The following is a 72,089-nucleotide window of genomic DNA, read 5'->3' on the forward strand; positions in this document are numbered from 1 at the left end:
TCTCACAATCGTAATCCTTCACCACGTCCAACCACCGTCGTTGTCTCATGTTCAGATTTGGATGGTCCATCAAGTACCTTAAGCTCTTGTGATCCGTGTAATGGTACAATGGACCTCATAGAGGTAGTGTCGCCAAATCTTGAGGGAAAAAACAACCGCCCCCAACTCCAGGTCGTGTGTCGGGTAATTCGCCTCGTGAGGCTTCAACTGCCTCGAGGCGTAAGCGATGACGTGCCCTCTCTGCATCAACACTGCACCCAAACCCAAGATAGATGCGTCACAATACACTACAAATTCTCCACACCCTCTGGCAGGGCTAAGATCGGTGCCTCGCACAACCTCTATCTCAAAGTCTCAAAAGCCGCCTGCTGGTCAGGCCCCTAACAGAAAGTCACAAACTTCTTGGTCAGCCAGGTCAGGGGTACCGCTATCTTGGAGAAATCCTGAATGAATATCCGATAATAGCCTGATAAACTGAGGAAGCTCCGAATCTCGGATGGAGACCTCGGAACCTCCCATCTCATCACGTCCTCTACCTTGGCCGGATCGGCTAGTATACCGTTCTAGTTGACGAGGTGCCCCAGAAACTGCACCTCGCGCAGCCAAAACTCGCACTTAGAGAACTTTGCAAAAAGTCTCTCCCTCCTCAGTGTCTCCAGCACCTCCCTCAAGTGCTCCTCGTGCTGCTCCTGCGTCTTGGAATAGATCAAGATATCATCAATAGAGACTATCACAAACTGATCCAACATTGGTCTGCATACGTGGTTCATGAGATCCATGAACGCGGAAGGAGCATTGGTGAGCCCAAATGGCATCACCACGAACTCATAGTGGCCATAGCGAGCCCGAAAAGCAGTCTTCTGTACATCCTCATCTCTAACTCTCATCTGGTGATAGCCGAAACGCAAACCGATCTTGGAAAACCAAGATGCTCCATGTAGCTGGTCGCAGAGATTGTCAATCCTCGAGAGTGGGTAACGGTTTTTCACCGTTACCTTGTTCAACTCCTGGTAGTCTATACACATCCGGTGATACCCGTCCTTCTTTTTCACAAACAGAATCGGGGCTCACCAAGGTGAACTTCTCGGCCTGATAAATCCCTTGTGTAACAGCTCCTGCAGCTGTGTAGACAACTCCTGCATCTTGGGAGGAGCCTACCAAAACGGTGCCTTGGCTATTGGAGCCGCACCCGGGACTAGGTCAATCCTGAACTCCACATGTCTCTCCAGAGGTACCCCAGGTAAGTCCTCCGGGAACACGTCCGGATACTCCCGCACAACTGGCACATAATCCACGATCGCATTAGCCTCCTCCCGGGTATCAATAACTTAGGCGACAAAACATGTACATCCCTGATGACGGTAGCGTCTGGCTCTCACTGCCGAACACATGACCGATCCACACTGCGATCTCTCACCCTGAATCACCAGCTCTCCCCCACTTGGGGTCCTGACCCAAATCAACTGCTGTTCACCTGGCCCAAACCCAAACCCAGTAGGGCTCAACCAATCCATGTCTATAATGACCTTGTTCCCGCGCAAAGGAATGGGAACCAAATCCACGAGGTAACGCTCGTCATACATCCTCATGACACAATCTGTATAAACCTCTGATGCCCAGACGGATCGGTCGTCTGCAATCTCGACCTCTAAAGGACAATCTAACGTGCCTGAAGACTCAGCAAACCTCTTGCTGAGTGCAAGAGAAACGAAAGATCGGGTAGCTCCCGAGTCAAATAACACCAACACTGGGATACCGTTCACATGGAACAATCCTAAAACAGAATACATGAAACATAAATATCAAAACTGAAACATAGTAAAAGATAGGGAGAATAAACATACCCGTCACCACATCTGGTGCAACACGCGCCTCGTCCTCGGCGGCCAGCTGGAAGGCTCGGCTCCTCACCACAGGAGCATCTGGATTGCCCTGTCGGCCATCTATGATTTGCAGGGCCGCTGGAGCTGGTGCCACCATTGGCACTCCTGATACCAATTTCGGGCAGTTGTCCTTTTTATGGCCTTGCTGGTTGCAGTGAAAACAAAGCATGCCTGATGTCTGAATAGTGGGGGTAGGGGCTGTACAATCCTTGCTGAAGTGCCCAGTCTTGCCGCACCTATAGCAGCCCGATCCCCCTGCCCTGCAACCTCCCTCATGCGACTTACTGCATTTCCCACAGTGGCCCCAGCCCTGCTGGCCATTCGACCTCGAGTCGAATCCCTTGGTTTCTTCACTGAAACCCCAATCGTCTGCCCAGTCTCCGCCTTCCTCTTCTTGATGTGCTTTATATCAATCTCCCTTTCTCGTGCCTTGGCTATCATGTCGTCCAAGGCCGGGCACGCCGAGTAACTGACATGTTTCCGAATGTCAGCTCTCAACATGTCATGGCACCGGGTTTTCTTCATTTTCTCATCACTCGCGTACTGAGGTACCAACAAGACCCTCTCCCTGAACTTGGCGGCAATCTTCGCCACTGTCTCTATTGCTTGCCTCATATCCAAAAACTCTCTGGCTAACTGCTGAATCTCCACGGTTGGTGCGAACTCTGCTCGGAATCTGGTCACAAAGTCCGACCAGGTCATAGAATCAATAGTTGGAGCTACCAAAGTATCACCGACTGCCTCCCACTTGTCTCTAGCCCGCTCCCTCAAACAACCAGCAACATACCTGACCTTCGACCCCTCATGGCAGAAGCTCGTCAACTATGCAGAATCGATGTCTGCAATCCATCTCCTAGCCACAATGGGGTCCTTCATCCTGTTGAAGTATGGTGCTCCACATCCGCTGAAGTCCTTGAGGAGAGTGTGCGAGTCCCAAACTGGCCAGGTGTCACACCCCAAAACCGGAACGACGGAAACGTTCGGGGGTGGAGGATATGATGTTTAGTATCACAAGACATGCATCATAGTAATCAAAGTAATAAACAACCATTTCATTAGAAATAAAGTGTTTACAAAGTATGTGGTTCACATAACATAGACTACAAAGTAAATAACAAAACAAGACACGAAGCTACTATGCTCCATCTTCTGAATTCCCAGTGCGCGTACCTGTCTACTAGTTACCTGAGAATACAAGTTATTTTGAAAGAGTAGATCAACATTTAAGCTGGTGAGTTCATAAGATTTTAGTGATGTAAGTAGGTTGTAAGAAGTTGTAATTTCTTTTAGAAAAGTTCGCCTATTCCTCCAGAAAATCCTATATTTCCTGCTTTGATGAAAGATAAGTAAAATGACTCTACAATCCTTTCTATGAGTACTAAATGGACACGAGTTATATAAAACCCAGAGTAAACAAACAACCGATTGTGTGTATCTGCCCTAAGCCCACAACCAAACAAGGAACATGGAATGAGGCGGAAGGCACGCATCCCATTGTTTGTTAGATCATCGTTGTATATAACCCTGGCGTATTCACTTGGTACTCACGGAGTTAACTGTAATAGTTCCTTTATATTTGATGAAAACATTCTTTAAGAAAACCCTTATTTCTTTTAGTAAAAATGGTAACCACAATGGTTCCTTCTATAATCACTTAGTTTATACTAGCTATATATAATCTAATATCGAATAGATAGTTAGTTGTGTGAATCTGCCCTAAGCCCACAACCAAACAAGGAACAGGAAGTAAGGCGGAAAGCACACATCCAACTACCTATCGGGTATTATATATATATATATATATATATATATATATATATATATATATATATATATATATATATATATATAACTCTTATGTATAAACTAAGGTATTATAGAATTAACCACATAAGGTCCTTTAAGTTATACTGGTTTAATAAAATGGATTAAACCCTTTTACTGGTAAGTTTCTAGTTTTGTCTACCAAATGTTCTATTTGAAAAGTATGTTTTGTACTAGAAAACGGTGTATTTAATTAGTATACTATGACCTGACCCATACCTGGTACTCCTTATGATTACTTGGTGTATACGAAATATATATAGCTAAGATCGAATAGATAGTAGGCTGGGTGAATCTGCTCTAAGCCCACAACCAAACAAGGAACATGAAATGAAGCGGAAGGCACACATCCTACTACCTGTCGGATCCGATTAATATATATCACTGATGTATAAACTAAGGAATCATAAAGTTAGCATTATAGGCCACTTTCAACTGAATGTACTGTGACTCGACTGTTCTGTTTGTCGCATTGAAAACTTGTAAGTTTTCCCTAGTTTATAACTATCTTAACTCGAAAATAGTTTGCATTAACTTTCAAGTGGAATTGTCACAATAATTAAAGTAATGGGAAAATGTAAGTACACAGTTGTCTTTTAAATTGACAAACTGAAGTACTGACTACCTTTAAAACATGTTTGTTTTATTAAGTTCATAATGTGATGAATAGTACCTATACTATACGTGCTCCCTGCACGAGATTCTGGTTACCAAACGCGACTTCCGCAAACATATTGCTAAGCCGTGTAAATTCACATTAAAGTTATATGATCATGTATACCCAATTTATTATCACCTTTTGTTTAGAACAATGAGTTAGTGATCATTGATATAATTAGATCATGGTTTGTTCTTCTGTTATAGTATCTTAGTATGTTCTTTCTGTTATAGTATCTTAGTATGTTCCTTCTGTTATCGTGTATTGTATCTTCCTCCCTGTTTCTCTTTATAGTATGTTCTCCATGTTATCGTGTATTGTATCTTCCTTCCTGTTTCTCTTTATAGTATGTTTTAGTATCTAGTATGAACTGAATCCCTAAACTATACCTATTATAGTTTACTAGTATCTTTACTTTGAACTGTTACTGACTTGAGAAAAAGACTCATTTATCTACTAAGTTATGATTGTACTTTAAAAACGGAGTTGTATAAACTGTAAAATAACATAACTTAACAAGAGTTTTTGAAATGTTTTGATCACTTATTAATACATAAGCAATCCTTTAAAAGATGTTTATAACAAAACATTTACACAATTATCATTGTGTTCAACTTGTATTCCCCCCTTAAAAGCATTTAAAACAGTTTAAAAGATTGATTATAGGGGTATGAACTCACCTTATGTGGGTGACAAACGAATATGCGCGTAAGGATGAGAAGTTCCACGAATGAAGTCCCGAGATACAAACGAGTCCTAAATGACATATAATGGCATATATTGGCATGAATATAGTGTTTAGAAGCAACTACATGCAATGAAACACTCTTAGGGACTAGGAAACACTTGAACCAAGTGTTAGAATCACATGTGATTCATCAAAGGAGTTTGTACGGCCACAATGAGAAGTGTACGACCGTACACTCATGGTAAAAAGTGCACAAAAGTGTGTTTTGAATGATAGGGAAGCTTGTGGGACTATTGCTCAACAAGAATGTGAACTACATTCTCACTTTGGAGGCCCTTTTTGGGTGTTTTGAGGGGTGTACGACCACACATGGGTGTACGGGCGTACACTCCTTTGGTTCCAGTTAAATGTCGATTCTAGGATGTTTAACATGAGTATCTAACATGTACTAAGCATAGGGAAAGGGTACTTACAATTTGGAGGCTCAAAAGAGTTCACAACCAACAAAAACAAGTGTGTGTTCTTGGTGTTAGTGGTGAAAGATGAAGATCTTGAAGATCTACCAAAAAAGATGATTTCCATGGATGAAATCAAAGGGTGTTACTAGGTTAAGAAGAATAACATCTAATCAAAACGGAAGAAAGGCTTACATTCTTGAAGATCGGGGTGAAAAGCTTGATGATAGTTGAGAGAAAACTCGAGTTCTTGACTTGGAAACTAAAGAAATGACTTAGAAATGGAAGGATATCATACTTATGGAGGGGGGTGTACGGCCAACATGGGTGTACGGCCGTACAAACATGTGTACGGCGGTACACTCATGTGTACGGCTGTACACTCCCTCTGATGGAGTGTTCGACTTGATTTCAACGCGAAGAACTTACGCAACTCAATCCTATACCCAATGCTTGAATGTACTGAGCTTTGAACCCTTAAACAGACTCTAAACAAGGCTAAAAGATAGCAGAAACGAGTCTGACACACGGTTGAATTGAATGGCTGGACTTACCAGGAAAAATTTTCGGGTTGTCACACCAGGTGTTATGTCACTCCTGAATGCCCTAAGGCGATCGTCCATCAGCTCAATGATACCCTCCTTGATCCACCCGAAAATCACCAGGGTCGCCTCAAGGATGCCTCTCGTAATCTCGGATGCTATGAACTCGCGCAATCCATCGTCGATTGGCTCGGAACCTGTATCCGAACCTGACCCAGACCTTGAACCTCCTGCTCCGTGACGTGTCACCACCATTCTGTAACAAAACACACACAATCGTCACGGTCATACATATCATCGGGAGGCCTCACGTACACTACAAGTTCCCTGGTTTTATCTCAACTTTCCTTGTCTCAAGTACGGATCCTCTGCTTTCAGTAGTACGGGCCCATACTACCTTCCACATATATCCGTACTTTCCTCAAGAATTGCATTGACTCCACCAAGTCCCCTTTCACCACTACTGCTCTCTGCGCTATTCTCATCCTAGGCTTACCCTAAGGTAATCTCCGACCCACTCTCCGCCATCAACTGCATAAGAAATCCCTGCTATCTCTCCCTAACTAGCTTGTGAATACCATTACATATCACTAAGACCAGATAGTTCTTCGAATGAGAGGTCCTACCCTACAACGGTTGGACTCAAGACAAGAGCTGCAAAATAGGGCTAGAACCAACCTTCTGAAATTATTTAGTCCTCGCAATATGTAATTTAACGTATTCATTTACTAGTTAATTAAAGATAACTAGAACTCCTAAAATCATAAAGCAAGCAACATTCTAGCCTTGAGTAACCAAAACCAAGCATATCCTAATCAGGACATCATATCACTGACTAATCAGTACTAGCATGTAGTTCACTGAGCTCATATAGTAAGCATACAAGGCATCATTCCTAGATCCTTAGCCCTAATCTAGCATGCAATTCTCATACACATGTAGTAGGCATATAAGGCATCCTTCCTAGATCCTTAGCCCTAATCTAGCATGCAATTCTCATAATCATATCATATACCATATCAAACATGTATGGGTATCTTGGGGAAACTTACTTGAGCTCGGTCGATTGCACGCATCACACTCATTGTTCTTTCTCAAAAACCTTAATTTTAATTTTAGAAAAATTATTTTCTCGTAAAAACCTTTCAAACCCTCGATTTGTGTCCAGACACCCCTGAAGGTGTGTCCGAATCCCTCAAACCAAGGCTTTGATACCAACTTGTAACGCCCTTAAAAATATAACCCGAAAATTTCATTTTTAAATTTACCAATCATAAAGCAAACCATTTCATTTTTCTCAAAACCATGAAAACATAAGATAGTTTAGTTGTGCCATCCACGATACATAATAAATTATTATCAGAGTCATAATCCCAAGATCACTAATGTGGAAAATCATGGTGTGATGCGATGCGATCAAGCCGACCCTTTCCCCTTCGAGCTGGAAGTAACTGAAACCAAAACTGAAAACCGTAAGCACAAAGCTGAGTGAGTTCCCCCATCATACCACATACCATACCATACACATACTGCCTAGCATATCCGGGTGTTGGACTACCCCTTTGGTCTCTTTCAACCGGTAACTGCCTAGCATATCAGGGTGTTGGCCTACCCCTTCGGTCTCTTTCAACCGGTAACTTCCTAGCATATATGGGTGCTGGCCTACCCCCTCGGTCTCTTTCAACCGGTTACGGGGTCTATTTCTCCCCTACCACTACCACATAATAGCATACATAATCATACTGTCAGGCATATCTGGGTGCACGACCTACCCCTTCGGTCCTATCGACCGGATACGGGGTCTATTTCACCTCCTACCACTATCACGTAATATCATAGCATACTAACACATAAATCATAACAGATAGTGGCATACCAGATAATTATCACAAAGACAATCATCTAACTACAAACTCCTACTAGTGGGCCGCCCTTTGTGCCTTAGACCCACTGCTACCGGGAAGGTAACTCACCTCGCAAAGCTAAATACAAAATCTCACGGTAAGGAATCTCTAACGGCTGCTCCGACGACTCCCCGAGCTATCATTACCACAATAACACTTGGTGAAAAACTAATAATCCTTCTTAGGGTAAAAATGACCATTTTACCCCTGATCTAATTTGGCCCATGCCTAAGGCCCAACACCATATCATGAAAGGCCCAAATCCAGATAGCCTTCCTAAGCCCACCAATGGCCCAATTTTCTAAATTGGGCCCTATTCTTCAAATGGGCCTTCTCTTAAGCCCAACACACTCTTAGCCCAAAATAACTGATTTATGATGGCCCACTTTGGCCAAAAGTAACAAAGTCCAAGGAATGGCCCAAACCGAGGCCCAATACCATAAATTTCAGTCCTAGGCCGAGAGGCCTTACTCCACAGTGGGCCATGAGGCCCAACAAATCCAGGCCCAGTCTTCTAAGTCCCAAAAACCCATTTATCTATTCTCCATGCATACGCGCGGCGTACCTGGCACGTACGCCCAGGGTACGCTGGTCTTGACCACTTCGGGGAGGTTGACCCAGTACACGTAGGGGTGCAAACGAACCGATCCGAGCCCGAGCTTGGTCAGGCTCGGCTCGGGCTCGTTTAAGTTATACGAAGCTCGATCTCGAGCTCGACTCGATTCAAGCTTCTTGTACTGAGCTCGGCTCGAGCTCGTAAATAATTATACAAGCTCGACTCGGGCTTATTGTCGGCTCGTTTTTTGTCTAGCGTGCCTAAATAAGCTTAAGCATGGCTCGAGCTCGTTAAGAAGCTCGTTTACTAATACCCTAAATACCTAATCCCCAAATATGTTTTTATTTTAATATATAAAAATAATAATAAATTATTTTATATAAAGGCTCGTTTAGGCTCGCGAGCCTAAACGAGCTTAGTGACATAGGCTAGAGCTCGAGCTCGTTTAATAAACAAGCTTAATATTAAGCTCGAGCACGGCTTGGGCTCGTTTAAAATCAATTTCGAGTCGAGCGTTTAACGATCCGATCCCGTGTAGCTCACGAGTAGCTTGGCTCGTTTGCACCCGTAAGTACGCGCAGCGTACCAGGGGTACGCCCAACGTACTGGCCAGTTTTCTTAGAACTCCTTTTGTGACTTAATCCATTAAGTCCTTACGTCCAAAAAATAGATCCAGGTCCTTTAAGATGTCCTAGACCATAAAGTTACAAACTTTATGTCTTTGCATGCATGGATGGGGGTTAAGACATGATTTAAGTCCTTAAACTCACTTGGTGACCAACTAACACTTGCATGGTTGTGGCTTAACCATCAAGGCTCGATTTTTATGACTCTAAATGCTTCCAAGAGCTCAAAAGGACAGCTCTTATGGGCTAGAACCACCATAACACAAGAAACCTCAACTATGGAGTCAAAATATCACATAAAACACCCCAAAACTACAACTAAGCAGGAAATGGTCAAGTTTGAAGCTTGATACCTCAAATGATTCAGAAAAGATGTTAATCCCCTGGATCTACAAGCTCTCTTCAAGTCCTTGTTCCTTCTTCAAACTCCTTTCTCTTCAAAACCACCAAAATGTTCAAAATAAGCTCAAGATACATGCAATGGAGTTAGGGTTCGAGTTGGGCACTGAGAGGACAAGGGAGGCTGAGAGGATAAGGGTTTTGAAGGTTATAAGTTGTTTAAATAGGGTGCAAACCCTAACAATTAGGGTTTTACATCTGGTCACCCTACGCCCAACGTACGCATGGGAGTTCCCCGATCCGCGCCTCATATGTGTACGCCATGCGTACACATTGTACGCCCAACGTACGCTCCGCCCCTAAAATCCCAACATTTTTAATAATTATAACTTGAATAAAAGCAATACAATACCTGATAAATCCCGGGCGTTACAGGCATAATGGAAAGACTATGGTTGACACATAACACCTCCTATTGCATGTTTGATATATATGACTCGTATGTTATGTATGGTACGTGGTATTTGGGGAACTCACTAAGATTTGTTCTTACAGTTGTTGTTTATGGTTTCAGGTACTTCCGGTTCGAAAGGGAAGGGTCCGACTTGATTGCAGCGCATAAACCTATATTTTCCGCAATCTTGAGATTTTGGGATTGTACTCTGATAACTGTTTTTAAAATATCTTTAAGGATTTGAGTAAATGATAAATGGGTGTTTTGGTTGTTTTAAAAATGAAATTTTTACCTTCGTATTTTGGGATGTTACAGCAACAACATGAGCCAAAAGTCAACAAGCAAGCTTAAGGAACTTCCTTTGATAATCAACGCCTTTCTAGGGAAATTCAGGAAGCATGACAAATCATTCTCAAAACATGATTGCAAATCAAAGTCCAATTCCAACTTTGCTGACCAATTTTCCAACATGGATATGGAGCATCTCCATATCAAAATTCAAGTATGGCACAACTGTACAATCATAATTCCTTCATGCGAACTCAACAACATCTTTCAATAGCAAATGAGTACATGAAAAATTACCAAGGGTTCATAGGAACCACAATGGAACCTCCTCAATCCAGTGAGGAAGATGAGTATGAATAATATCTGGAACTCCTAACCAAGATCAATCCAAACTTCAAGAAGTTTGTCAACTAACCAACTAGGAACTTCAGAGTACAAAGTTATCAGCAACCCCACCACTATCATTAGAACTCTGCAACTTCCAATGAGGGAACAATAATGTAACGTCCCATAAATACTAAGTATTTTTTTTGTTTTTAAGTCAATCAAAACCTATCAAAGTGTGATAATGTATAAAATAGTTATTAGAGTACAAATCATATCATAAAATACGGAACACTGGTGGATGAAATGCAATCACGTCGAGCTCTTCCATTTGGAACGGAAATTACCTAAAATATAAACATAAGCCTTAAGCACAAATCTTAGTGAGTTCCCCAAAATATTGCATACCATACATACATATCAGCTCGAAGCTGTAACGGGTCTATTTCACCCCCGAGTCTATTTCAACTCAATCGATATTTTTCAACTGAGCGAGTCTATTTCACCCCCGAGTCTATTTCAACTTAATCGATATTTTTCAACCGAATGGGTCTATTTCACCCCACATACACATGGAATACATGCATACAGGAAGAGTCACAAAAACAACAAGCACATTCGACACCTAGTGTCCTACAACATAGTGAGAATACTCGCCTCAATCAATAGTCAGATAAACCTCACACTCGAGCTACTGCTACGAAAGCTCCTCACACTAAACATATCCAAAACAACCATAATTAGCAATTAAGGTGATAATCCATAATCAAGGGTCCATTACATACTTTCTCTCTCTAGGGTAAACGACCATTTTACCCTTTCAAGGGTAGACCCTTCCAAACATGACCTAATGTCACAAAGTGACTAAACACGCCTTCTGGTGCTACGCCCTGCCTATACGCCCCACATAGAGGGCTTAACAAAAATCGTGAAGAATCAAGGCTACGATGGGAGTAGCCTATTTTATGTACCGCGTAGAACGCTGATAAGTCCTTTTCCATTTTAGCTCTTAATCCGTAAAGACAACCAATATAAATCTCATATCTGGTCCTAATGAACGTCGAGAGTGATAAAGTTCCTGACTTTATACCTTTGTATGGATTAATGTACCATACGACCAAACCCTAGTTCCGTATCATCCTCTAATGACCTCAAACCCTTGCATGGGTGAAAGATAGCAACCTAGATCCCATTTTTATGACACGTGAACCTCAGAAACAAAAAGAAATGACAACCTTAAGCTCTAGAGTAGCTCTTACTAACAAGAACCAAAATCATGGGACTAGAAGCATGTAAACCAGCAAGCTAACCTAGATCTAATCCTAGTGAATCATAAAGGTGAGAACTTTATACCTTCTGAAGTTGGAAAATGAGATGAAAGCTCTAGATCTTCAAGCTTGAGCCACACCGATCCATAATGATAGACTTCCGCTTCTTCAAAAAGCACCAAAAACACTCAAAAGGCTCAAAACAAGCTCATAAGGGATTAGGGTTTTGAAATGACTGTTTCAGAGAGTGGAGGCTAAGTATGGAGAGGGCCTCAAGGGAGTTAAGGTCCTTAAATAGGGTCACAACCCTAAAATTTAGGGTTTGGATACTGCACAGATTGTATACACTTAAAGGTCGTAGTCCTAAACTATTTTCTTTGAGCAATAAACCTGAACATGGTACCTAGTAAAGGTATCACTGTGATGCTAAAGATGCTTCTAACATCAAGCTAGGAATAGTTATTCATGACTTCTAGGAAGTGTTAGATAATTTAAACATATATCCGATGATAAAACTGGTAAAGTAATATTCCCATAAATAGAGTGATATTTTATTTAAAGCTAGTTTAAACATTGGAATAATGTAAGGCCAAAATAATCACCTTTTGTGATCCAGGAGGCCCATGTTTTATGGACTGAACACCTTTAAGCCCCAAAAATCTACTAAATCCCACATAAATGGATCTTGCTTCTTTTGTGAAGAAACTGGACACTAGAAGAGGATTTACTCCTCTTATTTGGAAAGAAAGTATGGAAGAGACTAGTACTTCAGGTATCTACTATGTAGAACTCATACATTTCATATAACACTTAAGTACTTGGTACTTAATGTTTATCTAATATTTGTAAATGGCTTGCAGATATTTATTGAAGAGTAACCAGATGAGCACAACCAAGTTGGAATTACACTCTTGGAGTTTAGTTTATTATTTATGCTTAGAACATAAATTACTTGTAATGTAAAACAATATTTGTTTTGGAACAATGTATGTTTTAATCTAACATGTCTAAATTTATGTCTCAGTTATTTTATTCAAATGTTTGATAATTTACTCAATCGTTTTTCATAACGATAATATTCACATTCTGAAATGATTAACTTTTATTTATGAGACTAGATCTCTTAATAATTATCAATATTTTTATAAATAAAATTAAGTTCTATATGTAAGCACTTTTTGACTTAAACTTGTTTTAAATCAAACTCATATTTGACATTGTCATCTTTAATATATAAATGACATTCACATATTCCAACTTCAAGAAAGGGATATTTGAAGGCAAATAATGTAGTTTATTTGACATATGTGAACCTTATTTATATGTAAATGATTCCTAATGATATTTTCACTATGGTGTAGAGAAAATAATTAAGGAACTATACACTTTGGTGTATGACTTCCTTTCTAATGAATATCTGAGATTAAGCACAAGATACCAAATCAACTTTATTAACAACTGTAGTAGCTTTAATTATATTTTACGTGGTAAAGCAAAATTGTGAAATCTTTGTTGAAGGTTCAGAAGTTGAGATACAAACCGGTAAGAACCATCTACGGCCTTAATGATAATAAATGATGAATCAAATCTTACTTGGTATGATTTACTTTCTAATCGATAGAAATATCCTCCTTTAATCTTTTTGGGATAATAATTTAATCACTATTAATTGTATCTTGAATACAAATACCAACTAATAAGTAGATTAAACACTTTATAAGATTTATTATGGAAAGGCTCCATCCTCATCTTACTTAATGTTTTGTGGATTTGAAGCCGATGTTGGACTAAAGCTTCTAAACCCAAAATCAACTAAATACATATATGTATAATACTCTAAATGTGGCCTAGATTATTATATGCAAACCCGCCAAGAAGATGTTCTTTTATTCTTGTGAAAGCTAAGTTACTAGAAAGCAAGCTTCTAATGCAAAGAAAATGGGAGGTACATGGAACTTGAAGCAGCTCAAGAACCATAACCTTATGTAGAAGTTAGTTGACACTAGTTTTAATAAGGATTGTTAAACTTGAATAATAGCTATTCATAAACACAAATTGTTCGCATTAGTGGTAGAAATCATCTATGACTTGAGAAATGTGGAATCTATCATTGATAAGCTTTTATTGATGGTTTCTGGAAAATCCATCAAATACCAAGATGCTATGTCAGATCTCGAATCTGATAAATGACTTAGAGTCATGAACATGAGATGTAATCCATGTACGAGAATCAAGTATGGGCTTGATTAAAATTTATCCCTATAGCAAGGCTAGAAGGAGAAAATGATTATTCTAGGAAGAATAAATTACATGGATAACCATACACATTTAAAGCATGACTTGTAGTAGACATATTCTCTCATACTCATGTCATTGACTATGGTCCTCATCATACTCATGACTGTCACACCCCAAAACCGAGAACGGCGGAAACGTTCTGGGGTGGAGGACGTCATGTCAAGTATCACAACATATGCAGTATAGTAATCAAAGTACAACAACCATTGCATTAATAGTAATAATTTTACATAGGTTACATTTAGCAACAATATCAAAGTAAATACAGAGAATCACATATAATGCAGCTCGGTACTAGGCTGTCTTCACGAAAGCTTCCGGAGTGTACCTGTCTACGGATGACCTGAGAATACAAGTTATTTTGAAAGCGAGTATCAGCATATTTAAATGCTGGTGAGTTCATAAGTATTTAATGACATTGGTGTAAATACATGTTTTTCTTCAAAATAAACTCATAAAAGATGATGGTTTAGAATCTACAGAGTGTTAGAATTCTTTCCAGAAAATCCTATATTTTCTAAATAAAAGCAGTCTTCTACCAAGACTCAACTGTTTTGTGTTTAAACCAAGGAGTATATCTACTAAAAGCAGTCTTCTACCAAGACCCGACTGTTTTATGCTTAAGGAGTAATTTCCCCAAAAGGCACTATCATTATCAAAATATAGTTTTCACTTTAAAGGAATTGTGAGAAAAACCACAAGTAAAAATAATAGGAGAAAATAATATTTTACCTCAGCAGAAACACTGCTGGCTAAAAGTAAATAAAACCTAGACTCCAGGCGGGACGCCTCGCAAAGCTTAAAGGTAAATAAATCATAGACTTCAGGCGGGACGCCTTGCCAAGTCTAAAAAGGTAGATAAAACATAGACTCCAGGAGGGTATCGAATGGACAATACGCCTGGCTCAGTCTAAAGGTAAATAACACATAGACTCCAGGAAGGTATTTAACAATACGCCTAGCAAAGTCTAAAAATAGGTAAAACATAGACTCCAGGAGGGTATCGATTGAACAATACGCCTGGCTCAGTCTAAAGGTGAATAAAACATAGACTCCAGGAGGGTATTTAACAATACACCTAGCAAAGTCTAAAAATAAGTAAAACATAGACTCCAAGAGGGTATCGATTGAACAATACGCCTGGCTCAGTCTAAAGGTGAATAAAAGGGTGAATGTGAACTTGTATGTAACCATGCTGATTGACGATCGAATACCTGATGACCCTCCAGGTCACGCGATGTATTTGTGACATTATGTCACCCATGGGCCTTACCGGCTCGGACTGTAGCTAGCAGTCAGGATGCGGGAGTGTCTGTCCCGTATAGATCTATACACATGATGTCCGCTCTCCCTCCAGGAGACTCTGGTTACACGGTGATGGCGCTAGGAAGCGTCGTATCGGGAAATAGTGCGTCACATTCTATTTAAAGTATTAAAATAAGGGATGGACTCACGAATGAACTGACTCCTGTGTAATACTTCGTACTAGAGAGAGAGTAATAGAATCTCCTAACTATTCCTATAATAGTTACTAATGTTTCAGGTATATGAATGATGGAAGGATGCCTTTGCTACCCAAAGGAAATGAACTGACTATAGAACTTTTATGACTATATATGTATACATGATATATAACTAATAGTTAAACGACCTTCAGACGGATAACCGATACCTTAAACCACATCCAAACGAGGAAAAGGAATTTCAGCGAGTTAGCCTTCCTAAGTCCTTTAAACATTACTTATATAACTATACATATACAGACATGCATTTAACGATATAAAAGTAATAAAGAAGTTTTGGTAAAACCTTTGAAAAACTTATAAATAAGAACTTATGACTTGATGTCAGTTTATAAAACAAGCTTTGAAAACCTTTGGAAAATCTTTAATAATATAAAAAGGGATATTCATACTTTAACGAGATTTGAAAACGAGACTTGAAAACCTTTAACCGGATAAAGCAGTTTAACATGAAAAAATCTATTTGCTATACGGTTATTAATCACATGTGATTGATATAATAACCCTATAGTTCAACTTGTATTCCCCCCATAAAAGCATTTAAAATCATTTTAAAAGGTTAATTCAGGGGTATGAACTCACCTGACGTGGGTGATTCGGATGAACGGACGGTATAGGATGCTAAGTGTCAAGTGAGGACTTGAACACACACGCGAATCCTATTTAACATGTAATGATACATTTAAGTATCTAATTAGTCATCTAATAACTAATTAAGCAAGTAAGAATGTCCTAATACATGAAAACACTTTGCTATAAGTGCTAGGAGTACCAAGGGTTGCATATAAAGAGAGTGTGGCCTCACATTGGAGTTTACTCCTCAAATGGTGGCCCTTAGGGGTGTTTACGGTTCCAGGACCACTTCCCCCATGAGTTTACGGCCGTAAACTCATGGAAGTGGTGTCATTGGGTGCTTGAAGGTCTTATATCACTCAAGGAATTATGCTAGACTCGAATCAAGGGCTAAGGAAGTGACTAGGGCTTAAAATGGACACTTTTTGGGGTTTATGGTCCTTGGACCACTCCCTTGGGAGTTTACGGTCGTAAACACATGGGTTTACGGCCGTAAACCCATGTTTGTCCATTCCTTTCGTGTTTTGGTGGTTCTAACTCATGCATGCAAGGTTCTAGTCACTTATACAAGCATTGGAAGGTGTTAAGGGCACTTAAACACCCTTAGAAGGTGTTTACGGTTTTGGGAGGTCTCCCCAAACCGTAAACTCATATGAACATGGGGATTTGATGATTTTCGAGTGTAAACAAGTTCATACTAAGCACACAAGAAGCTAGGGCAAGTGTACTTATGATCTAGGAGCTTGGATGATCGTTTTTGGCCAAGAACACTAGTGTGTGTTCTTGGTGTTTTGAAGAACACTTGAAGATCTAGTTAAAAACCAAGAATTTATGGATGAAATGTTGTATAAACACTAGATTAAGAGTTATATGAACGAATCTAGGAAGAAAACACTTACATTTTGGCGGATTTGACGGAATGATTTTATGATAGTTGAGAGAAAAACTTGGGTGTTCTTGGAGTTGGAAGTGAAAAATGGGGAAATGGTGGGTAAACTCATGCTATATGCATGAGTCCATGCCAAAGGGAGTTTACGGCCCAAACACCCTTGTTTGGCCGTAAACACCTAGCCAAGTTGTTAAATGGATAATTGCTACATAATACACCTAACGGACACTTCCATTTAATTTCTCGTTTAACGGAAAATTAAAATAAAATACTCAAACGGGCTTAAATCCGGCCAAAAATGTTTCGAGATGAATTTGACTAATTTTTGAAGTGCTTGATTGCGGATTTAAAACAAATGGAAATTTCGGGTTGTCACATCATCCCCCAGTTAGAGGGAATTTCGTCCCGAAATTAGAGTTCAAGCACACACACGCAGATGAAATTTAGCGAAGCCAAAGATGAGGATGCTTTAGACTCAACAGGTCTTCTCGCTCCTAAGTGAATTTAGGTCTTCGCTCGGCGATCCAACGAACCTTTACTAACGGGATGCGGATTCATTTCGTTCGCTTGACCTCTCGGTTCATGATTCCTACAGGTTCTTCTACGAAGTTAGGGTTCCCGATGATTTCTACCACGACGAGTGGGATTATACAAGTCACGTCGGACAAACACCTTGTCCATGCTGGAGACGTGAATAGACTAGGGTGGAATTTATGGAATTCCAAAAGTAGTCGAGGTTTGACGGAAGCTGGACCGATTCTTGTCAAGAATCTTCGGTGGTCCTAAGCTCTTGGGAAGATAGGATGTTTCAGTACTTAGAACATAATGTACTTCTATGGTGAGATCATCACTGGCGTGATCGCCATTTTGAAGTTCCAAAAGTTCTCTCTTACTGAGGGTGTAGTTCCCGAGTTGGTTCTTAGAAGGCTCAGGTCGTCTTCGGATTCGTATTTCCTACTGATTGGCTTTCGGAGGTTTTCTGGATCATCGGATGTATTGGCTACACACTGGCATCTATTGGTTACGGGACATCTATCTCGACTTAGTGCAAAAATGGACCTGCACTTCTGACTCTCGAGGTGTTTCTATCGGAAACTCTCAAAGTCAGTGAGGTAGGGTTTTACCAGACGATGTTTAGAAAGTTTTAAATTTTCATCATCGTCTAAAAGATGCTTTCACAGTATGATCCCTAACTGGAAAGAATCATGCTCTTACTCGCTTCGCTGTTTTATGGATAGCAGTCTCTGATTAGGGCAACTTCGTCCTTAGAGATTCTTGAAAGGGTTGACTATTTCAGGAGGTGGTTCTACTATCTCTTTAGAGATAGTATTCCTTGGAACACCTTGTAGCCCAAAAATCTCCAAGACATGTCCCATTTCCTAAGGTGTCGGCTCCTTCCAGTCTGCAGGAAGTGCGTGATCTTGTATAACCCATCGACTAACACCTAGACTGGTCTCGAGTCTATAATATCTTCAAGATCTGGGTTATAAGGCTTAACGCAACATACCACTTTACTTTATTCAAGTATTCTGGGTTGCAGTTGCGATCATGTGGTTCCTAGGGTCCTAGTATTAACTTTGGAGAATGCAGTCTATCGTCTACGGGGCGACGGTGACTTTTCTCGCATGAGGAGGTGGTGTGTCCTAGGCACTACTCGTCTGTAACTGGATGGACGAAGTGCCTGAGTAGTGCGAGTATCTTTTGCAACTACTCTTCCGGTGTTTCTGATTTTTCTCGATCTAGATTAAATCTAGAGAGTATAGGGTTCCGTCACTCGTGACTTCTAATTTCCTCATCCACTCTTATCAGAGTTTAACCTATCACAGCTTTCAGGTGTCCGGGATCTCTGCTGAGATGCTTAACTCGTGGGATTAAGCGTGAATGGATGGCCGTAGTCAATGTTTTGACCCTTACGACTCGGGTTACTTTTCCTAACTGAGAGTGTTAGCTACTATGTTGGCTTAACCGGGATGACAACAAATTTCGAATCTGTGGTCATTTTAGTAGCTCAACCCGCAGTGGTTCTCTTGACTCTAGCTCCTCTTCTGTGGGATAGGATGAAGGGTCTTACTATAAGGTTCGTGGTAGAGCTCATACTCGGCTTAATCACTAATACTCGGTGTATACAATTCGTATATAATTGAGATCGACGAGATGTTCAGTTGTGTGGCCCCACCCCAAACCCACAACCCAACGAGGATCAGGGAGTAGGGAGGAAGCACACATCTTAAATCTTATTGATCTAAATTATATACCACTCTAATGCATATACTCAGTAGTAATAAGTTAATTCCATGAGTTCTTTCTCTTGAATCACGAACCTGACTATACGGTGCGGATGGTCTTTCTGGGGAATCCACTGAGTAGTTCTCGGGCGGTTGTTGTCTTCTGGGATACCTGCAGTGCTTATCGCTTCGCGTTCTATCTGTCTAAGGAGAGGTTGGTTAACAGCGTGTGGTACCCTTCTCTTGGGTACTTCGGAAGGTTTGGATGAGAGAGACGACTGACGGTTCGCATTAGGTTTTCTTATTAGGTTCGGAAGAACCTTTATTTGACGAATAGACTATGGTGAAAGTTCTCTTTACACAACACTAGGAATTTTCACATGGTCGCACCAAGTCGAACCATGATTGACGGCAGTATCAAATTTAACAAACATCGACATGATATGGAATGAAGATCGATAGGACCATGTGTTGTACTGGGCACACAAGTTCTTAGCGTCTCGGGTTTCGTCCATGGTATCACTGTCGCGGATACTTGGACCGATAGAATTGACGCGGAACTCTAGGGGGTCCTGATGTTTCGGAATGATGTACTTTTCATGAATGGATTTATCACGAGGCCTCTCTATAATCGCCGAGTATACACTAGTCATGTATAATTAAGGTTAAAAGGACTGTTGACTGAGCGACTCCGCCCTAAATCCACAACCCAACGAGGAACAAGAGATAAGGCAACATCACTCACTCGAGGTCTATCAATTCTTAATTATACATGGCTTTTAACGTATATATATCAAGCCATCATAGCTTTACCTAATGGGTTTTTGAATTTTTACAACAGTACTGCGACTTTCGCCTTAACGAAGGAGTAATTACAATTAGAATTAATTTATTTAAAGATCTCGGCTAGCTACTTAGGATTGAGAGACGTACCAAAATTCTACCGGGTTCCTTGATGCTTCTCCTAGGCATTAGGGTTAAACTCCTCCTGCGTTTTTGTCATTTCTTTCAGTTGGGCAGTCCTTCTTGAGGTGCCCACTTTCACCACATAGATGGCATACCGGACTGGTCCCCACATTGGTGGTTGATGTAATGAACTCAACCGGGGTTCTACAGAAGCGATAGATATGCCCCTTCATGTTGCACCTAACGCAAAAGAGTTCTCGACAGACACCATGATGATGGTAGCTACATTTGCTGCAACGGGGAAGGTTTCCTAGGTACGGTCTTCTTGGAGTCGGGACAGAAGGGTTGATAGGGGTATTGACTACCTCAGCTCGTTGCCCTTTGGAAGGTCCTTGAGTCGAGGTACTTCCCTCCTCGCTCTTAAACTTTCTTTTCAACGGATTTGGTTGGGGTTCTTGGGTGGCTGGGTACACGGGTGTTGGTTGCTGCTATCCATTGCTAGGATCGGAAATCCCGATAGGGCTCCTGCTAACATTGGCGTTGTTAGCGTTCAGATGGGCCATGACAGCTGCTACGGCTGCTGAGACTGCAGCTTGAAACGTAGCTTCATCGAATAGGAGAGTCGGTGTCTTACTAACGGGTCGGTTACGTTTCTTTGGAGGCATGGTTTTTCCTACACGAAAAAGGAACACAAGCTGGTGAGAGACGATGATTAATCCTGGACGTATCTTCCTTTACTATGATAGGCATAAACTTTCTCGTGCCTCGAGTTATGGTTATCTGAGTGTCGACCTACATCCCTATGATGCAGTCCGGGTAATAAGGTAGGAGTAAGTGTATCGGAAAGCCATAAATTGGGAGTCGTTCCTACTAAGTTATCTTTATACTGGAGAGGTTCACTCTCCGGTTTTGAAAAGATTTGAGGGAAGTTCGGAACGAAGATCACAGAAGAAAAGGCTCATGAATAACTTATGGCTAAACACTCTCAATCGAGGTTTTGAGATCCGATCCATTCGTATTACTTGCGACGGGAAAGACGATTTACCTAACACATAGTGTGAGTAGTGTAATCACTAACTCACTAAATCGCATTATTTTATGGATTTATTAGCGTGACGATAAGGAGGAAAGGACACTTCTCGGGTTCCATGTATTGGCTCCCTCTGTCCACCTCTTATCCTTGACTGGGGCCGGCGTTGGTTTTCTTCAGGTATTTTCCTAGGGTTTTCTTCTCTTGCAGACTTATCGAATCTCTGTCCCGCCTCACTTCTGATTCTGACTCTGAGTGTCATCACTTCATGGTGGATGACTGGAATCTCGGAAGTTCAGGCGAATTTCCCACCGATGTCCCTAAAAGGTATAGGCACATGGTGATTTCAATAGTCTCGTCCCGGTTCATTTATTTCCGAACCGGAAATCTTCTCAATGAACCTCTTCTAGGTCTGAATCGACTCTTCTGCCGATCACTGAAGTGGATAAGGTTTTCCTAAGGGTTCGTGCGAGAATGGAAATGTCTAAAGAATCCTAAGAGATTATTAAAACATTTCACTGGGTGATCCATATCGAGTCCTGCTATTAATACAAAGTGTACACAAATCATATATAACTTATATCTGACAGGCCTTCGAATATGTGATACTACTCTAAATCCACATCCAAATAGGGAAAAGGAAGTAGAGCGAAACCACACATTCTTAGCCTATGAGATCCTCACTATATATAACCTTGGAAGTATACCCTCTGAAATCATAAGTCTATCAATAAGGATCTCTTTAGTTTTCACGTAAGGTTATCTATGGTTCCTAAAATACCCCTATGGTATTTTAACTACATATTTGATTCTTAACTTCTGAATATGCTTCTGGGTTTATTGTTAGTCTTTTAGTATCCTAAAATACTCCTATAGTATTTTAAACTTTATGTTTGGCTCTAGAATTCCTATTTGGTAAGTTTCAGATTTGTTGCAACACCACCAACACTCCCTAGCACATGTTAATCGCATCTCGAATAAATATAGTTGATCAGGTTATATTTATTCCAGCTTACGATTACATAACTGCCCAGGTTTGACGGTAATGGTCAACATCCAAAGACTTTTATTCTTGTTCTTCTTGTGATACTTGTTCGGGTTTTTATATTATGGATGTTCTTATACTTTTGTAAAATATGGTTATATTTTAAAGTATAATTCTTGGTCAGAGTGTTTTAGCCCAATGTATTTATAGGCTTTATATCTTTTATGATTTGATATACTGTGCTCACTATAAACAATGCTCTGATACCAATCTGTCACACCCCAAAACCGAGAACGGTGGAAACGTTCTGGGGTGGAGGACGTCATGTCAAGTATCACAACATATGCAGTATAGTAATCAAAGTACAACAACCATTGCATTAATAGTAATAATTTTACATAGGTTACATTTAGCAACAATATCAAATTAAATACAGAGAATCACATATAATGAAGCTCGGTACTAGGCTGTCTTCACGAAAGCTTCCGGAGTGTACCTGTCTACGGATGACCTGAGAATACAAGTTATTTTGAAAGCGAGTATCAGCATATTTAAATGCTGGTGAGTTCATAAGTATTTAATGACATTGGTGTAAATACATGTTTTTCTTCAAAATAAACTCATAAAAGATGATGGTTTAGAATCTACAGAGTGTTAGAATTCTTTCCAGAAAATCCTATATTTTCTAAATAAAAGCAGTCTTCTACCAAGACTCAACTGTTTTGTGTTTAAACCAAGGAGTATCTCTACTAAAAGCAGTCTTCTACCAAGACCCGACTGTTTTATGTTTAAAGAGTAATTTCCCCAAAAGGCACTATCATTATCAAAATATAGTTTTCACTTTAAAGGAATTGTGAGAAAAACCACAAGTAAAAATAATAGGAGAAAATAATATTTTACCTCAGCAGAAACACTGCTGGCTAAAAGTAAATAAAACCTAGACTCCAGGCGGGACGCCTCGCAAAGCTTAAAGGTAAATAAATCATAGACTTCAGGCGGGACGCCTTGCCAAGTCTAAAAAGGTAGATAAAACATAGACTCTAGGAGGGTATCGAATGGACAATACGCCTGGCTCAGTCTAAAGGTAAATAACACATAGACTCCAGGAAGGTATTTAACAATACGCCTAGCAAAGTCTAAAAATAGGTAAAACATAGACTCCAGGAGGGTATCGATTGAACAATACGCCTGGCTCAGTCTAAAGGTGAATAAAACATAGACTCCAGGAGGGTATTTAACAATACGCCTAGCAAAGTCTAAAAATAAGTAAAACATAGACTCCAAGAGGATATCGATTGAACAATATGCCTGGCTCAGTCTAAAGGTGAATAAAAGGGTGAATGTGAACTTGTATGTAACCATGCTGATTGACGATCGAATACCTGATGACCCTCCAGGTCACGCGATGTATTTGTGACATTATGTCACCCATGGGCCTTACCGGCTCGGACTGTAGCTAGCAGTCAGGATGCGGGAGTATCTGTCCCATATAGATCTATACACATGATGTCCGCTCTCCCTCCAGGAGACTCTGGTTACACGGTGATGGCGCTAGGAAGCGTCGTATCGGGAAATAGTGCGTCACATTCTATTTAAAGTATTAAAATAAGGGATGGACTCACGAATGAACTGACTCCTGTGTAATACTTCGTACTAGAGAGAGAGTAATAGAATCTCCTAACTATTCCTATAATAGTTACTAATGTTTCAGGTATATGAATGATGGAAGGATGCCTTTGCTACCCAAAGGAAATGAACTGACTATAGAACTTTTATGACTATATATGTATACATGATATATATAACTAATAGTTAAACGACCTTCAGACGGATAACCGATACCTTAAACCACATCCAAACGAGGAAAAGGAATTTCAGCGAGTTAGCCTTCCTAAGTCCTTTAAACATTACTTATATAACTATACATATACAGGCATGCATTTAACGATATAAAAGTAATAAAGAAGTTTTGGTAAAACCTTTGAAAAACTTATAAATAAGAACTTATGACTTGATGTCAGTTTATAAAACAAGCTTTGAAAACCTTTGGAAAATCTTTAATAATATAAAAAGGGATATTCATACTTTAACGAGATTTGAAAACGAGACTTGAAAACCTTTAACCGGATAAAGCAGTTTAACATGCAAAAATCTATTTGCTATACGGTTATTAATCACATGTGATTGATATAATAACCCTATAGTTCAACTTGTATTCCCCCCCATAAAAGCATTTAAAATCATTTTAAAAGGTTAATTCAGGGGTATGAACTCACCCGACGTGGGTGATTCGGATGAACGGACGGTATAGGATGCTAAGTGTCAAGTGAGGACTTGAACACACACGCAAATCCTATTTAACATGTAATGATACATTTAAGTATCTAATTAGTCATTTAATAACTAATTAAGCAAGTAAGGATGTCCTAATACATGAAAACACTTTGCTACAAGTGCTAGGAGTACCAAGGGTTGCATATAAAGAGAGTGTGGCATCACATTGGAGTTTACTCCTCAAATGGTGGCCCTTAGGGGTGTTTACGGTTCCAAGACCACTTCCCCCATGAGTTTACGGCCGTAAACTCATGGAAGTGGTGTCATTGGGTGCTTGAAGGTCTTATATCACTCAAGGAATTATGCTAGACTCGAATCAAGGGCTAAGGAAGTGACTAGGGCTTAAAATGGACACTTTTTGGGGTTTACGGTCCTTGGACCACTCCCTTGGGAGTTTACGGTCGTAAACACATGGGTTTACGGCCGTAAACCCATGTTTGTCCATTCCTTTCGTGTTTTGGTGGTTCTAACTCATGCATGCAAGGTTCTAGTCACTTATACAAGCATTGAAAGGTGTTAAGGGCACTTAAACACCCTTAGAAGGTGTTTACGGTTTTGGGAGGTCTCACCAAACCGTAAACTCATATGAACATGGGGATTTGATGATTTTCGAGTGTAAACAAGTTCATACTAAGCACACAAGAAGCTAGGGCAAGTGTACTTACGATCTAGGAGCTTGGATGATCGTTTTTGGCCAAGAACACTAGTGTGTGTTCTTGGTGTTTTGAAGAACACTTGAAGATCTAGTTAAAAACCAAGAATTTATGGATGAAATGTTGTATAAACACTAGATTAAGAGTTATATGAACGAATCTAGGAAGAAAACACTTACATTTTGGCGGATTTGACGGAATGATTTTATGATAGTTGAGAGAAAAACTTGGGTGTTCTTGGAGTTGGAAGTGAAAAATGGGGAAATGGTGGGTAAACTCATGCTATATGCATGAGTCCATGCCAAAGGGAGTTTACGGCCCAAACACCCTTGTTTGGCCGTAAACACCTAGCCAAGTTGTTAAATGGATAATTGCTACATAATACACCTAACGGACACTTCCATTTAATTTCTCGTTTAACGGAAAATTAAAATAAAATACTCGAACGGGCTTAAATCCGGCCAAAAATGTTTCGAGATGAATTTGACTAATTTTTGAAGTGCTTGATTGCGGAGTTAAAACAAATTGAAATTTCGGGTTGTCAAGGATATTATTTACTATAAATTCATATTCTTAATATGAGATATAGTAAATAGAATTCAAGAGAGACCGCTTTTCTTAATAGACATCTACTAGAAGATATATATATATATATATATATATATATATATATATATATATATATATAGATTAGCTTGGAGGTTTACTTAATCCATGTTATCCTAACAAAATGTGTAGATCTTGAGATCCACTTGTGGATATAAATTAAACATATCAATATTTAAATCATCATTTTAATGTAAAACCACAAGGTATGTTCCTATATCAAAATGAATAGAACATGTGTGTTTACTAAGAACTAGTGGGAGTATAGTGACATTCCTAATCTTGTATGAATAAGACATACTTAATCATAAGAAATTACATTTTGACTAAGCAATAGTATTTCTAAAATGAAAAACTTAGGAAGGAGAAGATACATTCTTGGAATGTAAAATCTATAAGGGATAGATAAAATGAATGTTAAAAGTTTCATTTCCTTATACATATATTGGCAATATATTGAAATGGATCAAGACACAAGATTTTTTTGTAGAATTCTTGGCATTGTCATATGGCACCATTTTGAGCTAGCCTCAAAAGTACATAGCTCATAGGCTTGAACTAGATAAAATGATTTATATTCTATTTGCTTGGTAAATAAATTCATCATTTATGCCATATTATGCATCGGACATGGTATTTTATCATGTTGTAAGCATGTCATATGATACTATATGAATACATGGTTAAGTCACTGGAGGACTAAGATAGCATTCTAAGAGTACTTTAGAAGAACTAAGAGAATGTATATTAGGCAATCACTTTAGAATGGATCTTTATGGAAAGAGCTACACAAGATGTTTCTAAACATATATAAATAATTATAAATTATAATTGGATTTTGACTTCATTATGGAATGAAGGGTAACTCTTGTTGGAATGAGGTCCAAGCAAAACATAATGACACAATCTACTACAAAATAAGAATACACTAATTTAGAAGTTGAATTCAAATATGATTGGATGAATGGGATCATTGAAAAACTATGTTGATTTCTGCCATTCAAGGATCACATAGAAATCTTTGTGACTTCGAGAGTATACTTAATCAAGCTAAGAGACTCTATGCGACGAAAGAATACAAATAATATTCTTAAAGAAATTTAACTATAATTAAATTAAAGTTAAGTATGGAGATGATAGTATTCATAGAATTCACACAAATTAAATTTGGTTAGATCCATTGATAAAGTCATTCTTTTGAGCTAAGTATGAATGGTCACACTTCAGCTATAAGACTTTATTATTCTAGAAATAGGTTTTTGATTTGGATTTAGTATTTGGATATTGGAACGTTATAACAACAACTATTAGAAAAAGTTATGATATATTGGGATATATTCATCACATTAATACTTGTTATGTTCTATATTAACATGTTTAATCCATGAATAATGTTATTATTCTAAAAGTTCATAGTCGGTTATAATTGTGGGAGAAATTATAAAGCAAGACTAATATGAATTGGATTGGTTGACTCTCACTAGACGAAAGTAGGCACGTGGTTGTAACCAAGTTTCATAGGTACTTGTCAGAGAACCATTATTGAACTGACCCGCATCAAGATCATCTCATGGATCGCTATCATGAATGATACTTGATTAAAAGGTACTGTATTTGTATCCTTAACACCTGAGATACATAGTGGGACTTAAGTGTAGTGAGTATTATGCTTTGATATGGTCAAATGTTGCTCCTTAACCGGACAATTATAAAAGACATTTTCAAGTATGGTGTGAACTATGCAAGAGGCTTATGTAGTCAAGATGTGATTTTTCCCTCTTATGTGTTGAGAGTTAAACATCTAAGGCACCTTACCAAAAGTTGAACAACTAATGAGATTGATTGCGATCCGTGTCTCATGTTCAACATGATGTCTGTAGCAAATGGATAACTGATAAATTTACCTCATACACCATTTGTAGCTTTGAGCTTTTTGGGAATTGGGTGTTGATAGAATGGCACAAAGTCATATGTTGTTGGGGGCAGTGAAATGCTGTTAGACGTTCACCACTGTCTATATCAGTCTAATATAAATCTTGTGCAAGTGGGAGATTGAAAGATCTAGTATGCTCAAGAATCATATTAAAGTGACATTGCTAATTAACATATGATACTAATGGGTCACACTAACAACAACTTGATATAATTGATTATTTATTAGAAATTGGTTTTAATAAATTTTCAATAAAACTCTTATAATTAAATTGGAAATTATTTATTTCGTGGATATAATAATTTTCATTAGCAAGTAACATTACATAATTCATATGATATGAATTAATAAATCATGCACACCATTTTGGACTAGATGAATTCTTTTTGTCTTTTACCAAAAAGTTAAAGATTATATTTTATAAACTTGGTTTATAAAATATAAAAGCTTTGTCTTCCTTTTTCCTTATTGATTTCGAAATTAATGGATGAAAGGGATGAGTATGGGCTTTTCTGATTGTTTAATTAAAAGGAATGGCTTCTTGAATTGTTTATTCAAAATCCTTAAAGCCTAAGCATGCATGAATTAAGACATAGGGACATGGTTGTCTAAAGTGGAAGTAACTATTGGATAATAACTTTGCTTTATGCATTAAGAAGATGGGGCTTTCAGTTATGGTGTTAATTCTATGGAATAGCCGAAAGTTTTTCTTCTCATATGCTCTCTCCCTATTGTTCTTTAAAGTGTTAGAACACTTGCTTCTTCATGCCCTATTTAAGTACATATTGGTTATGAACTTAAATCTTAAGGGTTTAGGAGTTTATAGACTAGCATCTACATCAAGTTGAGTCATTGTTGGTGTCTCAAAGGTTCCACATTCTTCATCAACTTCCAAGCCTCCCAAGAGGATCCAAATAAAAACAAAGGTTGTTATTTCTTCATCCTTTCTATGGTTGGTATTTAATATTTCTATAACTTGCAAGAAGATCCTTGGTGGGTATAAAATGTTTATGTTATTTCAAAAAAAATTAAGTCTTCCGTTTGCCATATTTTTGTAGTTTTGAAACTATTTTTGAACTAAAACCAAACAATTAGTATCAGAGCCACCTTGCAAGTTTGGTTAGATTTTTTGATTTTTGGAACTCTTAGTTTTTGGAGAATATGGATAACTTGTTTTTGTATAAAAATAAGTTCATACATATTTTCTATGACAACTTTATATTTGATATGTGACAAAAGTTTCATGCATCTTTTGTCATTTAAAGAAGTCTTAAAAAAACAAAGGTTGTTTTATGTGTATGTTGATGTATATAATGTGCATAAACTAGCCAATGACCATTACTGAAATTGTCCCTGTGGTTTGGGTAAAAGTGCGTGTTAGGTCCCTAACCTGCAGCACGACTCAACCATCCATGTATGCTAGTCATACATAATGCTGGACCCTATAGACTTTCGAATACCTGATCCTACCCTATGCCCTTCATCAAACAAGAACATGAAATAAGGCCAAACCAAACATTCTCAGGCTATAAGATCTTAATTATGTACGGCCGTGATGCATACACTAAGCAACTACATTAATGATGCCATTTTCATATAATGAAAACCCTAGGCTACCAGGCATCATACAATCAGGCAATTCTATCATGCAATTCCTGAAGATCCCTAGCCTAGTACTAACATGTTGTTCTAACATATCACATAATCAAATAACTGCATGGTATTTTGGGGTCTACTTACTGGCTCCGGCTGATCGTACACTTGCATCCTCCTTTTCTTATTTTGAAAACCATTTAAAATCCTTTTGAAAATATTTTCCTTAGTTTGAGGCTGGATTCACACGAGTGCTCCTCTAATTCACTCAAACCAAGGCTCTGATACCAACTTGTAACATCCATAAAAATCATGTCAAATTCAAACTTTTAAGATATTCCAAAAACCATTGATCATTACAAAAGTTGTTTTCAAAATAGTTTAGTGTCAAAATATCCCATAATCAAATCTTAAACAACAGTAGGTGTAAAATCATGCCTTCGCCTTACCGCGATCATCAGAAGTACCTGAAACAAAATCAACAACTGTAAGCCCGAAGCTTAGTGAGTTCCCCTAAAATACCCATACGCACATCAACATACATATAACACAAACAACATACTATGGGTCCAATCAACCATTGGGTTGGAATACCCCAGGCCCTCAACCATTGGGTTGGAATGCCAATCATACTATAGGTCCAGTCATCCTCGGGATGGAATACCCCAGGCCCACAACCATCGTGTTGGAATGCCCTCATACTACGAGCCCAATCATCCTCGGGATGGAATACTCACGACCCACAACCATCGGGTTGGAATGCCCAGGTATGTTGGCTCTCGCACAAAGCAGACGAGCCTCAACCACCAATCAAACATGTGCAAATATAACAGATAATCACATAACAGTCTATAGACAGACAAACCGATCTAATAGATCATAACAACATAATAACATCCAATCTACCAGGATACTAATCTAACATATCATAATAGCATAATACCATCCTATCTACCAGGATACTGATCTAACAGATCATAGTAACATAATACTATCCTATCTACCAGGATACTGATCTAACAGATCATAATAGCATAATACTATCCTATCTACTAGGATACTGATCTAACAGATCATACTAGCATAACATATCAGGATAACAATCCAAAAGGGCCGGCCTTGGTGCCTTAGACCCTTGGGTATGGTGAGGAAAACTCACCTCACAACTGTCGAACTAAAGTGATAAGCTCAAACTCTCGAACCACAACCACGAACTCCACCACCTATATTTACCATAAGACCATTTCCATAAATTTCCAAGTTACCAAAATACCCCCATAAGTCAACTAGTCAACCCTTGGTCAAGGTCAGAGTCAACGGTCAAAGTCAACAGTCCATGTTGACCCAAGTCGTCGAGTGCAGCTAGCAATTCTTCGAGTTCCTTAAGGGTTCAGAAGGTCATAAACCCTCACTGACTCGACGAGTTTCCGACCAACTCGTCGAGTCTATGCGTGTCCAGAAGTTGGGGAGAACCCTAACTGACTCGTCGAGTCCTCTGCTGACTCGCGGAGTCCATGCATAAACTAAACAACGAGAAAACCTTTTCCAACTCGTCGAGTTCCTTATCCGACTCGCCGAGTACAGTCCATTTCTTGTCCAGATGATTTTGAGCCATTCCAAAGCTCCAAATGGTAGATCTAGCTTCCTAAGGCATTCTTATCACGTAAAGTTGCAAACTTTACGTGCATGCAAGGCTCTAAAGGCTTAGAATACCAAATCCACGCTTAAAATGGGGTTTAACTCAAAGGGGATAGCTCATACTTGCTAAAGCTAGAAACTTTATAGTTATAGAGATCAAGATAAGTTCAGATCTGAAGTTGCAACTTCAAATCCTAGCCCATACCCGAAAATGGTTCACATACATGCTAAAAAGGGACCTAATCTTAAACATGAAGATATATAGAAGGAAGAAAGTCAAGGTAACGACTTGTTACCTTCAAGTGATGCTAAAATGGAGTAGAGTTCAGATCCCCAACTGTTCCTTGCTCAAAGCTTCTTGATCTTCAAGCTACTCTCACCAAGATCCACCTTCCAAGCTTAAAACACACAACTATGGAGAGAAAACGCGATTTAGGGTTTCTGGGCTCAAAGGGGACTGTAAGGAAGGCTAAGGGAGGCTAATAACCCTTTAAATAGGGTGCAAAACCCCGAAAATTAGGGTTTCATCCTCCAGCTCCAACTCGTCGAGTTGGTCCTCCAACTCGCCGAGTTGGTCACTTAAAACACACGGCCCAATCTATGCCTACTCGACGAGTCAAGGCATCCAACTCGTCGAGTCGACCTTAAAAATTGGAATATAAGACTGAAAAGTTTATACCTGAGAGTCGGGGTGTTACAATTCTCCCCCACTTGAACTAGACTTCATCCTCGAAGTCTGATGCGGTGAACAACTCGGGGTAATGCTCCCGCATCTCATCCTCCGGCTCCCAACTCCACTCAGATCCCCTCCGGTGCTCCCATTGTACCTTCACCAAAGGTACTTCCTTGTTCCGTAGAACCTTTACCTTCCTCTCCAGCCGGCTACCGGTCTCTCTACATAATTCAGGCGCTCATCGACCTGAATGTCATCTAATGACACCACTGCCTCCTCATCCAGAACGCACTTCCGTAATTACGAAACGTGGAAAGTACTGTGGATCTGACTAAGCTCCTCTGGTTGCTCGAATCTATATGCCACCTTTCCAACCCTGGAAATGGTCCGGAATGGTCCAATGTATTGGGGACCCAATTTCCCCCTCTTCCTGAAGCGGATCACACCCTTCCAGGGTGAGACCTTCAGGAGTACCATGTCACCGACCTGAAACTCCAACTCAGATCGGCGCCGGTCGGCGTAGCTCTTCTTCCGATGTTGTGCGGTCTGCAGCCGCTGTCTAATCTGCTGAATCATATCAGTAGTCTGCAGGACTACCTCGGTCCAACCCATCACCCTGTGACCCACCTCACCCCAGCAGACTGGGGTGCGACATCTCCACCCATATAACAGCTCATATGGTGGAGCACCAATGCTAGAGTGAAAGTTGTTGTTGTAGGAGAACTCTGCAAAGAGGTAGGTAGGAGTCCCAGCTCCCACCAAAGTCAATAATGCAGGCCCTCAACATATCCTCAAGAGTCTGTATGGTCCGCTCACTCTGGCCGTCCGTCTGCGGATGGTAGGTTGTACTGAAGTGCAGCCGTGTGCCCAGTTCCTCATGGAACTTCTGCCAAAATCGGTAGGTAAACCGAACATCACGGTCTGAGACGATAGAGACCGGAACCCCATGACGCGCGGCAATCTTGCGTATATACACATCGGCCAACTTATCGGCCGATGAGCTCTCCCGAATGGGTAGAAAATAAGTACTCTCGGTCAATCGATCCACGATGACCCAAATAGCGTCGAACCCCTTCGCCGTTCTCGGCAGGTTGGTGATGAATTCCATTGTGATCTGCTCCCATTTCCACATGGGAATCTGCAAAGGCCGCAGCTTACCACGCGGCCTCTGGTGCTCGGCCTTGACCATCCTACAGGTCAAGCACCTCTCAACATACCAAGCGATCTCTCGTTTCATGCACGGCCACCAGTAACTCAGTCGCAAGTCTCGGTACATCTTGGTGGCCCCTGGGTGAATAGAGAAGCGAGACTTATGAGCCTCCTCCAATATAGTCTGTCTGACCCCACCAGACATCGGAACCCATACCCGACCGCAACGGGTCAATAATCCCCGGCTATCCTGCACAAACCGGGTGTTCTCACCCCTAATCCTCTCAAGCTTCCAGTTCTCATGACGCATGCCCTCAGCCTGGGCTTCCCTGATCAAGCCCACAAGTGGAGAATCCACTGAAATCCTCATACATGTCACTAGAGTAGAAGATCCAGATGACTTGCGGCTCAGAGCGTCCGCAACCACATTCGCTTTACCTGGGTGGTAAAGGATCTCACAGTCGTAGTACTTAACTACATCTAGCCATCCGCGTTGTCTCATGTTCAGGTTCGGCTGATCCATGATGTGTCTCAGGCTCTTGTGGTCCATGTAGATGGTACAACGGACCCCATAGAGGTAATGTCTCCAAATCTTGAGAGCGAATACCACCGCTCCCAACTCCAGATCATGAGTAGGGTATCTCGTCTCATGCGGCTTCAACTGCCGCGATGCATAGGCTATCACTGTTAGGTCACAATTTTGTGGTTTGAGCTAGGCAATTATCTTATATAGATCATGTTAGGGTTTTGGTCATAGGTTGGTGTTTGTAGGCTTGCGGTCTTGTGTTCACGGTTGTAAGGTGTTCACGGCCGTGAACATGTTCATGGCCGTGAACCCGTTTGCGGTTGTTCGTGTCCTATATATAGTGTCAAAACGTGTTAGAGTGATTAGAGTGAAGACGTGAGCTAGAGACGTATGTGTGTGTTCTTCAAGGTGTACCTGGCGTTTGTGGTTATAAACGTGTGCATTGCTTGAGTAATTCCTTCTTCTACTCCATTCTTGTTATTGTTTGATTGTTCATTGTTTGATCACTGGTTTGGTTCCTGGATTTGGGACTTTACAATTGGTATCAGAGCCAATCCAGTGTCAAACTTGCTCAAGTTTGTGTTTACGGCTGGATTCTTCTCTTCATTTTCGTGGTTGATTCGTGTTTGATTGTTGGATATCTGCATTTGTTCAAGTATTCAAGGCTTAAGGGATCAAAATTTGCTCGAAAAACTGCTGTTTTTTGGTGTTTACGGTTCATCCTGTTGAAGCTTTTACGGCCATGAACCAGGTGTACGGCTGTGAACTATTCATCCCATTTGACCGTGTTCATCTCGTGACTATGATCCATTCATTGACCGTGTTCAACTCTTGGTCTGTGAATTAACTTGTGTGTATGGCCGTAATCAAGTGTACGACCGTGAACACTATACGGCCGTGAAAGCATTTGGTCATTGAACTCTTTCCGTTTGCTATTATACTTTCCTTGTTAGTTTGTTTGTTTAATCAATTCAGAAAAACCAAAAACAAAATGGATTCACAAAACTCAACAGTTCATCAAGAATTAGACGCTATCATGGGAACCGCTAGTCGAAGTCCTCGCTTACTGTCTGCTGAAGGTTTCCCGAAAAATACCACATGGAAAAGTATATCAAAAAGAAAGACTTAAAAATATGGAGAAATATCTTGAAAGGACCAGTCCGGATCACCACAACACTCGAGAATGTAGAAGTCATTGACAAGGAAATTAAGAACTACACCGAAGAAGACTTTGAAAAGGTTCAACAGCAAGAGAAAGCACTGGCTACACTCACAATGGCCTTATCCCCAGAGATTGCACAGGGTTTCAGAGAATACACTTCAGCAAAAGCTTTGTGGGAAGCAACGATTGAGGTATACGAAGGAAACGAGGATATGAAGCAGAGTCATCAGGACATGCTTAGGTAAAAATTTAATTTGTTCAACCACATTCTTGGAGAGTCACTCGAAGCTCAATTGCAAAGGTTCATCACTCTCACTACAGAGATGAGTTCTGTCGGAATTTTGGTTACAAGATCTGAAATCAACAAGAAGCTGCTGAATTCTCTCCCAAAGTCTTGGGATATGAATGTCTCAGTCATCAAAAAGACCAAGGATCTCAATTGTCTAAGTCTGGCAGAAGCAATGGCAATCATCAAGGCATGTGATCTTGATGACAAACAGAGGAAGATAAATCATGTGAACTCATATTCCACTGCTAATCTTGGAATTTCATCCAACAGTGCTTTCTCAACCTTTACCACTTCACAACCTTAACCTTTTGTTGCTCCACATCCACAAAATCCAGTTTTTGCTGCTCCACAACCTCACATCAAGCCTTTGTTACTCCATCACCACTAATGCCTTATCCACAAGCAGTTTCTTCCTCGAAAGCACCTATTTCCAATCCTACCCCCAAAGAAACCGATGAGAATATAGATTTAGCAACCTGACTTATTAACTGTTACAACGCGTTTGTAGCTGGAGAGTTGCCTCCTCGGCTCTCTTTTGCTGACCTTGATCAAGTAGACCTAGAAGATGTCGAGGAGATGGACATCACATGGCAGATTGCCATGGCTGTGTTCAGGGCCAAACAATTCGCAAAGAAAACTGGCAAGAACAACTGGGGAATGAACGCGGAGAAGAAGGTCGACTTTGACAAGGGCAAACTAAGATGTTTCAACTGCCATGAACCTAGTCACTTTTCCAGAGAATGCCCAAAGCCTGACAGGAGGGAAAACAGTGAAAGAACCATAGTGCCCGTAGGAAGCAGCCGGGGAGTTACCACCAACAATTAGACAGCGAATCTTGCAGTGGTGGCTCAGTCGTTTGACTGGGAAGATCATATTGAGGCTCTGAATATCTCAGGACCTGAAAATGCTCACCTGGCCCAGATCAACGATGTCCCTGAAGAGAAACCCGAAGTGGACCCGGAGGAAGAAATGATGGAACTGCAATTTGCCTTCATGGTACAGACTACCCCAGAGCCTGCAAAGCCAGAGGTCAGTGAAAACTATTGATATTAATCTTGTATTAAAACTGTCAAATTTTTGCGTGATCAAATCGAATTGATAAAGATAGAGAACGAGGACCTAAAATATAAGAAGTATACCCTTAAGAAAGACCAGAGACCATTAAAAGAGAAATTAGAGGCCAAGACTAGGGATTTTAGGAAGTTGCAGGAAGACTATAGCAACAAGTGTGAGAATTATAATTACATAAAGAAACAACTTGCTGCTGTCACTGAAGAACTTGACACATTGAAGACACGTTTTGAAAATGTTGATTTTAACTTTAAAAAATTTGATGTGTCAAGTGAAAAAGTGGCAACAATAATTGAAAAGCAAATGAAGTGGAGAGACCAAAAACAAGTAGGTATAGGATATGAGCGTGTCCCTCCTCCATTTAATCACATGTATACCACTACTCCTTTGACTCAGGAGGAGATTGACCGATAACCATCTATGGTGTATGGTAAACCAGCTGCACATGCGACAGAATGTAGTGCTAGGGAAATAGATACTAACATTTCTACTTCCTTTGCAGATTTGTCAGTAAGTCAGGGAGATCAAGAGGATGGAAAGATTGAGTCTGAAAATAAATCTGTGTCAAAATTTGGTGTTCCTATTTTGAACAATGTTGATTTTGTGTCTGTCGTTAAAACTGATATTTTGATTTGTGATGATTTGGTGTCTAAGTCTAATGTTTTTGATAAATGTGATGTTGCCTTTGTTAAAACTACTGAATCTGACACTAGCACATCCATTCCATCTACACCTGTCACACAACCTGACTCATGCACTTGCACGTGTAGGAAAGATAGAAGAGTCAATAAGAGCACGAAAACAGAAAAAGGCGGTACCAGTTTTCATGATAAAAAGCAAATATGTTTTAACCGTGGAACTGCCGGCCACATTGCTTGCAATTGTCCTAATAGGGAATTTGTACATTTTTCTACACCAAGAAGAGAAAATGAGTCTCGAGGAAGGTCTCTAATGAGAAAGTCCTCGAGATCTCGTCTTCGAGATGATGATTGGAATGTTCATAAGGACAAGAAAAGGGCTGATCTTAAAATGAATAAACAGGTTTTTGATCAAAAAGAAATAGGTGTTTTGACAAGATCGAATGCAGCTAAGCCAATATCGATTTCGTCAAAGGCAGCATCTGGATCTTCGACTAATCCTAGCCGAAAATTTAAACGCTCAAAACAAAAGAAAAATATTTCAAAATCACCTGTAAATATTTCAAAACCTAATTACCAGTGGGTGCCCAAATCTTCAATTGGCCAATCATCCTCATCTTCTGAGTGTGCATCTGATAGTAACATAAATTCAAAAAGTCAAAAAGAAAAATCTGTGAATGTCAAGGGTAAACCCAGTGTTGTAATGACATGGGTCCCGAAATCTCATTAATCCCGCACATTGTGCAGGAACAGCTGCGGAGGAATGTTGTCAGACCCTGGTATGTCGACAGTGGTTGTTCCAGGCATATGACTGGAGACATCTCTCAATTGCATGACATTCAAACATTTAATGGGGGATATGTCTCCTTCGCGGGAGGAGATGGAGGAAAGATCACGCAGAGAGGAACCGTTACTAATGGAGTGTTGAGCTTTGAAAACGTCAACTATGCTCCCGAGTTAAAGCATAGCTTGTTGAGCGTTTCTAAAATCTGTGTCAAGGGTTATTCTACTCACTTTACTGATAAAGAATTTCTAATCTTGAAGCCGGGGATCATCATCCCTGAAGAATGGATTTTAGTGAAGTCAAAAAGAGACGGGAACGCATACATCATAGACATGAATCATAATCTCCAGGAACAAGTCACCTGCCTCTTCTCCAAAGTCTCCGAGAACAATGCTATGCTATGGCAACGTCGGCTCTGACATGCTAAGGCAAAGAAACTGAATCGACTTGCAAAGAACGAGATCGTACGTGGACTCCCAGTCAAATACTTCATTACATTTTAAAAATGTGTGGCATGCGCACAAGGAAAACATCACCGGAAGCCACACCTGCCAAAACAAATCAACTCGATCAACAAAGTTCTCCAATTGTTGCACATGGACTTGTTTGGTCCGGTCAACATCCTCAGCATCAACAAAAGTTCATATTGTTTGGTTGTGATAGACGATTTCTCGCGGTTCACGTGGGTTTTCTTCTTGTCCAACAAGTATGGGATCGCTGACCTAATCAAGAAGTTTGTGGTGATGATTGAGAACCAAACCAACGAGAAGGTGAAGGCGTTCATAACTGATAATGGGACGGAATTCAAGAATGTCGTTCTAGATCATTTTTGTACTGAAAAGGGGATCGTGCGTCAATATAGTGTTGCTCACACACCGCAACAAAATGGTGTTGCTGAACGGCGGAACCGAACGTTAAAGACGCTGTAAGGACGATGCTTTGTGACTCCAAACTTCCGGTCTTCTTTTGGGCAGAGGCGATCAACACGACCTGCTATGTTCAGATACGGGTCCTGATCAACAAAGCTTAGATAAAGACCTCGTATGAAATTCTATACGGTCACAAGCCATCGGTTGCTCACTTCCGTATCTTTGGATGTCCATGCACCCTCCTTCACTTAGATTCCAACCCAAAGTTCAGCTCGAAGGCCGATGACTGCTACTTCGTGGGATACGCCGCACGCACAACATATAGGGTCTACAACAAAAGAACAAAACAAAATTGTGGAATCCTATGACGTACGCTGGCAGCAGGAGAACGAGACTGACGCCCCAGTCGGTCCTGACTGGTTATTTGATTACGCTTTTCTATTTAAATCATTTGATGTGTTTTCAGATGTTGTGTCAGGTACTTCCTCAGGTTCGAAGGCTATTCTTGAAGATGAAGAGGAGGATGTTGTCTACAGAACACCTGTGGTGCCTTCTACGACTCCTACGGTGGATGCAGCTGTTCCAAGTTCTCCCTCAGATTCTCCGAGTCAAAAAATCTATCCAGATGTTGATGCCACTCTGCTAACTCCTGCAGAAAGAGAGTTCATGACCAGAGATACTTCATCTGCAACTCAAACTTTCATGGAACTTCTCTTTCCTGAACTGATAGCGAACAAGTATGTGGCAAGCCCCTCTGATGGTCCCAGATCGTCTGAGGCGGATCATTCAGCAAATGACGGATTTGTAAACATCCACAACCTTCCTGTCTTGGTCAATGATATCAGCCATGAGATCCCCTCAAGCATTCAACGCGATCATCCGATCGAGAACGTCATTGGACCACTGGGAGACGGTGCCAGAACGAGAAGTCGGAGTGGAGACGTCAACACATGTCTCTACTCCTGCTTTATCTCTCAGATCGAGCCAAAGAATGTGTAACACCGTAATTATTCAAACAAATTTTTCATTTTAAAATCGCATACTTTTCATAACATATTGTATAGAAATCTCGTTTATTCAAATTACGAAACACAACTCCGTTAATAATCCAGGATCCTCAAAACATAACTCTTTCTCTGGTGTGTACAATCAAGCCGGTGCCTTCCCGCGATCCTCTGAGATACCTGAAACACATAACACATAACACGGTAAGCACGAAGCTTAGTGAGTTCCCCAAAATACCACATACAACACATTAGCCACTCGAGGCTATAACTCGGTATGACCCTCCGGTCAATGTGTCTCAGCGGGACCCTCCAGTCCCGTAGCTCGTTGGACCCTCCAGTCCGGTCTAGCTCGTTGGACCCTCTGGTCCGGTCTAAATCGTTGGACCCTCTGGTCCGGTCTAAATCGTTGGACCCTCTGGTCCGGTCTAAATCATAGGACCCTCCGGTCCGGTCTATATAACACATAGCATACATATATCACAATGCACATAAACTCAACATACACATAACACATAAGACCCTCCGGTCTGCACATAGTTACCACTCCAGGTAATGTATATTGAGAAGACTCACCTGACAAGCAGCAAGTAAAGACCCCGCTCCCGAATCTCGAACTAGCCTCCGCCTAACACAATGAGTGAATATCTCTAAGTGATACTCTAATCACAAATCAAATAACCGAAGGCTATTCTTCCTCTCTTAACTCTTTGAAGTGGATAAAAGACCATTTTACCCCTCCATGGTTTCTACCACTCATGTTGACCAAAGCCCCAAAGTCAACAGAAGTCAAACTCGAGTCAACAGTCCATGTTTGACCCGACTCGCCGAGTGCACCCTTGCGACTCGTCGAGTCCACTTATTTTCCTCAAAAGTCTCGTGACAGTCCAGCTCAGCTCGTCGAGTTGACCCCCAACTCGTCGAGCTATCGCATGATTCAGTTCTTCGGGACAAACCCTAACCAACTCGTCGAGTCGGCTCATTGACTCGGCGAGTTCATTCGGCCAAATGTTCATTCAGACGATTTCAATCAGATCTATCACTCCAAACACTAGATCTATCATCCCAAGGTTCAATAATCACGTAAAGCTTCGATCTTTACGTTCATACATGAGATTATTGCTCCAAAATGCTAATACATGCCTTTCATGAAGGATTTAGCTCATCAACCCTCATTTGAACGACTAAAGCTGGGACATCTAGACTCTAAGGACCTTAGGAGGTCCAGATCTGAGGTTTCCAACCACAACCAGGTCTCATTCGACTCATAGATTCAAAAGGATGGAAGAAAAGCCCTAAAACTCCCAAAATGAGATCTAGTATAAGGAATGAACAAGATGAGGACTTTGTACCTTCTCTTAGCAGCTGAAACACTCAATACCACAGATCCACTGCCTTCCTTTGTTCCCCATCATGAAGCTCTTCATCCTTCTTCATAGAAATGCACCAAGAACCACAATATGAGCTTCTCTCTCACTCTCTAGCTCCAATAGCAATTAGGGTTTGCTCTCAGGGGAAGGTAGCCGCAAATGAGCCTATAAATGCCTTAAAATAGGTCCCAAACCCGAGAAATTAGGGTTTCTCTGCCCAGCACCTACTCGACGAGTCCCTCCTCTGACTTGTCGAGTCCATTCATTAAATCCCCGCGAGCAACTCGACTCGACTCGTTGAGTTGGTCCCTCAACTCGTCGAGTCCCTCCTTAAATCTCAAGATTAACATACACAATAATGTCCCTGAAAATCTGGATGTTACAGAATGTCCAAATGGCATTGAATGAACCCAACTGGGTTGATGTGATGCATGAGGAGTTAAATCAGTTCGAGAAACCCGGGGTTTGGCAGTTGGTTGAGTTGCCAAAGGGCAAGAAGTCTCTTGAAACTCATTGGGTCTTTTGGAACAAGCAAGACGATTCTGGGGTTATTATGCGCAACAAGGCAAGATTGGTCGTCCGTGGATTCCGACAGATAGAGGGTCTAGAGTACACTGAGGTTTATGCTCCGGTTGCTCGCTTGGAGGCCATTCTCATTTTCCTTGCGTATGCTTCCTACATGAACTTCACGGTTTACCAAATGGATGTCAAGACCACCTTCTTGTATGGCGCGGTGAAGGAAGAAATCTATGTTGATCAACCTCCTGGGTTTTTTCGACTCCAATTTTCCGAATCACGTCTACAAGCTGGACAAGGCTCTTTATGGGTTACATCAAGCTCCCAGAGCCTGGTATGCAACCCTTACAGAGAAATTGCTCGCGCATGGCTATACGCGGGGAATGATTGATCAAAACCTGTTCATAAATCATGTTTATGCCGATCTCATTTTGGTGCAAATCTATGTCGAAGACATCATATTCGGGTCGACGTGTCCAAATCTTTGCAAGGAATTCGAGACTGTGATGAAGAAGCGGTTCGAGATGAGTTCCTTGGGAGAGATGATGATGTTTTTGGGTTTGCAAGCACGTCAAAGTTCAACTGGAATCCTGCTCCACCAAGGAAAATATGTTGATGATATGCTTGAGAAGTTCGGGTTTAAAGATGCAAAGCCTTCCTTGACGCCGATGGATGAACGACCCCTGTTGAATCCAGATCCAGAAGGTGAATCCGTAGATTAGACCGCGTACAGATCGATGATCGGATCGCTGATGTATCTAACTGCGAGCAGGACGGACATCATGTTCGCAGTTTGTCAATGTGCACGATATCAGGCTAATCCTAAACTCTCCCATTTAATTGCAGTTAAAAGAATTTTTCGGTATCTCAAAGGTAGCCCAAAATTGGGTCTTTGGTACCCGAAAAACTCTGATTTTGATTTATATGCATTTGCTGACATCAATTATGGAGATTGTGAACTTCATAGGAAATCAACTTCCGGGAGATGTCAATTTCTAGGTGACCGTCTGGTGTCCTGGCAGTTCAAGAAACAACAAACATTGCCAACCTCAACGGTGGAGGCGGAATATGTTTGTGCTTTTGCATGTTGCTCTCAAGTTATATGGATTCAACATCAATTAATGGATTACGGTTTGAACTATCTTGAAACCCCCATATTTTGCGATAACGAAGCTGCTATCCAAATTACTAAGAATCCAGTCCAGCACTCAAAAACCAAGCACATCGACATCAAAGTGCATTTTATCAGAGATTGTTATGAGCGTTCGCTTATTCAGTTGGAACAGGTTCCCACTACTAATAATGTGGCGGATCTGTTCACAAAACCGTTTAACAAAGCTTGATTCGATGTGCTGGTTGGTTTTCTGAAAATGATTCGTTTTGAAGATTGATTTTTGTTTTTAGGAAGTTTAAATTTGCACATTTATTTTTCTTTTCTCTCCTATGCACAAATTTAGGGGGAGAAATAAAACAAAACAAAAAATTGGAAAATTTTCAAAAATCCAAAAACATGAGAAAATAAAAAAAAAATTAGAAAATCAGAAAAACCAAAAATCTGTTGTTGATGGAGTGTGGTTGCAGGTGATGTGCTGGGAAGTGATATCAATATGTGATAACAGGCAATTTGAATCTGTGTAAGGTACCAAAGTTGAATTGTCTAGGCTGTGTGTTCAATGCGCTGGTAGGCACGAAAGGTTTAATTGGACTTGACTAGGCATAGATGAACTTAAGGAATCTAGAGACTTGACAAATCTTGACTTAGATAGTTTTGTTTAGCCTGACAATACGACGCTTGGGTAGGTTGAGTAGGGAGATATACATGGGGATCTGCAGATTACACTAAACAATCTGTATCTGGAACCGTGGTTTAACTTTTCCTCGATGTACAGACTCTGTCCTTAATTCCGATACTGACGGGGCGACTGGGAATTCTGATAAATTAGGTCTATAGAAGGTTATTTTCTTGCTTTCTTTCTGTTAGTCATATGTTGCCTCGTCTGCATGATTGAAATACATCCGACCTGGACTGAAACATATGCAATTCTATCTCTCTGCATCTCCTCTCTATGCAATTCTTTCTGTCTGTTAGCTATATGATGTCTCCTTTGCGTGATTAACTTATCCGACCTGGTACATAGCATATGCACCATTCTACTTCTCAATCCCTCTAAATCTAGTCAATCATATATTTCACCCTCTGCGTGATTGGAAGAGATCCGACCTGGGTGTACAACATATGCATTCTATATCTGACTTCTGCCTTAATAATTGTCTGTTCACCTAAAGTAAGGAGAAGTTTGGAAGTCCCTGATTATTGGGGTATATCAGGAAGCGGGAAACATGTTCTAGTACATTTAAAATTGAACAATTAATAGGTTGTCTGTAGATCTCGCTGCTCAATTTAGGTGGACAACAATATCCTTGGTCGTCGTCAGCTGAATGGTCCTTAGGAATTTTATCTAGGAACATAGGGTCACAATTCTTGTCACTTGTAGTATGTCCTAAATTTGTCAAAATCTTTCGTGTTTAAGTGGATCACAATACCAACGATTGACCAGATCTACTCATGAAGGTGGAAGTGCTGAAAAACAGATTAAAGGTTGTCTCAGAACTTTGATCCCAAAATCACAAAAATAATATCAGCAATGATGAAGGAGGAATTAGTGTTATACAATTTTATTTTTATTTTTTATTTTTCTAAAAATAAAAAAAAGTTTAGTTTAAATTTTTTTAGATTTTATTTTAATTTTAATTTTAATTTTTAAGTCTTCAAAATGTCTTATTTTTGAAAATTTTGGATGTATTGGGTTTGCAACTCATGGGTTTTGAACAAGATAATGATATAAGGTTAAGCAGTGAAGACCTCGATGCTTTCTTTGACATTGTCCATGATGTTGTACAACCTGCAACGGAGACAGAAGGAGTTAGTGGTGTTCTCAAAGTGATGCCTCCAACTTCAGTTCAGATGGCTGACACCTCATTGAACATGGATACGACTTCAAGGATTCCTCCCCTTCCAGTTGTCACTCCAACTCCGGTGCCGTCTGAAAGTGATCTTGAATTGAAACATGCCTCCCAGCCTCCGTTGAAAAGAAGGCGAGCCGACCTGAGGTCGGGAGTGCTTATTAGAGATCAAGCCCAGCCAACGCAGCCAACAACTACAGTCGCCGCTACACCATCACAGTCAGCCCAAGTTGATATTCAGGAAGGTTCAAGCACTGTTTTTGAAACCGGGAGTTCTTCAGCTCCTGGGGGTTCCTCCCCTCCAAGGCCTAAGCATGACGCTGCCTCTAAGAGGCTCGCCAGGTTCTTGGAGGAACATGATGATGATGATCCTACTCCTCGCGGAAAAGGCATATCTATCGGGAAAGGCAGCTCAGGGGGAGCGGACCCATCTGTCCCAGAGCTAAGAGAGGAGATCACTACTCTTAAATAGAAGATCATTGAGAAAGACGTTCTGATCGGAAACCTCGATATTCAAATTTCCGAGCTTGAAGAAGAAAACTTTCAGAAGTCTAAACAGATCTCCAATCTCCAGCTTAATCTTGGTGCCCTATCAGTAGGCTACTTTGACTTGAAGAACAAGCTTATAGCAGAATTCGGTGACAAGTTCAAGACCACAGTCGAAGAGCCTAACGCCACCGCAATGATCAAGTTCCGAGATAGCGATAGCGTTATTCATCCTGTTGATGCTAAGGATCTTCTGTGGTTCAGGGAGCGAGACATACACACCTTGGCTAACCATAAATATATAATGCAAAACGGAGCTTATGGAGCCGGTTGCCAAGAAGTGCAGAAGTATGGTTGCCAAAATCATTAAAAAAATAAAATTAGCTGGGGGCTATGGGAAAATCTGATGTGCTGCTGATCAAGAAGACCTGAGTCCATGCTAGCTCAAACCAAGGGGGAGATTGTTAGGTCACAATTTTGTGGTTTGAGCTAGGAAATTATCTTGTATAGATCATGTTAGGGTTTTGGTCATAGGTTGGTGTTTGTAGGCTTGCGGTCTTGTGTTCACGGTTGTAAGGTGTTCACAGCCGTGAACATGTTCACGGTCGTGAACCCGTTTGCGGTTGGTCGTGTCCTATATATAGTGTCAGAATGTGTCAGAGTGATTAGAGTGAAGACGTGAGCTAGAGACGTATGTGTGTGTTCTTCAAGGTGTACCTGGCGTTTGCGGTTATAAACATGTGCATTGCTTGAGTAATTCCTTCTTCTACTCCATTATTGTTATTGTTTGATTGTTCTATGTTTGATCACTAGTTTGGTTCCTGGATTTGGGACTTTACAATCACCCGTCCTCTCTGCATGAGGACCGCTCCCAGTCCCGTGATGGATGCATCACATAACACCATAAAATCCTCGACTCTATCTGGAAGAGTCAAGACTGGAGCCTCACATAGTCGCTGTCTGAGGGTCTTAAACGCCCTCTGCTGCTCGGGGCCCCATCGGAAATCCACCCCCTTCCTCTTCAGACGAGTGAGGGGTACTGCAATCTTGGAGAAATCCTGTATGAATCTCCGATAGTACCCTGCCAATCCCAATAAGCTCCTGATGTCTGAGGGAGATTTCAGAACCTCCCACTGCATAACCGCCTCGATTTTGGTCGGGTCGACCAAAATCCCCTCCTGGTTAATGTGACAACCCGATATTTTTCAAGTCAATGTAACATTCAAAAAGTCAAATATAATGAAGTATTTGGAATCAACGAAATTAGCGTCAAAAAAAAGGAAGTGTTCTAAAATCTTAATTGGGATGCATAAAGTGTTAGATATCATGCCAAGGTTTCCAAAAACATAAAGAACACTCAAATCCGAGTTATAACGAAGGAGTTATGACCAATCGAAAATCCACGACACACCCGGTAAATCACTGCTAAACGTAAAAAGTGAAACTTCAATAAAATGCTTTTTAGCCTTAGGTATCTAAACGAAAGTCATAGATTACGTTAAACCATGAGCATACATAAAAAGAACGCCCAAATCTGACTTCGTATGAGGAAGTTATGATTTTTCTAGGTTTCGGAACAGCGGTAGACAGCTAAAAACTCGAAATAAAGATCGAGCGATTTTTAGCCGACGCAACCTAAACGAGAGTTCAAGGTCTCTACAATAGTAGTACAATGGTAAAAAGACAGACGAAAACGGACGTCAGATAAAGAAGTTATGGATTTTTAACAGAATTATCGTGTCCCGGCCTATTAAATAAAATATAATTAAAAATAAAGTCAAAATTAGCCGACGAAGTCTAAATGAAAGTTGTAGAGTATTTTCTCACCTTCGCGTGGACATAAAGAACGTCAAAAACGGAGCTTGTATGCGAAAGTTACGCATTTTTGAAGTTTTTGGCACGCATTACGAAGCTTATCCGAAGGAGTACGCCCAGCGTACTTCGGAGTACGCCCAACGTACTGAATGGAGGGCCTCGGATCGGCCACGTCGCCCCTACCACTCTACTGCCATCCCATCCGAAGACCAGAGACCGTGACGTCATCGCTGACGTACGCCCCGCGTACGAGGGTACGCCCAGCGTACGAGGTACGCCCCGCGTACTTCGGAGTATGGCCAGCGTACGAGGGCAGTGTTCCTCACCTATAAATAGGATGCGAACCCTCCGACTTTCCTTGCCCATTTCCTCCTTCTCTCTCATTCTTACTCCACATTTAGCATCCCGAGACGATCCCGACTTCCCGGTTTCATACCTCAGCCCCGACGAAGGTCCGAAGCCCTGAGATTCCCGAGAATCTCACCACTTTCCGGTCGAGGTGCCGCCCGAGGAAAAATCTCGTTTTCTTCGAATCATCCCACTTTCCAGGTGAGTTCATACCCCTACTTTTCACGTCTTTTTCATTGTTTTAGGGGGGGGGGGGGGAATACAAGTGCAATACGAGAAAAACTTATCGTTTTATACAGATTTAAATACATCATCTACATTTTTATAAATGTTAAATAACTTCGATATCAACGTTATACTCTGCATGCAAAGTTAGTATTACATCGAGTTTTTATCACCAAATGGAACACACTTTCGGAAAAACTATAATGGGTACAGTTTACAGGTTATTTACTACAGTTTTACGTAAACATTGTGAAGATGAAATACTTTCATCTACATGAAATATAGACTTTTCTTTTCGTAAATCTATTAATACTAAGTGTTGTGAGACATTCAACTTCAACGTACTCACAAGTACGCATTTCAAGTCCTGTATTATAAACCATAATCTCTTGGAGGGAGAGCGTGATACTTGTGTATAGATCTATACGGGACTGACAATCCCGCACCTAAACTGTTAGCTACAGTTAGACCGGCAGGTCTGGGGTGACAAACGTCATAACACTACAACACCTGAAGAACGTTGTTACAGGCAGTCTGGGTCAATAGCATGGTTATAGAACTCACAGGGAAGTATTAAAATAAGTTTGATTTACGAAACTTTTGAATGCATTCAGTAAATACATTATTTGAGTATAAATACACTTTCACCATTTGAGCACGAAAGATACTGTTGCACTCCAGCCTTTGGAACTTTTCAAACTATATGTAGAAAATATTGGATTTTCTGGGAAACACGTTCAGTTATTTTTACTAAAGGACATACAAATTTCAGTACAAAAAAACGCTTATGAACTCACTAACTTAATTGTTGACACTTTTTCAAAACTACTTGTATTTCTCAGGGAATCAGTAATACAGGTAACCATAAGCTTTTGGAGAAGGAACGCTAAGGCGTCTATTATCAAAACATTTTAAATCATCATATTTGTAATATTCTTTTGAAACATGTATTACACGCAACAATGTAAGTTTTTATTATATTTATGATGGTTGTGTTTACTTTCTTTACAATATTCAACTGCTATGATACTACGTGAAGTCACCCACCCCCGAATGTTTCCGCCATTCTGGTTTGGGGGTGTGAAAGATTGGTATCAGAGCATTGTTTATAGTGAACTAAGTATATCAAACCACATAAGATATACAAACTATAAATGCAAAGGGACCAAAAACCCTCTGACAAAACGTTTTCATAAACGATACTTTTAATAAATTAAAGTGATATACATTTTTTTTATAAAAGTATAAGTACACGCATGCATCGGTCTCGTATCATAGCGAAATTTTACAAAAAGTATTAAGACAAGTTGCGACACTACGACTAGGCCTCGGGGTATGTAATTAAATCGAGAATAAATATAGCCTGATCAACTATATTTATCCTGGATGTGACCAACGTATGTCGAGGAATGGTCGTAGTAAGCAACAAGTCGAAAACTTACCAAATTAAATACTAGAATCAAACTCACAAATTTGAAATACTATAGGAGTATTTTGTAAAAACTAAAAGAACTGTTATAATCATTTTAAATAGGAATCGTCGAATAAAATTTATCCATATCGAAAATTTCCCTTCTTACTCCCGAGTTTTATATATAATTCTCTTGCCCCTATTCTCGATCAGACGAAATGGCAGGTTTTCACATTCCCGGGGATCCCTACTACCCTAACCAGGGTAATGGAGGCTGGATTGAGGACGACCCCGAGGAGGATTCCGAAGAGGAAATTCCCGAGGGAGAACCCGAAGAAGAATCCGAAGAGGATCCTGAGGAAGACCCAGACGAAGATACAGACGAGGAAGGAGATGGTGGGAGCACAGACTCGGAGCCTGAGATCTACAATCCTCCCCGAGGAGCAGCAAATCCCCCAAGGAACTTTCAGGGCCCGGCGCCCCGCTGGGCTGTGGATCTGAAGCGATGGAGCAGGGAACAAGGGCAACGCCCACCCTACGACATGGCGCGAGGCTTTTATAACCTCCGCAACGGGGGTTCAGCTGACAGGGCACTCCCTGTCATGGTCCGACGCATTGCCAACCAAGGTGAGCAAGCAAGAGCAAATGCCAACCAAATCTTGGACATTGGGGCCACCGCTGCTGTCACCGCGGTACGTCTTCGTCGTCTGGACGAAGAGCATGAGCGAACAATAGAGCACACCTTTTCTCTGCAGAAGGACATCACTGCTACTAGAAATGAAGTGAGGGAGCTCCGTAGGAGCCAAGCCACAATGGAGAGGCGCGTCATCAAGGCTGAACGTCAAGTAGCCCGAGCTAAAGCCTCCACAACCACATACCATGGTCCACAGCGTGCCACCCGCTCAGAGTAGAGCGCTTACTTCTGGCGCTATGTATATACCTATCAAATAAGTGTTGGTGCTACTCTTTCCTTTAAGAATGTAAACCCGACGAATTGTGAGAACGCAGTTCGGGGGTCGGAATGCGGTCAAATTTTCCCATTTTCATTGGTGTACCCTAGACCTATATAAGGTCAAATTTTCCTGATCGTTGTATCATATACTAATATCAATGAAATTGACACGCGTTTATTATTTCCTTGAGTATTCCATTAAATTCTTAAAAGAATCATACACTTATTTTTTTGGAAAGTTTCCATTTACATGCGTAACCCATAAATGTTCAAAACTAAAACCTTCCATAATCATTTCTAAATGACTTATCAAGAATTCGTCTCTTAACTTGTGGCAGAATCATGCCACCAAGGAGAAATCCCCGATGTTTCAATACCAACGGAGCACCAGCACCACCTCCACCACCCCCTCCATCGATGGATGCTGCTACCTTTCAGGCTGCTGTAACAGCTGCCGTGACCGCAGCAATGGCACAAATGAGTAACAATGGATCAGAAGGAGGAATAAATAGCTCTACTAATGGCCAAAACCAAGGTCGCTCCGGGGAATGTACTTACAAAGACTTCTCCAACAGCAAACCCATCTCCTTTAATGGAACTGGGGGAGTGATGGCTCTATCCCAATGGATAGAGAAAACAGAAGCTGTGTTCGAGATATGCTCATGCCCCGAGGAAAGCAAAGTAAAATTTGCCCCCTATACTTTCTCCGAGCGAGCCCTAACGTGGTGGAATGGCCATGTCAAGTCACTAACTCTGGTGGTGGCAAACTCAATAGGTTGGGAGAACCTGAAACGGATGCTACTACGAGAGTACTGCCCAAGGGGCGAGATTCAGAAGCTCGAACACGAGCTTTGGGGCCTTACGATGGTAGGCTCGGACATCACAAGCTATACGAATAGGTTCAGTGATTTGACAATACTTTGCCCAGGAATGATGATTCTGGAAAGCCAAAAGGTGGAAAGGTATATCTGGGGGCTATCGCCCCAGCTTCGAGGAAGTGTGCTAGCTTCCAAACCCACAACGTTCGACAGCGCCAAAGAACTGGCACAATCTCTCGGTGATGATGGGGTCTGCCAAAGCATCACGACCGTCGTCCCGGAACCAACCAAAGGAAGCAACAACAATGACAGCAATGCCAACAACAACAACAAGAAGAAGTTTTGGAACAAGAGGAAAGGTCAAACTTCGCAAGAACCATCAAAGAAACAAATATTGGCGGTCCATGCCGCTACTACCCCCACCGCTGTTCCCGCTACCCTCGCGCCGACAAAACAATATGCTGGGAATCTGCCAAAGTGCAACAAATGCAATTACCATCACCACGGTAATTGCCGGGAAATGCACTATAAAAACTGTGACAGAAAAGGGCACACTGCCCGTTTCTGTAAAGCACCGGCGCGACCAATCACCCAAGTTCCTGGTACTGGAGTAAGCCAGGCATGTTATGGGTGTGGGGAAACTGGGCACTTCAAGAGGGATTGCCCTAAGGCAAAGAATGTTGGCGGTGTAGGAAGAGTGCTGGCAATAGGGCAGAACGAGGCAATAGCCGATCCCACGGTGGTTACGGGTACGTTTCTCCTCAACGACATTTATGCATGCATACTCTTTGACTGTGGTGCGGAGAGAAGTTTCGTGAGTCATAAATTCAAACACTTACTTAATCAAAAACCCCAAGCACTCAATAAAATATTCACGGTAGAAATGGCAAACGGTAAAACGGAAAGCACAAACGATATGTACATAGGCTGTACGTTAAATTTAAATGAACACTCGTTCCAAATCGACCTTATGCCGATTACTATAAGAAGTTTTGATGTCATCATCGGTATGGACTGGTTAAGCCTTCACCATGCCGATATACTTTGTCACGAAAGGGTCGTTCGCCTCAATCTGCCAAGCGGCAAAACTCTTGTCATTTATGGTGACAAATCCAGTACAAATTTACAAATCATCTCATGCGTCAAAGCCCAAAAATACCTTCGCAAGGAATGTCATGCCTTTCTAGCCCACGTGGTAGACAAGAAACGAGAAGTGAAGGACATTAAAGACATTCCGGAAGTCTGCAATTTCCCCGACATTTTCCCTGAAGATCTTCCAGGAGTCCCACCAGAACGTCAAGTCGAGTTCAGGATCGACTTGATTCCCGGAGCTACCCCAGTAGCAAAATCGCTGTACCGTCTAGCACCGTCAGAAATGCAGGAGTTATCTAGCCAACTGAACGAACTTCTAAGCAAAGGATTCATTAGACCAAGCTTCTCACCATGGGGATCACCGGTCCTGTTCGTAAAGAAGAAGGACGGATCTTTCCGCATGTGCATCGATTACCGGGAACTTAACAAGCTCACGATCAAGAAGCGATATCCCTTACCGCGCATAGACGATTTGTTCGACCAACTACAAGGAGCGAGCCAATCCATACCCACAATCATGGCACCGAAACGACTAAGCCAATCCATACCCACAATCACACATACATCCCCCATGTGAATTGGAATCAGGTCTATCGGAAAAGACACTCCGAAAATCTCCAATACGCAACCCCGATAGACCGAAGAAGCAGAAACCCCGTGTTCGTTGGCGATGGAGACTCGCAACGGACACTCCAACTCTCCCACTGGAAACCCGAACTCTCTACTGAAACACTGCGAAACAAACGACCGACTCGCCCCCGAGTCAAATAATACCAAAGCAGGTAAGTAGTTCACTAAAAACGTACCTAATCACAGGTACAAACATATAAACATAAAACAGATATAATTAGTAAGACAAGGGATAGAAACATACCAACAACCACATCTGGCGCTGCTCTAGCCTCCTCTGCTGTAAGCTGGAAGGCGCATCCGTGGGCCCTCGGGGGCGCTGCTCGACCTTGACCCCCGTCAGTGATCGTCAGTGTAGCCGGCGTAGGAGCCTGCGCCGGCTTGGCGGCTAGTAACGGACACTGGGCCTTCATATGGCCCATCTGCTCACAATGATAACATAATCTGACCCCAGGAGCTGGAGTCTGCTGCCTACAATCCCTAGCAATGTGGGCCTGCTTGCCACATTTGTGGAACCCGCTCCCCGGTCGGCAAATCCCCGAGTGCGCCTTCCCACACTTCCCAAAAGTGCGGCCTAATTGTTCTCCAGTCCTAGTATCAACGGTCTTAGACCGCTTTACCGCCGGCTATGACTGTGTCGGGGCCTATCGCTGCTCCCTCAACTGCAGCTTAATCTCCAACTCACGCTGCCTAGCGGCCTCCTGTAGATCCAAAAGCGTATCGCAACGCTGGGTCGCCACAAACTGCTGAATATCAGTCTTGAGCATGCTCAGATAACGTGTCATCTGAGCCTGCTCAAAAGCAAACTCCGGGCATAACATCGCCCTCTCAGTAAACATGTGGGGTGATATCTGCCACAGTCTCGCCATCCTGTCTCAAGTCCAAAAACTCCTGAGCCAACCGCTCCCGCTCCACACGTGGAATGTAGCGAGCGTGGAACATATCCCTGAACTGCTCCTAAGTAACCGCAGCTCTCTGGTCATCCGAATAAGACCCAGTCATAAGTCTCCACTAATCCTTTGCCCCGGACCTCAACAGGTTCAGGGCACATCTGACCTTCTGGTCAGTAGGACATGAACACGTGAAGAAAAAACCCTCCACGTCAGACAACCAGCTCATGGCTCTGATCGGAGACTGAGTACCATCAAATGTCGGGGGCTTCGTGCTATCGAAGTCCCGGTAATGAAAAGCTCGGCCAGATCCTCCCCATGCCGCTGTTACAGCCGCTGTAGCTGCTGCGACAACCGTCTCAGCAAGGGATGCATATCTGTCATCAAAATACTCCATCATATCGGTCTTAATAGACCCAAACATCTGCAGAATTGACCCCGGACAATCCCGACCACCTCCTCGCGGATGATCTCCCTGACACGATCCTCTGTCAACGCTGGCCCACCCTGCCCGATAATCTCGGGCTCCGTCGGGGCATCCTGATCGCCCTGCCCTAATCCCGATACGGATCCAGTCACAAAACGCCTCGAAACCACCATACTGAAAATATACCAGGAACATATAAGATAATCCGCATAAATAACAGGGAACCAACTCCCAACTAAACCCTAGGGGTTGTGACTTCCTTGCTACGCATATGGGTCATGTGCTTTCAATAGTACGAGCCCATACTACCTTCCACACCTACCCATATTTGTCTCAAGTATCATCACAACACCCTAAAAATATACATATGCATGGTGATCGCTCAATCCTCTCTCCTACAGGGAAGTTAACTATCTAATATCTGGTCTACTGACCTCGCACGACTCAGCCATCCATGAAACTTCCACCAACCCTGCAGCACTAGTGTATGCTAGTCATACATAACGCTGGACCCTATAGATTTTCGAATACCTGATCCTACCCTAAGCCCTTCATCAAACAAGAACAGAAAATAAGGCCAAACCAAACATTCTCAGGCTATAAGATCTTAATTATGTACGGACGTGATGCATACACTAAGCAACTACAGTAACGATGTCATTTTCATATAATGAAAACCCTAGGCTATCAGACATCATACAATGAGACAATTCTATCATGCAATTCCTGAAGATCCCTAGCCTAGTACTAGCATGCTATTCTAATATATCACATAATCAAATAACTACGTGGTATTTTGGGGTCTACTTACTGGCTCCGGCTGATCGTACACTTGCATCCTCCTTTTCTTATTTTGAAAACCATTTAAAATCCTTTTGAAAATATTTTCCTTAGTTTGAGACTGGATTCACACGAGTGCTCCTCCAATTTACTCAAACCAAGGCTCTGATACCAACTTGTAACATCCATAAAAATCATGCCAAATTTAAACTTTTAAGATATTCCAAAAACCATTGATTATTACAAAAGTTGTTTTCAAAATAGTTTACTGTCAAAATATCCCAGAATCAAATCATAAACAACAGGAGGTGTACGATCATGCCTTTGCCTTCCCGCGATCATCAGAAGTACCTGAAACAAAATCAACAACTGTAAGCCCGAAGCTTAGTGAGTTCCCCCAAAATACTCATACGCACATCAACATACATATAACACAAAAAACATACTATGGGTCCAATCAACCATCGAGTTGGAATACCCCAGGCCCTCAACCATCGGGTTGGAATGCCAATCATACTATAGGTCCAGTCATCCTCAGGATGGAATACCCCAGATCCACAACCATCAGGTTGGGATGCCCTCATACTACGATCCCAATCATCCTCGAGATGGAATACTCACGGCCCACAACCATCGGGTTGGAATGCCCAGGTCTGTTGGCTCTCGCACAAAGCAAATGAGCCTCAACCACCAATCAAACATGTGCACATATAACAAATCATCACATAACAGTCTATAGACAGACAAACCGATCTAACGGATCATAACAACATAATAACATCCTATCTACCAGGATACAGATCTAACATATCATAATAGCATAATACCTTCCTATCTACCAGGATACTGATCTAACAGATCATAATAGCATAATACCATCCTATCTACCAGGATACTGATCTAACAGATCATACTAACATAACATATCAGGATAACAATCCAAAAGGGCCGGCCTTGGTGCCTTACACCCTTGGGTATAGTGAGGAAAACTCACCTCACAACTGTCGAACTGAAGTGATAAGCTCAAACTCTCGAACCACAGCCACGAACTCCACCACCTATATTTACCATAAGACCATTTCCATAAATTTCCAAGTTACCAAAATACCCCCATAAGTCAACTAGTCAACCCTTGGTCAAGGTCAAAGTCAACGGTCAAATTCAACAGTCCATGTTGACCCAACTCGTCGAGTGCAGCTAGCAACTCGTCGAGTTCCTTAAGGGTTCATAAGGTCATAAACCCTTACTGACCCACCGAGTTTCCGACCAACTCGTCGAGTCTATGCGTGTCCAGAAGTCGGGGAAAACCCTAACTGACTCGTCGAGTCCTCTGCTGACTCGCCGAGTCCATGCAGAAACCAAACAACGAGAAAACCCTTCCCAACTCGCCGAGTTCCTTATCCGACTCGCCGAGTTCATATAGTCGATTTCTTGTCCAGATGATTTTGAGCTATTCCAAAGCTCCAAATGGTAGATCTAGCTTCCTAAGGCATGCTTATCATGTAAAGTTGCAAACTTTACGTGCACGCAAGGCTCTAAAGGCTTAGAATACCAAATGCAAGCTTAAAATGGGGTTTAACTCAAAGGGAATAGCTCATACTTGCTAAAGCTGGAAACTTTATAGTTATAGAGATCAAGATACGTTCAGCTCTGAAGTTGCAACTTCAAATCCTAGCCCATACCCGAAAATGGTTCACATACTTGTTAAAAAGGGACCTAATCTTAAACATGAAGAGATCTAGAAAGAGGAAAGTCAAGGTAATGACTTGTTACCTTCAAGTGATGCTAAAATGGAGTAGAGTTCAGATCCCCAACTGTTCCTTGCTCAAAGCTTCTTAATCTTCAAGTTACTCTCACCAAGATCCACCTTCCAAGCTTAAAACACACAATTATGGAGAGAAAACACGATTTAGGGTTTCTGGGCTCAAAGGGGGCTGTAAGGGAGGCTAATGACCCTTTAAATAGGGTGCAAAATCTAGGAAATTCGGGTTACATCCTCCAGCTCCAACTCGTCGGGTCGGTCCTCCAACTCGCTGAGTTGGTCACTGCCTACTCGACGAGTCAGGGCATCCAACTCGTCGAGTCGACCATAAAAATTGGAATATAAGACTGAAAAGTTTATACCTGAGAGTCGGGGTGTTACAAAACGTTAGGGACCTAACGCATAATTTTACCCAAACCACAGGGACGATGAACAAATTACTGAAATCGTCCCTGTAGTTTGGGTAAAATTGCGCGTTAGGTCCCTAACGTTTTTTTTGCACTCGGACCATCCCTATGTTTTGTTTTTAGTGCTACTTTGGTCCCAGTTATACCCAAAAGACTAAATTTCCCTTATTGCTTATTTTTTTGATTATTTTGTTGTTTATTTACTTTTTATTAAATAAAATTATATATAAAGGAAAATAGTAATATGTATAGCCCCCACCCCTAGCCTATCCCTTCAACTCTGTAGACAAATGAAAACCCTACATATGCCATCGCTTCAACGTCGGAGTCCTCCACCACCACCAACGACCAACTGCCTCATCCATCTGATTCCACCCTTACACATTTGTCTCATAACCCTTCAGCCCTGGATTCCCTTCATCGTCTCTTTAAAGCCACCACTTCCCTCCGCCTCTACTCCTATTGATCCTCAAGATCTTCCGTCGCCGCTCCACCTCGTCGTCCCTAACCCCAGATGCAATTTGGTTTCATCTCTGGAAGATCAAACTTCCCAAACTTGAAGTAACCTGACATATCTAATACGCACCAGAAAGCTCGTCATCGGAGATCGAATTCTTCTTGTTCGCCACTTTCATCCTTCTTTTCTCAAGTACATATATTCGATAGGGGTTTTAGTTTACACGAAATCGATTTTCTGAAATAGATTTCTCAATTACCGATATGCGACGTCAATTTCTTTCTACTCCGTCTTCCTCCCTTGTTGGCCAGATACGCCTATTCATCACTTGTTCACTCCTGACCAGCTTCGTCTTCTCATGCCTGCTCGAGCTTTCACTGTCTACCCTTCCGGTGACGTTCCAGATGTGTATATGATTGAGCATCGATATTCTTTTGTTGAATTTAGTTTTGATTCGTGGCTTTGTTTATATACATTGATTCCTGATTTATTTTGGTTTTGATTTTATAAAGAGTGAAGGGTTTGGTAATTAATGGTGGTATTTGATTTTGGTTTAATTTCTTTTTATTTTGTGCGAACTGTGGTGGTTGCCGGACATGAACCATGGTTGAACGGAGGTGTTGCCGGAATAGTTGAATAAAGGTTGTCGGAGGTGGACGATGGAGGTGTGCAGTGGATGGGAAAAGAGAAGGGGGTGTGGAGTAGGTGGACCCACTTATATATAAATTACTTATAATTTATTTATTTTACTTAATTAATAAAAAACTGAAAAAGAAAATACAAAGGGCAAAATAGTCTTTTTATCTTTACAAGAGACGAAAAACGCTACAATATGATATGTTAGGGATGAAAAATGCAAGAATATGATTTCTTAGGGACGATCCGAGTGCAAAAAAAAAACGTTAGGGACCTAACGCACAAGTTTACCCAAACCACAGGGACGATGAACAAATTACTGAAATCGTCCTTGTGGTTTGGGTAAAACTGTGCGTTAGGTCCCTAACGTTTTTTTATGCACTCGGACCATCCCTATGTTTTGTTTTTATTGCTACTTTGGTCCCAGTTATACCCAAAAGACAAAATTGCCCTTATTGCTTATTTTTTTTTTATTATTTTGTTGTTATTTACTTTTTATTAAATAAAATTATATATAAAGGAAAATAGTAATATGTATATCCCCCACCCCTAGCCTATCCCTTCACCTCTGTCGAAGAATGAAAACCCCACATCTGCCATCGCTTCAACGCCGGAGTCTTCCACCACCACCAACGACCAACTGCCTCATCCATCAGAATCCACCCTTACACATTTGTCTCATAACCCTTCTGCCCTAGATTCCCTTCATCGTCTCTTTAAAGCCACCACTTCCCTCCGCCTCTACTCCTATTGATCCTCCAGATCCTCCGCCGCTGCTCCACCTCATCGTCCCTAACCCCATATGCAATTTGGTTTCATCTCTAGAAGATCAAACTTCCCAAACTTGAAGTAACCTGACGTATCTAATATGCACCAGAAAGCTCGTCATCGGAGATCGAATTCTTCTTGTTCGCCACTTTCATCCTTCTTTTCTCAAATACAGATATTCGATAGGGGTTTGAGTTTACACGAAATCGATTTTCTGAAATTGATTTCTCAAGTACCTATATGCGACGTCGATTTCTCTCTACTCCGTCTTCCTCCATTGTTGGCCAGATCTGCCTATTCATCACTTGTTCACTCCAGACCAACTTTGTCTTCTCATGCCTGCTCGAGCTTTCACTGTCTCCCCTTCCGGTGACGTTCCAGATGTGTATACGATTGAGCATCGATATTCTTTTGTTGAATTTAGTTTTGATTCGTGGTTTGGTTTAGTGTATACATTGATTCCTGATTTATTTTGGTTTTGATTTTGTAAAGAGTGAAGGGTTTGGTAATTTATGGTGGTATTTGATTTTGGTTTAACTTTTTTTATTTGGTGTGAACTGTGGTGGTTGCCGAAGATGAACCATGGTTGAACGGAGGTGTTGCTGGAATAGTTGAATAAAGGTTGTTAGAGGTGGACGGTGGAGGTGTGCGGTGGATGGGAAAAGAGAAGGGGGTGTGGAGTAGGTGGACCCACTTATATATAAATTAGTTATAATTTATTTATTTTACTTAATTAATAAAACACTAAAAAAGAAAATACAAAGGGAAAAATAGTCTTTTTATCTTTACAAGAGACGAAAAACGCTACAATATGATATGTTAGGGATGAAAAACGCAAGAATATGATATGTTAGGGACGATACGAGTGCAAAAAAAATGTTAGGGACCTAACGCGCAAGTTTACCCAAACCACAGGGACGATGAACAAGTTACTGAAATCGTCCCTGTGGTTTGGGTAAAACTGCGCGTTAGGTCCCAAACGTTTTTTTTGCACTCGGACCATCCCTATGTTTTGTTTTTATTGCTACTTTGGTCCCAGTTATACCCAAAAGACTAAATTGCCCTTATTGCTTATTTTTTTGATTATTTTGTTATTTATTTACTTTTTATTAAATAAAATTATATATAAAGGAAAATAGTAATATGTATATCCCCCACCCCTAGCCTATCCCTTCACCTCCGTCGAGAAGTGAAAACCCTACATCTGTCATCGCTTCAACGCCGGAGTCTTCCACCACCACCAACGACCAACTGCCTCATCCATCAGAATCCACCCTTACACATTTGTCTCATAACCCTTCATCCCTAGATTCCCTTCATCGTCTCTTTAAAGCCACCACTTCCCTCCTCCTCTACTCCTATTGAGCCTCCATATCCTTCGTCGTCGCTCCACCTCGTCGTCGCTAACCCCAGATGCAATTTGGTTTCATCTCTTGAAGATCAAACTTCCCAAACTTGAAGTAACCTGACGTATCTAATATGCACCAGAAAGCTCGTCATCGGAGATCGAATTCTTCTTGTTCGCCACTTTCATCCTTCTTTTCTCAAGTACAGATATTCGATAGGGGTTTGAGTTTACACGAAATCGATTTTCTAAAATAGATTTCTCAAGTACCGATATGCGACGTCGATTTCTCTCTACTTCGTCTTCCTCCCTTGTTGGCCAGATCTGCCTATTCATCACTTGTTCACTCCTGACCAACTTCGTCTTTTCATGCCTGCTCGAGCTTTCACTGTCTCCCCTTCCTGTGACATTCCAGATGTGTATACGATTGAGCATCGATATCCTTTTGTTGAATATAGTTTTGATTCATGGTTTGGTTTAGTCTATACATTGATTCCTGATTTATTTTGGTTTTGATTTTGTAAAGAGTGAAGGGTTTTGTAATTGATGGTTGTATTTGATTTTGGTTTAATTTCTTTTTATTTGATGTGAACTGTGGTGGTTGCCGGAGATGAACCATGGTTGAATGGAGGTGTTGCCGGAATGGTTGAATAAAGGTTGTCGGAGGTGGACGGTGGAGGTGTGCGGTGGATAGGAAAAGAGAAGGGGATGTGGAGTAGGTGGACCCACTTATATATAAATTTCTTAGAATTTATTTATTTTACTTAATTAATAAAAAACTGAAAAAGAAAATACAAAGGGCAAAATAGTCTTTTTATCTTTAGAAGCGACGAAAAACGCTACAATATGATATGTTAGGGACGATCCGGGAGCAAAAAAAACGTTAGGGACCTAACGCGCAATTTTACCCAAACCAGAGGGACGATGAACAAATGACTGAAATCGTCCCTGTGGTTTGGGTAAAATTGCGCGTTAGGTCCCTACCATGTTTTTTGCACTCTGACCATCCCTATGTTTTGTTTTTATTGCTACTTTGGTCCCAGTTATAACCAAAAGACTAAATTTCCCTTATTGCTTATTTTTTGATTATTTAGTTGTTTATTTACTTTTTATTAAATAAAATTACATATAAAGGAAAATAGTAATATGTATATCCCCTACCCCTAGCCTTTCCCTTCACCTCTGTCGAGAAATGAAAACCCTACATCTGTCATCGCTTCAATGCCGGAGTCTTCCACCACCACCAACGACCAACTGCCTCATCCATCGGAATCCACCCTTACATATTTGTTTCATAACCCTTCAGCCCTAGATTCCCTTCATCATCTCTTTAAAGCTACCACTTCCCTCCGCCTCTACTCCTATTGAGCCTCCAGATCCTCCATCGCCGCTCCACCTCGTCGTCCCTAACCCCAGATGCAATTTGGTTTCATCTCTGGAAGATCAAACTTACCAAACTTTAAGTAACCTAACATATCTAATACGCACAAGAAAGCTCGTCATCGAAGATCAAATTCCTCTTGTCCAGCAGTTTGTTTCCCAATTTATGATTTGTATGAAAAAGAACTTAATTGAACACATCAATTGAGTCCTGACCGGACCCGGAACATAAGTCAAAACAAAACCATTGAGGGGCCGAAGATATCGCTTTTAATCCTCTTATGATAAAAGGAACATATAAAATTCGACTTATATGCTTGTACTAACTACTCGTTAAATCATACACAACAATACGTTTTATAACATCAAGTTACTGATGCGTTTTCGTATTATCAATGCACAACCAACTCGTAATCAACAACTCTTATATCTCCGTTTGAAGACTATACAATATTATCGTCTCACAATCACTCGTGATAAATTCCATGAAGTGATTCATGTGAGCGTGGGTTTAATCAAATACTCAAATCTTATTTCAAGAGCCCTCATGAATGTTGTACCAAACTTTTGCTATGTCTAACACCTTAAACAATCTTACAAACCCATTCATGACAGTCTAGCCTCATAACCTACTTCCAAAGTATGATCGATTGTGGATAGTTTGAATAATCTTATTATTCCGGAAGTCAAAACATGCAAAAGTGAAACAATAGTAAACAATTGACACAAGATAGTAACTTTACTTATAAATAAAACTCCTTTTATTCAGTCATCAAATGTCAATTACATTTTAGCTATTACAAGTTTCTAAATATCTATCTAATCACTAAAACTAATATCGTCCTTCACCCCAATACTTCTAGCGTGCTGCAAGTGCTTAAACCTACTCAGTCCCTTCGTAAGGGGATCTTCTGGGTTCTTATCTGACGATACCCTCTTCGCTACGAGGAGTCCTTCTTCTATCCGATGTCTTATGAAGTGATATTTTCTGTCGATGTGCCTGGATCTGCGATGATCCCTTGGTTCCTTGGTTAAGGTGACCGCACTCTCGCTATCACAGAAAATCTACATAGGCTCCTTTACAGCTGATACAACTCCAAGGTCTCAGATGAAGTTATTTAGCCATATCGCCTCCTTCGACGCTTCACTTGCTGCTATGTACTCTGATTCGCACGTTGAATCAGCTACAGTCTCCTGTTTGGAACTTTTCCATGTTACTGATCCTCCATTTAGGGTAAATACCCAGCCCGAATGAGAGCGGAAATTATCTCTGTCGGTCTGAAAGATGGCGTCACTATACCATGTCACTCTCAAGTCATCACTCCCACCGAGGGTAAGGACCCAGTCCTTAGTCCTTCGCAGGTACTTAAACGTTCAACACCTTGTCCAAGTAGGTACTTTGACTATGTCCTATTAGTCTTTTACTCCTATTTCTCAATATCCGTATCCCTAGAATGTAAGCAGCTTCCACAAGGTCCTTCATAGCAAAACACTTCCCTAGCCAAGGATTAACCTCTTGCGAGGTTGGGATGTTGTTTCCTATAGCAGTATGTCATCTACATATAATACAAGGAAGCTAACTATACTCCCACTAGCTTTGACATATACGGAGGACTCATCCTCGCTTCTCGAAAAACCAAACTCTTTGACTTTCTCATCAAAACAAAGATTCCATCTGTGAGATGTTTGTTTTAATCCATAAATGGATTTCTCAAGCTTACACGCTCTATTAGGGTACTTTGCATCGACAAAACCCTCTGGCTGACTCATGTAAACATCTTTAGCCAACTTACCATTAATGAAAGCGGTTTGGACATCCATTTGCCATATTTCATAATCATGAAATGCATATATGGCTAGCATAACCCTTATAGATTTAATCTTGGCCACTGGTGAGAAGGTCTCGTCATAGTCAACTCCAGGAGTTTGAGTAAAGCCCTTCGCAACCAATCGCGCCTTATATGTGTGTACTTTCCCATCCATGTCGGTCTTCTTCTTGAAGATCCATTTGCACTCGACCGTCTTACGACCTGGTACATTGTCAACCAAGTTCCAAACTTGATTGTCATACATGGACTGAATCTCGCTGTCGATTGCCTCTTTCTATTTTGCGGACTCGGGGCCCGCCATGGCTTCCTTGTAGTTATTAGGCTCATCCAAATTTACCAGTGTACTATCACTGATAAACTTATCACCATCTATAGTAATATGGAAACCATAAAACTTAGGTGTCATTCTAACTCTACAGGAACGTCTCAGAGGTAAGGACTCGTCAATTGGTTTAACAGGAGTCTCCTCCTCAGGTTGAGTGCTAGTGTTTGAGGTTCCTTCATCACTTAACTCTTGAATCTCTTCTAGGTCAATTTGCCTCCCACTGTCCTCTTGGCATATGAGTTCTCTTTCGCAGAAAACCCCTCTCCTCGCAACGAAGACAACATTATCACTCGGTCTATAGAAGAGATATCCAAAGGATCTCTGTGGGTAGCCGATGAAAATACAACGCTCACTACGAGGTTCGAGCTTGTCGTGAGTCTCTCGTCTTACGAAAGCCTCGCAACCCCAAACCTTGATATGTGCCAACGAGGGAACCTTCCTTGTCCACATTTCGTGAGGTGTTTTGGCAACCTTATTAGTTGGGGCTATATTAAGGATTGTGACAACCCGAAATTTCTATCTTATACAAACCATTCATTTCAATCAAAGTCATACTCGTTTCTGCTAACTTTTAGCACTGTTTAGAGTCTATTCTGAGTATTCTGAGACTAGTGCATCAAAGGAATCAGTGTTTGGAAGTGTCAGTTTAAGTTCTAAACTATCTAGCAAACCGTAAACCTCCTCAAAAGGAGTTTACGGTCAGGAAGCTTAGAGCTTACGGTCATGGTGACTGTACACTCCCTATATACACATAATTCATGATCATTTTGATCATTCCTTTCCTTTCCAAGCCAAAAACTCGAAAACTCTCTCAAGTATCATAAGATCTTCATCTTGATCTTCCAAAAATGTAAGAATTTTTTCCTTTGATTTGTTGTTACACCTCTTTATCTAGTGATTATACATGATTTCATCCATGAAATCTCTTCATTTTTTTAGATCTTCAAGTGTTCTTCATTTCACCAAGAACACCAAGAACACACACTAGTGTTCTTGGATCCTAATCATCCTTACAAGCTTCTAATCAGTAAGTACACTACCCCTAGCTTGATATATGCTTGAATCACAAGTTAATCACCTTGAAAACATCAATTTTTAGCCAAGAACAAGGTGTTTACGGTCTAAGTGTATCTCCTTAGACCGTAAACTCTAATGAAGGGTGCATTAGAGGCCTTAAACCCTTCCTAAGGCTAAGCATGGTCCCTAGAATCCGATGCCTTAGAATGAAGCCCTTGAAAACCATCTTTTGTGCAAGAATTGATGAGTTTACAGTTGAATCTCCTTAGACCGTAAACCTTATGACCGTAAGGTCATAGGACCGTAAACACATGGGACCGTAAATCCATTTGAACCGTGAACTCCTTGACCGTAAGGTCATTGGACCGTAAACCCACTTGGACCGTGAACTCCAATGGTCATACCATTTTGACCGTAAACTCACTTGGTCATGTCATTAAGACCGTAAACTCTTTAGGGTAGCCATACACCCTAGTTATGCAATCATATGTGATTGTATCCCTTCAATCTAAGAGTTCCTAGTCTATTAGGGTGTTATCCCTTATAATTAGTTGTTTAAACACTAATTGTAAACATATATGTGTCATTATATGCTAATAGGATCCGTGTGTGCTCAAGCCTTCACTTGACACCTAGCATCCTTTATCGATCTTACATTCGAGTTACTCACTACAGGTGAGTTCATACCCCTTAATCAACCTTTTAAATGATTTTAAATGCTTTTATAGGGGGGGGGAATACAAGTTGAACTATTATAGTTATTATATCAATCACATGTGATTAATAACTACCAAACAAGTGGATTTCTTACTTTTCAAACTATGTTATCAAAGAAACTACTTCAAATCGTTTTATAAACTCTTTTACATGTTAAATACTTTTTATTAAACTCTTTTAAACTTATATTTTGACAAATGCATATCTATATAGATATAGTTATATAAGTAGGATTGAAAGGACTTAGGACTGATAGCTCGCCTTACTTCCTGTTCCTTGGTTGGTTGTGGACTTAGGGTATCGGTTGTTTGTCCGAAGGTCGTTTGAATCTTAATTATATATTATGTATATGTGTATAGATATAAAAGTTCCTTCATTCAGTTCAATATATTTGGGTAGCAAAGGTATACAAACATGTTCATTCATACAAACAACATTGCTAGTAAACTATAATAGGCATAGTTTAGGAAGTTACTAATACTATTACTAGAACAATGAAACATACTAAGAGTCAGTTCATACATGAGTCAATACATACTATACACTATACAAGAGAACATACTATGATGAGAAACAAAGAGAACATACTACATACTAGACAGAGAGAACATACATTATACTAGTACATACAAAACATATACAAGAATACTATAACATAAATGTGAGCCACGGTTTCGGGGCATGGCATCACCTGTCATGGCTCGTTTTGTATCCAGAGTCTCCTAGAAGGAGAGCGTGAATTTGTGTATAGATCTATACTGGATTGACTATCCTACACCTTCCTGCTCGCTACAGTGGGACTTGCAAGTCTACGGGTGCCAAATGTCATTTCTTCTGACGTCTTTCATCGTCGTGTTTTTAGTCGATAGTATGGTACAATCATATCACATTATACCTTAAATAACAATTGGTTTAAGGTAGTTGGTACAACAGTAGTTACTATAATACAACACTACAATACTTTATTATTTCCCCATTGCATTCACATTGTGATCTTTTCACATAAAAGGTAATGTAAAACTATATTTTTGGTTAATGATAGTCACACTTGGGAAAATACACACTCTTACAAGAAACAAACATACAAAACATTTGATGCCTTGGTAGAAGGCTACGTTTAGTAGAAAATATAGGATTTTCTAGGAGATACAAACATTTACTACAAACATTTACAAACTTATACATCAAACACTTACAAACATTTTCAAACAAACAATGACACTAAAATGCTTATGAACTCACCAGCTTTAAAGCTGATAAACTCTTTCAAAATAACTTGTATTCTCAGGTCATCACTAGACAGGTACAGATGCCAGGTTTTGAGAAGATGGAGCTCGTTCAAGACTCATCTCTTATTTTGATTTACATTTTTGGTGTCTTATAAACTTCACAGAACACACTTGTATTAAATTATATTATTAATGCAATGGATGATGTTGTTGCTTGTTTACTACTATGCTTTGTTGTGATACTGTACATGACGTCCTCCACCCCCGAACGTTTCCGCCGTTCCGGTTTTGGGGTATGATAGATTGGTATCAGAGCATTGTTTATAGTGAATCGAGTATATCAACCCATAAAAGATATACAACTATAAACACAATGGGATTAAAATACTCTGAACAAGAGTTTATACTTTTAAATAATAAAATATTTAACCTAAGTATACATACCTGCTTTCATACTAAAATCAGTGTCACTAGGACAGAACAAAAGTATTACATTGTTGAACAACACGAGTAGTCTTGGGGGCATATAATCAGATCTGGGAGTGATATAGCCTGATCAACTATATCTTTCCGAGAAGTGATTAGCATGTGTCCAAGATTGTTTGTGATGTTGCAGCAAGTCTAAAAACTTACCAACACTACTACAATGGAAACATTAGAACAAAACATAAACTTAAAATACTATAGGAGTATTTTGTGTTACTAAAACCCTTATCTGAGAACTAAAGGTCTTTATTAGTAGGTCAATAATTGCTAAGTGGATACGCTAAGGTTATATGTGACTAGGATGTCATAGACTTAGAATCTGTGATCTTTGCTTTATTTCCTGTTCCTTGTTTGGTTGTGGACTTAGAGTTAGGGTCACTTATTCGAAGGGCTATCCTGTCTTGGTTACATATGACTGGTATGCACTACGCAAATGTTGGAGTAACTGATAAGGATCATCTTATAATTATCTTAATTAGTACGTCTATTAATTATTTCTTATACCCCTTTTCTCGCGTAGATAACATGGCTGGATTCCATCCCCACGGCGACCCATACTTCCCAAACGAAGGCAATGCTGGATGGCTTGAAGAGGAGCCAGAAGACGATCATCCAATCCCTTTGGATGATCACCATGTTGAAGGCTTTTCTGATGGTTCTGACTCCGAGCCAGAAGTCAACAACCTACCACAAGAGGCTCCAATCCCAAACCTTAACCCCCGACCAGCATTTCAAGGTCCCACACCCTTGTGGGCGACAAACTTGAACCGTTGGAGTGATGAGCAGGGTCAGCCCTTACCGTACAATGGAGATCGAAGCTTCTATAATTTGAGCGAGGGAGGTTCAGCTGACCGAGTCCTGCCCATCATGGTCCGAAGGATTGCTCGGAATGTCGAGCAAGGTCGGGCAACCATTGACCGATTCATGGAAAATGACGCCAACTCCGGCGTTAACACGGTCCGTATTCGCCATCTAGAAGAGGCTCTGAATGGGACTAGGAGAGCCAATGAAGCTCTGCAGAGAGATCTTGCTGCAACCCAAGCTGAAGTCAGGGAACTTCGAGCTCGACAGGCAATGTCGGAAAGGCGCATGAGAGACATGGAGCGCCGTCTGTCGGAGTCAAGGACTCATTCTAGTGGTTCTCGTCGTAGATAGAGCCTACTCAACTTTCTCTTTTGGATATAACTTAGTTTATGTAAAACTCTAGTTTAATTTCCTATCTTTGTGAAGAATTTGGATCTGTTAGGTCTTGATTAGGTCGTAGTTCTGTCAAAATTGTCCCCATCTTGGTTTGATGTAAGACCTACTCCTAGGTCATTTTTCCCGAACTTATTACATCTGTAATACCAATATTATTGACAGATATCTAATCTCATGGAAATTATTATCCAAATGCTATCGTCTCTTAGTATTACATCTACATTCAATCATACTATTCAATTGTGTTGTTGGGCTATGGAGAGTTAGTCCATGAGTCATTCTCATCATTTCTCTCTATTAAATTCTTTCCAGTATCGTCATCTTTGTAAACTTTTAGTTAAAAGATGCCTCCGCGCCGATCAACGAGACGCGATCCTCGGGTAACTCCAATAATACCACCTCCTCCACAAATCGATACGGCAGCTCTAAATGCTGCAGTAGTTGCGGCTGTGGCAACAGCCATGACTCAATATCATTCTACTAGTGCCAGCGGAGGTGGAACACCTATTCATTCTACTCAAGGTGAGGTTCCCATGCGCTCGAGGGAGTGCTCCTACAAGGACTTCACCAATTGCAAGCCACTGTCCTTTAAAGGGACTGGCGGAGTCATTGCCCTCTCGCAATGGTTCGAAAATACAGAGTCGGTCTTCGAGATCTGCTCATGCCCAGAAGGGAGCAAAGTCAAATTTGTTGCGTGCACCTTCGAGGAAAAAGCCCTGACATGGTGGAATAGCCATGTCAAGTCACTAACTCTAATAGTGGCAAATTCTATGGGCTGGGAAGCTCTGAGAGAGCTCATGATTGACGAATACTACCCGAGGGGCGAAATCTAGAAACTAGAACAAGAACTATGGAGCCTAACCATGAAGGGCTCCGGCATAGTTTCCTATACCGCCAGATTCTACGAGCTGGTGGCCCTATGTCCCAACATGGTTCACACGGAGGGAAAGAAAATAGAGAGGTACATCTGGGGGATGGTGCCTCCATTCCAAGGGAATGTATTGGCTTCAAACCCCACTACCTTCGATAGTGACAAGAAGAAGAAGAAGGTGGCCAAAAAGCAGCAGGTCGTGGCAGTTCATGCTACGATAGCACCTGTCGCTGCTGCTCCGATAAAGCAGTACGCTGGAAGTTTGCCCAAGTGCAACAAATGCAACTTCCACCACACTGGAGCCTGCCGGGAAATGCAGTGTTTAAACTGCAACAGGAAGGGGCACACTGCCCGTTTCTACAAGGCTCCGGCAAAGCCAATCACCCAAGTCCCCGGCGCTGGTGTAGGCCAGGCTTGCTACAGTTGTGGCGAGGTGGGCCACTACAAAAGGAACTGCCCGAAGGCAGGGAACGCCGACGGAGTGGGAAGAGTTCTGGCTATAGGACACGAGGAAGCAGTTGCCGACCCCACAGTGGTCACTGGTACGTTTCTCCTCGGTAACTCATATGCATGCATTCTGTTTGATAGTGGAGCAGAGAGGAGTTTCGTGAACCAGAAATTTGCTCACTTGCTTAAGAATAAATCGCATGCACTAAAAGAACCGTTTACAGTAGAAATGGCTAATGGAAAGACAGAGAGTACTAGCTGCATATACATAGGTTGTTCACTAACACTAGATGGCCATTCATTTCCAATCGACCTCATGCCAGTCTCAATTAAAAGTTTCGACGTCATAATCGGCATGGATTGGTTGAGTTCTCATCGTGCCGACATTATGTGTTACGAAAAGGCTGTTCGCCTTAATTTGCCGTCTGGCGAAACTCTAGTAGTCTATGGCGACAAACCCGGCACGAACCTTCGTATCATCTTGAGTATTCAAGCCCAGAAGTACTTGCGAAAGGAATGTCGCGCATTCCTAGCTCATGTTGTCGATGTGAGCCAAGAGATGAAGGACATTAAGAACATTCCAGTAGTACGCGATTTTCCCGACATCTTTCCGGAAGAACTCCCAGGATTACCTCCACAACGTCAAGTCGAGTTCAGAATCGACTTAGTTCCAGGGGCTACCCCAGTAGCCAAATCTCCCTATCGTCTAGCACCTGTAGAGATGCAAGAACTGTCCGGTCAACTTAACGAACTGCTCAGCAAGGGCTTTATAAGACCAAGCTTCTCACCCTGGGGAGCTCCGATCTTGTTCGTCAAGAAGAAAGACGGATCGTTTCGTATGTGCATCGACTACAGGGAGCTCAACAAGCTTACCATTAAGAATCGTTACCCTCTGCCTCGCATAGATGATTTGTTCGACCAATTGCAAGGGGCGAATTAATTTTCAAAGATAGATCTGAGATCCGGGTATCACCAGTTACGAGTGCTAGAGGAGGATGTTCCAAAAACAGCCTTCCGAACTCGTTATGGACACTACGAATTCGTAGTGATGTCGTTCGGATTAACCAACGCGCCCGCTGTATTCATGGATTTAATGAATAGGGTGTGTCGTCCTTACTTGGATCAGTTGGTCATCGTCTTCATCGATGACATACTTATCTACTCTCGTAGTAAGGAGGAGCATAGTCAACATCTTCGACAGGTCTTGGAAACTCTGCGATCAGAGAAGCTCTATGCGAAGTTCTCGAAATAAGAATTTTGGATCAGAAGAGTCGAATTCTTAGGGCACGTGGTTAGCGAAAAGGGAATTCATGTGGACCCTTCCAAAATCAAATCCATTGAGAACTGGTCAGCACCGAAGACGCCTACCGAAATTCGTCAATTTCTAGGCCTCGCTGGCTACTATCGCAGGTTTATTCAGAACTTCTCACGGATTGCGAAACCTCTTACGACATTGACCCAGAAGGGCGTGGCCTTTGACTGGGAAGAGAAGCAAGAGAAAGCGTTCCAAACGCTAAAGCGAGCCTTATGCACCGCACCGATACTATCCCTCCCCGAAGGGATAGAAGACTTCATGGTCTATTGTGATGCGTCAAATCAAGGGCTCGGTTGTGTTCTGATGCAGTGAAGTAAGGTCATTGCCTATGCCTCAAGCCAGCTGAAGACACACGAGGTCAACTACACCACTCATGATCTTGAGTTGGGAGCAGTAGTGTTTGCTCTGAAGATCTGGAGACACTACATGTATGGTACAAAAAGCACTATCTTTACAGACCACAAAAGCCTACAACATATATTCGACCAGAAGGAGCTCAACATGAGACAACAACGGTGGGTCGAGCTACTCAGTGATTACGAATGCGAAATTCGTTATCATCCCGGCAAGGCCAACGTAGTAGCTGACGCCCTATGTCGGAAAGAATACTCTGGTCGAAGAGTCAGATCACTGACTATGACTATCCATTCACACTTGTCCACACAAATTAAGGAAGCTCAGCTCGAAACTTTGAAACCTGAAAATGTGGCGGGTGAATCCCTGAGAGGGATGGATAAGAATTTGGAAGTCAAGGGTGGCGGAACCTTATATCTCATCGATCGGATCTGGACACCGAAACACGGTGGTTTCAGAGAATTGGTCATGACCGAAGCTTACAACACTCGATTTTCCGTCCACCCAGGTTCAGATAAGATGTATCTGGATCTTAAAAAGTTATACTGGTGGCCTAACATGAAAAAAGAGATTGCTACCTTCGTAAGTAAATGCCTTACTTGCGCTGAGGTTAAGGTCGAATACCAGAAACCATCAGGTTTACTTCAGCAACCGGAGATACCTGAATGGAAGTGGGAGCGGATCACGATGGACTTTATAACCAAGTTGCCCAAGACAACGGGTGGTCTCGATACCATTTGGGTGATCGTAGACAGGCTAATAAAGTCTGCACACTTCCTACCTATCAAAGAGACTGACAAGATGGAGAAGCTAACAAGAACATACATCAGGGAGATCGTACGACTGCATGGTGTTCCCATATCTATTATCTCTGATAGAGATAGTAGATTCACTTCGAGGTTATGGCAGTCGCTACAAAGTTCCCTAGGAACTAGGCTGGACATGAGTACAACCTACCATCCACAAACCGACGGACAAAGTGAGAGGACTATTCAAACCTTGGAAGATATGTTGCGAGCCTGTGTGATCGACTTTGGGAAGGCATGAGATACTCATTTACCCCTTGTCAAGTTTTCCTACAACAATAGTTATCACACGAGCATAAAGGATGCTCCATTTGAAGCCCTCTATGGACGGAAGTGCAGATCCCATCTGTGCTGGGCTGAGGTGGGTGACACGCAGTTAGCTAAAGGAAGAGTTCCTGAAAGCACTCTCACAGGTCCGGAGATCATTCGGGAAACGACAGAGAAGATCGTTCAGATTCGTGAACGATTGAAAGCCTCTAGAGACCTACAGAAAAGCTACGCTGACAAAAGAAGGAAACCTTTGGAATTCCAAGTGGGAGACTGCGTTCTTTTGAAAGTCTCACCCTGGAAGGGCTTGATACGCTTCGGAAAGCGTGGAAAGCTAAATCCAAGATACGTAGGGCCTTTCGAGATTCTCGTTAGAATCGGCCCTGTAGCTTACAAACTCAACCTACCCTGCGAGCTCAGAAACGTACATTCTACTTTCCACGTCTCGAACTTGAAAAAGTGTCTGTCCGACGAGACTCTTGTAATCCCACTCGACGAGATCGAGATCAACGAGAGCCTCAACTTCGTGGAAGAACCTTTAGAGATCATGGACCGAGAGGTCAAGCAAAGGAAGCAAAGCCGTATCC

General features: G+C 41.3%; 1 protein-coding gene across 1 annotated transcript; it reads left to right on the forward strand.

Moving 5' to 3' along the window:
• The first annotated feature begins 37,883 nt into the window (after positions 1-37,883).
• On the forward strand, positions 37,884-41,437 carry LOC145122561 (uncharacterized). The gene is made up of 4 exons (XM_079058151.1): positions 37,884-38,118; positions 38,623-39,047; positions 40,916-41,149; positions 41,243-41,437. The coding sequence occupies exons 1-4, from the start codon at positions 37,884-37,886 to the stop codon at positions 41,435-41,437; spliced, it is 1,089 nt and encodes a 362-aa protein (XP_078914277.1).
• Positions 41,438-72,089: the final 30,652 nt, after the last annotated feature.

Source organism: Lactuca virosa, chromosome 6 (assembly GCF_052849685.1).
Source record: "Lactuca virosa cultivar CGN04683 chromosome 6, Lactuca_virosa_CGN04683_v6, whole genome shotgun sequence".
Taxonomy (NCBI): Eukaryota; Viridiplantae; Streptophyta; class Magnoliopsida; order Asterales; family Asteraceae; genus Lactuca; species Lactuca virosa.

Bases quoted from the DNA above. Each gene is read 5' to 3' on its own strand.
- LOC145122561 (XM_079058151.1), top strand. From the start codon at position 37,884: ATGGACTTGTTTGGTCCGGTCAACATCCTCAGCATCAACAAAAGTTCA. The intron at 39,048-40,915 runs GTCATTGGACCA...TGGATGTTACAG, and splicing joins GCGATCATCCGATCGAGAAC to AATGTCCAAATGGCATTGAA. The intron at 41,150-41,242 runs GTTTATGCTCCG...ATGGATGTCAAG, and splicing joins AGGGTCTAGAGTACACTGAG to ACCACCTTCTTGTATGGCGC.